The sequence below is a fragment of the Rhipicephalus microplus genome, chromosome 2 (assembly GCF_043290135.1).
Source record: "Rhipicephalus microplus isolate Deutch F79 chromosome 2, USDA_Rmic, whole genome shotgun sequence".
NCBI lineage: Eukaryota > Metazoa > Arthropoda > Arachnida > Ixodida > Ixodidae > Rhipicephalus > Rhipicephalus microplus.
In genome coordinates this window covers 263,925,870-263,990,869 of record NC_134701.1, presented here as the reverse complement: position 1 = coordinate 263,990,869, position 65,000 = coordinate 263,925,870, and the positions used below count along the sequence as shown (strand labels likewise).

Here is a 65,000-nt window from a genome sequence, read left to right as displayed (position 1 = left end):
CCACGCACGACCACTACCACCGCCATCATCATCATCTCATCAAAATATCTGTGTTACAAGCAGCCTCCATCTTTTTAAACTAGAGTATTAATTTTTGCGAAACGTTTCTATAGCTTTCCCTTGTCTAGCATCTCACATTGTCATATGGTGAGGCCTGCAGCTCACACCTACAGCCGGCGAGGTTCTTGTTGTGCTATCCGTTACTGCATCTGCCTCATTAACTCATACAAGCCACGCGCCATGTGTATTCCTACACCTATATACTGAAGTTTAAATTGGTTTACTTGCAAAAGGATTCAATTGATTGATATGTGAGGTTTAAACTCTCAAAACCAGCATATGATTATGAGAGACACCGTAGCGAGAGCTCCAGAAATTTCGACCCCCTGGAGTTCTTTATCATGCACCCAAATCTCAGCACACAGGTCTACAGCATTTTCGCCTCCATCGAAAATGCAGCCGTCGCTGCCTGGATTCGATCCCACGACCTGCGGGCCAGCAGCCGAATACCTTAGCCCCTATACCACCGTGGCGGGGCTACTTGCAAAAGGAGGACAGCCCAACGCGCTGGGTCAGCGTAGTACTTTAGGTTAAAAAATTGTCAGTGCCTCCTCAGACTCTGTTCGCGGCATCCCGCCGTAGTGGTATAGTGGCTAAGGTACTCGGTTGCTTACCCACAGGTCGCGGGATCAAATCCCAGCTGGGGATCGAATATTTGTGTTATTTTGTAATCTCAAACTGTTGGCAACAGCATTTCTGACTGAAGGAGCCCCGACAAATTGTTAAAAACAATGGTAAATAGATATTTAATTGATTGATTGATTTTTTAAATCTTCTGCGGTCACTATTAGGTGGCAAACTACGCTTGAAGGAAACTATTTAGATGAGCATACCAAAATACCAAGGGTGGACTGTACCCAGCAATCATTCTCGCGACTATACGCAGCAATCATTCAATCATTCTCGCTCCAGCGTGATCCTGGTCTCTTTCATACCTCCAACTTAAGTCGTCAAACGTGCTATGTCAGCCATCTATGCACTGTAAGATTACATTTACCAGGTGCACTTTTTTGAAGATATCTGGAAATAGTGCATTTTGATAGCATTAGAATACGAAGGAAATTTGCAATGAGTAGGCCTTATTACCCGCCACGGTGGTCTAGTGGCTAAGGTACTCGGCTGCTGACCCGCAGGTCGCGGGATCGAATTCCGGCTGCGGCGGCGGCGTTTCCGATGGAGACGGAAATGTTGTAGGCCCGTGTGCTCACATTTCGGTGTACCTTAAAGAACCCCAGGTGTACGAAATTCTTGGAATCCTCCACTACGGCGTCTTTGATAATCATATATGGTGATTTTGGACGTTAAACTCCACATATCATCATCGTGTATCCCTATTGACCGTAGCGCGTTACGTGACGGCCCGACAGACGGGCGCACAGGTTTCCGAAGGAAATATCCGTGGAATGCTTAGGCTTTAAAACTGAATAGAGATATTAATTGGCGTGCGCTTGACTCGTTGCACTTTTCTCGCAAACGATATTCCTCGATCGACGGCGCCTTTCGTGTTCACCAAGCGACCTGCTCTTTGACGTACAACATTCTCAGCCCTGTTAACGCACCCACTCGACGCGAAAATGTCAGACGCGTGTGGAACGAGGTTGATTGGCCGGGATTAGCGAACCCTCTCGTGCTCTGTGATATCAAACGCACGGTTAACAACTACGCTGCCTGTACATGTTCATATTGCAATCTTTGGGGGCAGCGCGTGCAAATTCTGCACGCGCAGTAATCCCAGCATTTGTAGGTTGCGGTGGTCGTGCGATGCTAATGTTCGCAACACGTGAAACCCGATACCATTGGCTGTAAAACCTGTCACTGTATAGCGGCTCGCTCAAGGCGACAGGTGCAAGCGTTAATGGTTCGACTAATAGCGCGGCCCCCCGCTATAACGTCAGAGAGTCATGTACGTTACGCTGTGTCAAGCGGAACATTATACGAACATACAGAGTTGTATTCGGTGATATTCATTCGTTGACTAACGTCTGTGCATACGTGAAATGGGAAACTTCCTTCTGGGCTTCGTAATTGCACCGATGGTTCCAACGAAATCGATGCTCTGCTGGTTGTCGCCCTCTAGATCGCGTCGGCATTATCATCCGAGATTGTGCCACGGATTGGTGTGCTCTGACGGTGCAATCACGTGAACATCTAGCCACTTTTCCAGTACTCGGCGCCTTGATGCTACATCGAATAACTGCTACCCGGAAGACGACCGCCGTTAACTGCGGTGCTTACTCGCGTTTGTTCTTACTATACACTAAATAATGCTCGCTATGCAGGTTATACTTTTCTGTACTGAATTCTTATATGCTAAATAGTTTCCATTAAGGTAGTGTCAAACGAACAAAACTTAATTTCCTTCTGTAACTCATTGTTATTTCCTAGGTATTTATAACGTGTTCGTTGTTTATTCAATGTGATTGATGCTGCATTGCAGGAATAAAGCCTGAAATCCCTCGCGCGAAGCATTATTTCCTAACCCCCTTTTTTTGAGCTCGGAGCCGGAATAACGATGAAATGAAAATATTGCCACCGACACATTGATGTAAACGCGAGACCGCATGCCATGGGTGTACGAAACAGTCAATGTAGCTCTCTGTTAGAAAAGGTGCTTTGGGTAAGGGTGGGGGGGGGGAGGCGCCACTGTGGTCTAGCAGAATGATGGCGCTCGATTCCGAACCCGAAGGTTCCGGGATCGATTCTCACGGCTGCATTCTTGATGGAAGCGAAAATGTTTGGGGTCCATGTACTTGGGTTTAGATGCACGGTAAAGAACCCCCTGCAGGTGGTCGAAATTTCCGGAGCCCTCCAATATATGTGTCGTATATCATATCGTGATTTTGGGACGGTAAACCCCACCTATTATTTTTTTGGCCGTATGTAAGCTTACTAAGCCGTATGAGCGGCTATATAGCATATACATTCATTTTTGCGCGTATATATGTATAGGGGGACCAAGGGTGTGCGTATATAGGTATATATCGGCATACAAATACGCAAACACGCGAAGCCTCCCCCCCCCCCTTTCGCCCCTTGTCTGAGGGTGCCATGGAAACAGCCGACATTGCATGTGGACACCCATTCGCATGATTTGGCCTCGACGGTCCAAACACACGTGTTGGGGCCACCGCATACAAAGATAAGCACCGTCTAAATTGGGACAACGGGAAAACACTCGGCATGAATATAAAGGTCAGCCCTAAGCATGGAACGTTGTCCTAAACAGGGCGCCTTATGCATAGCTAAGTCCGCTGATTGTGGGAAATCACACGAGAAAAAAAAAGACATGAATAAAAGTTACCATGACGTGCATGCTATACATGTACTCAACCATGCTTTAGCTGCGTTGCATTCGCACGAAATCTGCGCACTTGTCGATAATTATGCCATCTCGTGCTTAGATAAACGCATGGGCCACGCATAATGTTTGTTCGATCTGAACGCTCTTGATAAGAATGCGTGGGGAAAAATACGAACTTTGCGGACAGCCGAATCGAAGTGACGGGACTGTAAGACGTATCGCTGTCTTATGAGGTCCTCATCGAACGCAGAACGAGTAAGTCACGCTGCGTATGGAAATGTCGCCGCAACGCGAAGAATCGTGGTATATTATAGACTAGAATATTCACCGCTCGTAAGTGATAGCCATCCCTGGCCGTTGTCCTCATGCACGTCAGGTGGAACCGCGATATAACTTGATACCTTTTCTTTATTCTAAGAGACATGGTGTGCAAACACGGATGCAAGAAGTCAGGACGTTTGCGGTGCCCTGACTGTTTCTTTTCTTTGTTTTTTGAGTCCATGTTTGCCCACCCTATCTTTTAAAATGAACACTAATTAGCATTTTCGGCTTTCTGTTATACTATAGCTTTATACATCTTTTATTTTATACGTCCCGTACTTGCCCACAGAAAACGAGGAACGGCGCGAACTGAACAACCACGCACAGACTGACCGCCACGTGAGACGGACAAAGCTCTGTGCTGTTGGTCGCCTTGTTTATTGCTTTCTATAGCATGTACTAACCGATCCAAATAAACACTCTAGAGCATGCTTGCCGCCGCTGCCTATTCGTCATAAACTGCGAGCATGCGACGTCACAAACCCGAAGCTGGCAGCACTGACAGCTAATGACTGGGGTCAAGGTTATGCAATTATTTATACTTGCGGTTATGGCGGTTGAGGGAGCACACCGATATGGTCTATACGCTGCGAGTTACCGAAGCATCTCGTATTGGTACCGCTTTCAGCCGAAACAAATGAAAACCATACGACCTCCTGCCCCCCTCCCCCTAATTGTTAGTTTTAATAACTTGTAAACGAGAGCCGACCTATACGACTAGGAATACTGTCTCGTTCATCCCTATATCCCCCGCCCCTTCTACATGTGGCGCCCCCCTCGCCCTCCTCTTTCACTCAGAAGCGACTCTTTCCATCATCATTCATGGCCTGCGTTCGATGATATGGTTCGTCATATATGTACCGTGTGTTGATGCACGGCACTATGCAGCCCGAAATTCCCATAAATCAATCGCGACACAGCCGGCTTTGGCGCGCTCAGTGTGCAGCTCATCGCTAAATCAAAGGGACACTACAGTGAAACAATATTAGCTTTCACTGATATCCACTGCGAAATTTCTATAGTGTCCTTAATTCCAACACCATAGGTTTAATAATAGATGTGAAAGTCAATGTCAAAATTTCGTATTTAATTTACCAACTGAAATTTCCCGTGGTGACGTCACTGGTTATAATGTGTTCTTTTCGTACTTTGGCAATATTGGCTCAACTAAATTTCTTGAAACTTGGTATCTAAAAGGGTCACCCAACAACTTGTGGTTTTCGGCGAAAACTAAAAGTAGAGGGTCTGTTATGCCTATACAGATATGAAAAGCGGGCCGTAAAAGAATATTTAAGTGTAAAACAGGCCCTAGAAGTGGCCAGCTGAAAATTCCGCTAGAGCCTAATACACTCTAGCTACAGTGTTTAATTTCGCCCACCACGGCGATAGCCCTTTTGTCGGGGCACCTGTGACGTCACGTGCAGCAAGGAACGGTGCCGTCGTCTTCAGCAACAGTTTCAGTCCCCGCAAATCGTTCAAGTTCGATGCCAAGCAGAAGAAAGTTCAAATGTTTCGATTTCATGCGCAGCTGACGACGAAACAATAGACATATTTAGCTGCTCGTCCGCAGCAGCCGTACGGACGCAGCCTGCTAGCCATTTGCAATCGCAAGCCACGTCTGTACGGCAATATCGTTCGGCGGAATGCAGACGCTAGCGCACAGTTCGTTACGTCATGGCTTGAGAGCGCGCCAGTGTTGCCCGACTGTCAGGCCACTCGCGCGCTTGGTAAAATATTCAGTAATACCTGGCGGCAGCCAGGTACTCCCTGTCGGTCCCTACGTGGGAGACGCCGCTACGCGCTAAGCACGTCCTGCAGGACTGAAATAAAGTTTTTTCATTCCATTCCATAAATTAAGTGCTCAACCGAATGCGCCAAAGTCTGCAGCTTATTTGTGAACACTCAAGGATGAATTCACATAGCATGTGAGACAGTAAGTTGGCCCAGCTGGTTAGGATCCATCGTGAACTCATTTACAGCACAACACAAGAAAACACAGGACAGGGAAGGAGCAAAACAGAAAGAAAAGACGGCGCTGACTCACAACTGTTGTTTACTGGGAAAACGGGGCGAAAGGTATATGTCTCTTTTGCTCCTTCCGTCTCCTGTGTTTTCTGGTGTTACGCTGTAATTAAGTTCCCGATCAATTCATTCACACAGCGCAGATTATGATCTAAAATTGGGTGTGATGGCCCCTTAAGGAATTTGACTCCTTCGGAAGGCAATGCACTTCATATTTACCGATTAGGTACTATACGTGGGGACTGAGTAGACGCCGTCATAATATATATGCCGCCACGACAGGGGAACCTTGAGGTGGCTTGTCCGCCCACATTTTTTCTTTGGTGCGTCTTCTCACTTACAAAGCACATTCTCGACGCAGGCGTGGTGTTTTTTTGGTATTGTGAAAGAATAGTTTACGAACACGAGAAACGTCGTGGAGCGCAGCTCTTACGCGCCTCTACCTGCGTTGCGCAGCGTTGCCGTGGTAACCGCCGGACAATAAAAAATCAACGAGAAAAAACACCAAGCATCCAACTCGATTTGAACACGGGCCCTCTGCGTGGCAGCTAAGTATTCGACCATATAGATATACGGTGGTGCTCTAAACACGCGTCGGCCAAGAAATTGCGTTAAGCCATGTAATATAGCGCAACAGAAGAGTAAGATAACTGCAGTCGTCTCGCAACACATTGCGCCCCGAGTGTGTGGTTTAATGCTTCACACGCTCTGCAAACGCTCAGCCATGATTCTTCATCAGTCACACCAACGACTACTACAAAAAGTATGCCTGGAACGCCACTCTCTTTTCAATTGGGAGTCTCCTGCCAGCACGCAATCTCGGAGGCCATGCCTTTTGCCTTGTGTTGCGACCGGCGGCCACGTGAGGCCGCTCACCTCCATACCGCTCAGTCACGTGACATAACCGTACCACACTGTCACGTGACATCCCGACTGCTCGGAGGCAACTGTGAAAGCATTGCTGTGTTCGCAGGGGGCGGCCGTCGGAGACGCTCGCCTTCGTACCGAAGGAGGAGGGTAAAATCGGAGGGTAGGGCAGCGCGTTCGCGGCTCACGTTCCAGGCGTAATTTTTTTAGGAGGCGTTGGTCACACGCAGTATCAACACAGAAAGCATAATACGTCACAGATTTGTAGACGCTATACAGCTCGTTTATCCGCAGAAAGACGGATAATGGCGTAATGTGCGCTGTCCAGCTTCCCAAAAACTACGTATGGCGTAGTCGATACCCCGTGGACACGAATATTCGCTCACTGTTTCGCATTAAATACTGTCGTAATCACTGGGGGATCCCCACACATCTTTTATTGTTCCTCTCAAACAAGCGGACGCGTGGAAGCACGCCGGCGATCCAACTTGGACAAAACCGCACGATGCGACCAGTCCGATCTTCGAACGTGCTTGCCATTGCTACAGGTAACCTTGATCGACGCATTTCAGAAAACTTTTGGAGAGAAAACGCCGCTGAGGCGCCAATAAAGTGTACCGTACCTGAAAGCTTGTACACGCTGCGAGTGTTGAAGATTGGGCGAGTTGGTTCGTCGTACTTGAACTGGTATAGCGCATTACGGGGAAGAAGAAACGGCCGAGCAGACCGACACAAGAGGACAGAGCGCTCTGTCCTCTTGTGTCGGTATGCTCGGCCGTTTCTTCTTCCCCGTAATGCGCTATACCAGTTCATGTACACGCTGCGTTGTTGACGTCGTTCCGATGATCCTCGTCTCGTTGCGATTATGGCCATCCACACAACCTTCACAACACTGCCAAGAAACCGTGCAGTACGAAGAGCCAGGCCCAATAAAAGGTTAGAACAGTTTCGATAACGATAAAAGGCCAGCAAAGTGCATTATGTTGTTAGAGGGGGAAAAGAGAAAAAAAAACGGAAAACCTGCGCCAATGCACGTAAGCCAGATAAAGGACACAGGACAGGACAAACAACTTTATTTGGTCCTGAGAGGCAAGGCAGCGGGCCAACTATGTAGGTCCCCACCCAGCCGTTGGCTAGTCCCATGTCGGAACAGAGAGGCCATGCCTCTCCGCTCGTTCACGGGCCCTCTGGACAGCCTGAAGCTGGACGTCTTGTCTGGGGTCTGTAATTGCCGTCGTCCAGTCTTCTTCTGTTTTAAAATCCTGTAACGCAGGGCACTGCCAGAGCATTTGACTCAAAGAGCAAAATTCACCACAATCTGGGCAAAGTGGATCAATATCCGGATGAAGCATGCTCAGAAAGCCCCTAGAGGGGTAAGACCCCCGTCTGGAGCATGCGGAGCGTGCTTGCTTGTGATCTGTAGAGCTTATGATGGGGAAAGGGAAAAGTCTGTCGCTCTCCTCTGTAATGAGATGTTATCTCGTGAAAAGTAACGAGAGGATCACTGTGGACGAGCTCTCCCGAACCCACCCGAGAGACCACCCCGTCGCGGCTTGTGAAACCTCGCGCACAGTTGTGGGCTATCTCGTTTGGGTTACCCGGCAGTACGTCTGGTCCCGTGTGAGCGGGAAACCAGACTATGTGATGAATAACGTCTGAGGGGGGTTTGCTGTGGAGAGTTCTGGCTGCCTCTGTGGCTATCAATCCCGATGCGAACGCCCTAACGGCCGCTCGGGAATCGGTGTACACCGTGGTGCGTTTCGTGTCCAGTAATGCCAGCGCTACAGCAACCTGTTCTGCTACATCGACCAAGGAGGTCTTCACTGAAGCTGCCAAGCCAGATAAAGCATGATAAATTTTAGAGCACGTGTCAGTTATTGGTATAGACGAACGCACGGTGGTATTGAAGCAGTGCGTAGGAACGCGTTACACGGATGCAGAATTGCACACGGATGTGTCCTCCATTGCGAGATGTGGAGCGTCGACGGGGTACGGAGATAGGCAATCGGCGTCATGGTGTAAACGTACGGACTTGTGGACAACCATCTCTACGTGAATTCCTGAAGACGGAGAGCTGCAGCGAGTCAGGCCAATGCCACCTAGAAAAATATTATCAAGCCTGCTCACTCCCGCCGTGACGTCACTCGTTTTGCCCGATCGAGCACGCGCACGGGAGGCTGCGAATTCATGCCACCATCGATTGATATGTGGGGTTTAATGTTCCAAAACCACCATATGATTATGAGAGACGCCGTAGTGGAGGGCTCCGGAAATTTGTACCACCTGGGGTTCTTTATTGTGCACCCAAATCTGAGCACACGGGCCTACAACATTTCCGCCTCCATCAAAAATGCAGCCGGGAATCGAACCCGCGACCTGCGGATCAGCAGCCGAGTACCTTAGCCACTAGACCACCGTGGCGGGGCTTCATGCCATCATCGTATCCCGGTAAAATGGATGGATGGAAAAACTTAATTTCGTCAGAAAGCAGCTGAGGATGATTCCGTGTTAGATGGCCATCAACCCAAGGTTGGCGGCGACCTGTGTGGCCCACTCCACGACCCTTAACTGGACGACTGGGTCTGAGCTGGTCAACACGGCCTCCCAGTGCTCAAGAGAGGGATCACGCATAATATCCACCGGCGGCGGCACTATGCTACATTCCCAAAGTATGTGATCATATGTTGCCACAGCCTGACACCATTTGCATTGCGGGTTAATCTCCTCCGGGTACATTTTGTTCAACACGTAAGGGTTGGGAAAAGATCGCGTCTGCAGTTTTCTCCAGACGCATTCCTGCGCCTTAGTGAACTGCTTGTGCGGGGGCGGATAAAACCTCCGCTCTAGTTTATAATGTAAAAGATAAAGCGTTCGCGGCAATTTTTTACATGCTCAGCAGCTTTATTCTGAATTTTGGCTAAAAAAAACGGGGGGAGGGGGGGTGCTGGTTTGAGAATTGTAGTGCGCTAGAAAGCTTTCGGAGGTTCACCTGTGATCTATTTCTTCCACTAAAAGGTGAAGGATTGTTAGCAGTCGAACGTGTGGTCTATCTACAAGCGCCAAATTTGACGGACCAACAAAGTGACGAAATAAATAAGGTAAATTTTATACATTATTTACACACACACACGAACGCAGACACACTATTCAAAGCATGCAGAGAAACTGTTGCTGCTCATTTGCAAAGTTCCTGCAGTTTTACTTGTACTCTTTCAAACATCTGTCTTCATAGACCCGTAGCTATTTTGGAGATTGTGTACCGATGCCACAAGTATGATATTCAGCAAAATATCACACTGGTGACCATCGCAGCAGAAAACAAAACCTTTCGTTACGCGAAAATCCCTTGTGACCGCGACACAAGAAGCGGCGTTTCACCTTTTGCTCTGAACCCTGTCGCAATGGTGCGTAGTCGGCCATTAGTGACTGAGAGAAATTTTAATACTGGGTCTAAATTAAATCGTGCAGCCCCCCCTGGGTGCTTCTACTGCACTGCCAGTTCTTGGATCGGTATATTTTTGGCAGTGGTTCTTAAATATTTTAGATAGAAGTAGAAATCACACACTTTGAAATTAATTAAGAAAGCGCTTTACTGTAAGTGTCCACACGCATCTCAAATTCAAGGAAAAATATTAGGCTACGGTTCTGTAATACCGCAATAAAGTGGTGAAACGCCGGCAAGAAAATACTATGCACAAAAACGATGCACTAAGTAATGCAACAGCATTTCTTCCATTTTTCTCAACAAAGTAAACAGGGGTAATACAAGTCCGCGGCGGTGATCGCCAATAGGGAGTTTTAGAATACCGTTTGCAAGCGCTGCGGGCGCCATAAGATTAGAATAGCGTTTGCCCTGCTGCGAACCGCAACGCACGATCGCAGCGACACCGTAGCCTCGAAACAAGCGCTTGCGGGCCACATGCGGGCCGCCATCACCGAACGCAGTTTCGGATTTTCTGCGTGCGGTCCGCGAACGCCGACTCGCATTACTACGGATGCGCAGTGGCAGCGGCCGCACCGCGAGGGCTCGCGGTGCGCTATTCTAAAACTCCTTAATAGCAAAATGTTTACGGACCCTGAAGTAAAAACACCTGTGCTGAAAACGTACTGCCACGCTCATTTCTTATTTATGCCAGGGCTTACGCCAACGAGCGAAAAGCACAAATGACACCTTTATTTTAAAGCAAACACGGTCGACCTGAGGCCATTGAAAAGGCTTAGACATATGAAGTACGGACGCACGTACCTTCGGATCACAAATAAAACGGATGTCGACGTCAGCTTGACGAACGGCACGCTCCCATTTTTTTTCTTCGGTTGTCCTTCGGAAACTGACAACACCCGCAACTTTGGTCCCTTTGCCACGACAATGCACCACGCAGCATCGCCCAGCCGTTCGGATTTGTGTACAGGTTGCGAATATCCAGTGCACAAATCGCATCACACACCCACACCCCAGTTCACGGACCAAGAAAAAGACTGTCTTCTCGAGTCGCCGACAAGGACGCCAGCATGCCACGAAAGCGTTCGTCGGGCTTGGCTATCCACGTCTGCAGAGCGACGAGAGCAAGCGTAGGCACGTCTGTGCAGCGAAACACACGGGCTAATGGAGTGACGTCAGAGCCCGCAGCATGACGCAGTGAGCAGGCCTGAAATTATCTAGGTGGCATTGGCCAGGCATCCTGTTGGATCCTTGAGTGTTGAAAGCTAGCATAGCGCTTTAGTGATCTGTGGTCTCGGTGAAATGTCGGCCTTATAAATAGTGGCAGAATTTACTGACTGCTATACAAGCACCAGGCATTCACGCTCAGTAATGGAATAATTGCATTCCGCAGGGGAGAGAAGCCGGCTGGCATATGCAAGGACTCTATCATGACCGGATTGTCGTTGAGCTATCGCAGCGCCAATCCCGTAGCCGCTAGCGTCATTGCGGACCTCGATTGGTGCGGACGCGTCGAAGTGGGCGAGAATCGGCGGTGTGGTGGGCACGGTAATGGGGCGTGAAAAAGGAGTGGCTTGATCCCCACATAACTGGCACATCCTCGTCAAGGAGATCAGTCAATGTGGAATGTCCGCGAAGTTCTTGGCAAATCGCCCGAAATATGAGCACACAAGTTGTCGCAAGTTGGTACAGGGAAATCAAGAAGAGCACGAACTTTGTTGGGATCAAGGCGGATACCACTCAAGTCGACGATATGCCCCAGCATCGATGGCCGAAGGGGCATTTTGAAGAATTAAGGTACTATCGGCATCAAATGAAACGCGCAACACGTGTTTCAAGTATTAGAAACAGTATAGTGTTCGCAGTCCAGTCATCACCATTGACAGGCGTGCACATCCGGTTTAGCAGAATAGCGCGATCCCCCTATAGTGCGTTATCTTCATTTCTGCTCTAGTTTTCGTATGGTGATAATCGTGGCCATCATCGGCGTGCCAAGCGCTTTTGTTCGTATCACTCGCATTGTCTTGCTTTTACTTCAGCGTCGCAGTACAATCGGTGTCTATAGGCACAATACAAAAAAAAAAGATAAATCTGATTGGTTTGCGGTTAATTTTCAAACAATCGTCGTATGTCGTTCGCCAGCTCTGCTTTACCTGCACCCTTCTTTGCGAGACGCACCCGGAAAGGCTCTACTTCAACTAAAAATGCCGAGCGTTTCTTTGGAATAGAGAGCGCAGAAAAGATGAATGGGAGCGCCTATGCGCAAAGGATCTTGTGACACGGCCCTTTGGCAGTCTTTCCCGGAGAATGGGCACCGTTGTGGCAGCTGGAGGCGAATTCACTAAGTATTAAACTTAAGGGGGCAAATAATTTTTATCGCGGAAACGTTCGCCCTTCCCTTCTCTTCGGCGACGTCTCGAGCATTAATGAACATGATGCTTACATTTTGCACATTTCGGCTATCATCTGCAATAAATGAATTTCGCAAGTCGACCAGTTCTTTTTTGTTCGTTTCTTTATTGCGATATACGTTTCGGCTTAGGTGCACCTTCGTTTCCAAATGTAATTTTAACTAGATGGCTTTGCTACCACGATTTGAGGCATCAGTTAATTTTAATGGTCATGATAATGGTTAATGACATTCATCCTTTTTTGTATCATGCCCAGTCGGCGAAAGCTCTGCAATGGTGCAGTCAAGACGATCGCGACTGTCCCCGATATAGGATTGCCGATCGAACGCATGATTGCGGCGCCAGAGCGTGAAACTGCTGAAGTGCATCTATCTCGAATCGTTTGGTTACCAGCTGCTCTACGCGTGACACTACTTGTGATTCGTTTGGCCTTGATAGCAATGTCGTCTTTGACGAACCGTGCTACAATACTCGCCTTCGGCTGCTGTAGTTTACCTTCTGATTTTTTTATTTTCTTCTTTACAAATAGCACAACTGGAACACAGAGATATTGTGCTATAGGTGGATCGCACAGTGCTGCCACACCGGATGTCCGGGCCTGTCTACATCGACGACTGATGGACGGCGCGCACTATGCCATTGATAAGGCTTGTGCCACGCGCTCCACTGTTGGCGTTTCGTTTGATGCCGATAGTACGTGTAACAGAATTGAATCTTAATTCTGTTTCAGACACGTGTAAATTCTCGCCAATGCTCTTAATGATACCCAGCGCTATTATTTGTTATACCATCTAAAGGTGTCTAAGCTTATCTGTCGTGCACCATCACTTGAGTGTGCGCAAATGGTTTTTTTTTTTTTTTGGCAATGATTCAATATCCGTAGTTCTTTTCTGTGTCGCTAGTGTTTGGATTATATGCATGAAGTGCTGCTTCTGAAATAAAATTAGTTGAGAGTGTCGTGTTTCTTCTTGTCCTTGTGTCCCGTCGAATTTACCCTGCTACGCCATGTGTTTAAAATGATATCTCACCAACTAGTCCAGCTCTCAGCCGTACTGGACACAAGTCAATCGAGATGAGTCTCAAAGGTTGGCGCAAACACAATGACGTCGTCTAGGTAACAAAGACAGATGAACCATTTAGAGATGCGCGAAAGTGTGTCCATCATCCACTCGAACGTGACCGGTGCACTATACAAGCCGAACGTCATAACTCTGAACTGACAGAGACCGTCAGGCGTTACAAAGGTGGTCTTCTCACGGTCGAGGTTGTCTACTGCGATTTTCCAGTAACCGGAGCGCAGGTTTAAAAAAAAAATAGGTTGCACCGTGAAGACAGTCTAGAGCATCATGAATGCGAGGCAGTGAATATACAACCTTTTTGTTGATTTTGTTTAAGTGCCAATAGTCCTCACAGAAACGCCAGGTATTTATCTTTTTTATTGTCTTTATTTTTAACTAGGACCACAGGGGACGACCAGCGACACAAAGAAGGCTTAATAATGCCCTTTGTGAGCGTTTTGTCAACCTGAGTAGCTTGGCGCTCAGAAGGAGACACTCGGTAAGGACGCCTGTGGATCGGAGCCGCATCACCAGAATCTATGCGGTGCTCGATTTCCGAGGTCTGACCTAAGAGCCTACAATCAAAATCAAATATGTCCGAGTAGGTCAGTAGGAGAGAACCGAAGTTTTTCGTTTGAGAGGGCAAAAGGTCTGAGGCAGTCAGCCTCATAACATCTGGTGAAACGCGCCCAATATGTTGAAATAGGCCGGGAGGAGTCGCTGTAGGGGAGAAAAGTTTATAACATCACAGTCATGCACACCCTCGCACAAGACTTTGCATAGTCCTCGATTCCATTAGGATTACAGCACGGCGCGCGTTTAAAGCACGGCAACTGGCGCCCTCTGGTTAACCTCGCGCAGCCTTGTCTAAACTATATTTATCCGTCTGAACAAGTAATGCCTTACACAAACATCACGTATCTGCTTTCCTTTCGCCAACGTTCAGCACCGAAAGAATGTACAGGAAACAAGAAAGTTAAACTAAACAATGGCGGCCGGCACCGATTTCGAAATTTTGGCCGGGACAATTTTTGGCGACCAATGATGGATCTAGAAACTCCAAACAAAGAAAATCTACTCAACGGCAAAACATTGGCTAGCAACGAGAAGAATATGAAACAAAAAAGGACAACAATAAACGTAATCCGGGACCTGCAGGCCCCCATCCAGGAGGCGACGTCGATGGGGACAGTTGTTCGGCCCTCCCCTCCGTTGCCACAAGCACTTTCCGGCTAGCAATGCCTCCTGCGGACGGGGCCCTTAATCCCATTGCGGCGCCAAAGTAAACGGCGCCGGCGCAGCGACAAACGACGGCGACCTGCCAGAAACTGCAGAGAGCGCGTCCAGGTCGCCGAAGCGGACGTGAGCGGAAGACGCGATGTAGCTGCCTTCGGGCGGCGCCGTCGCTCACACCGAGGTGCGGCCCCGGCTGTCAAAGCCCGCAGGGCACCACCTCACATCTACTTTGAGCACAAGGGGGTAAAAAGAAGAAGAAAAAGAAAGGGACAAACGCTTCCTTTCTTTCGGGTCATCATTTTGCTAGATTTTCTTTTCCCTCCCTGGCGGTGTGTTTACCTACCGGTTCGCGCCGAAGAAACTTGGAACCACCACAACAACGAGGTATGCTGTGGAAAAATAACCAGATATGAGAGGTGTATGTTTGTGGAAAAGCCGCCGCGCTGCCATTGGCGTGAACATGAGCTGGAGGGGGGGGGGGGGGGGGCATACCCGGCACACTTTTACTCAGTCAAACATGTTCAGTCAAGTGTTTAGTGTGCTGTACATGGCCACGCAGGTTTTTGGGAATAATGGCCGTGGCCGACGTCGGCCTGATGCTGCATTGCCAGAACTGTTTACTTACTTCTCACTTTGGTCCCATAATGCCAGGCACCAAAGTCAGGCCGTTGTGAACAGCACATCACTGCTTCACTTTCATTCTTGCATCCATTGCAAAGCTTGTTTTTTTGTTCGGCTCGTCCAATAGGGATGTGGTGAGAAAGTGGGGGAGTTAAGGCGAAACTTGACCTCCTCCTAGTGGAGAAATGTGGGCATGACTATGCATGCCACATTTCTAAATGTGTGTTTGCTAGACTGACAGCTCGAATCTAGATATGTAGCTATGTGCGTTGGTGAGTTTATCCGTTTGGCTACACCTTCAACATCACACGGCCACTGATTAGTCGATCTTCAACACTCATCATAGATAAACCACAGAAAAATTGACAAATTCTGCCCATCTCCTACAAGGTAAATAGTTATGCGTGCCAATTTTTAGAAACACATCTTTACTAGAGAAAAACCGTCGACATTAACTCATCATTCTCTTACATTTGGCTTGGATGTATTGATCTCAAAGGTAATCGCAAAACTTTGATATACAGATAGTTCAAAGCATTAAACATGTCTTACAGAAGCTCGCGTAAGAACTCCACATGTCTCCAGGTCTCTCGAGAATGCAAAAATTTGACAACTTGTTGCTCTAGGGCCTCATCGAAGTCAGCAGAGTTTACCTATTCACCTTTATAAGCTTTCATCCACATCATCTTGTGGAACATACATTAGACAAGGAAGCCTTTCACGGTCTTGAAGCTGTGTAGTGCCCCTCTTGCACCCCCTGGCAATTCCAATGATCCTTAGCTAATTGGTGGATCACCTGATATTTGACCAGGCCATGTTACACAAAGCAGCCTAGTTCTTAGAAGATCGCTGATGAAAGGAGTGTTTCTCTCCAGACCACCTGACTATTGATTGTTCCCGATTTTCCATGCAACAACTCGGACACCTGTGACAGAGCGTGCCTCTCTTCCTTTAGCATTTACGACACTTTTAGTGGGACAGGAACAGTAAAGCAAGAGACATTCAGCATGACAACACGGTTCTATCATAGACCAGCGCTACAAGAACACTTAGCTTTTATACACAGTGAAGGGCTTTACATTGTCCCTTTGAAAAAATATGTACACAATTGTGTATACCACTAGCTGTTGCGATTCATATCATCTAGGGGCTAAGAAAGAGCAAGATATATTCAGCTTTGGATGAACTGAAACTCCGGCATAAAAAATTTGTCTTTATTTATCTTCATTTTGCAGTGTACTGTTGCATATGATCGCTTTGCTGAAAGCACTACCATGTTCAACAGGTCTTCAACATGCCGCTTCCTGCGAGCCATGCGAGAAGTACAATTTTTCTTTGCTGAAAATGGACATAATCAAAAATGAATTTAAACTATATTCCCAGCTTGCGATTTCATTCTATTTATACCAAAAGAGAGCATCAATGGCTTCAGGATATTTAGATGTTTAATGAAAGATGCAATTCGAAAAAAAAAAAAAGTTTCATTTATCTGTAGCCTAGGGCAATGAAATTTTTCGCTGTATATAAAGACTTTTATGCTGATTTGAAATATCTAAACAGTTTTATAGTACGTTGCACAGTTTTCGTTTTGTGCCATGACCATGTGTAACATACAGTTTCTTTTGGACAAGCTTTTTATGCCTTTAAGCTTTTATGGTTCTGACCTATTAATGGCTCATACTGCTCCACATTAAGTGCAGAATGCAAATAACTATCAAGAAGGTGTGTATAAATACTTTAATGGACGAGAAGAACTTTAATGTGAGAATTCTTAGAATCATCAGCCCACACTAAGTGATCGCTTTAGGTTCGTAATAATTATACAGGGAATATAAAGTTTCAGTGGAGATACTTGTACCCTTCTTATGTTAAGGAATATGTGGGCAAAACTTCATCCTCATCTGGTACCAAGAACACGTCTAAAATCAAGAAGTTGCACAGAAATAGAACTTCAGAAAAACGCATTTTAAAGGTATAAGTCGAAGCATATCTATGCGGCAACGATATGCAAAGTTTTTAATATAATTTCTTCCACCATGAGAGCTTGGTGATTATTATTATTATTTTGAGCACGTGGCTTCAGTGAACTCCTCAGGCGAAATGCAATGGCAAGCAGCCAGGGGGCGATTCCTGGGGACTCTAGACAATGAGCGCTTTTTGGTTTGCAGTAGCCACTTTGTGCTCTTTAAAAGCAATATTAACCCACTTCGTGTTTAATTACAATCTTCAGTTTTTGTGCGTCTGTGAAAGTTGAGAAACCAAAAACTTGTGAAAGCAAATAAAAAAAAGATTCGAGAAAAAAACTTACATTTTTCAACACGCATCTCCCCTTATTTACAACTCAATTATGATTAGTTACTATAACACACATAAGCTAACATATGAAATTATTTTTGCTACAATATTGAGTGCCTTGAAGTAATGTATCAATTCGACACATTTACAGACAGTTCTGCATGGGTGACATCTGAAAGAGTTACAGAAAACTGCATGAAGAAATCACCTGCGTCTTTCACTCAACCGACTAGTTGGAGCAATATAACAGTTTATTGTTATAAAATTTGTACTGCAAATAACTAGGCACAGATGTTCTCAAATGCATCATTAGATAGACAACAAGGGCTGGCCACTAGAAATGAGCCAATTTACACATAATGCAGAAGAAATAAGAAGAGGATCATAAAACAGTTTGACATACATAATGGAAAATTTGACATAAGTAAATTGTCGAAGTACTAAAAATTGCGGCGAGAGTTGGTAGGAATTCGTTTTCATATGACAGCGCGCTCATACTAGGCAAGCACAGATGTGCTCGTCTGCTTCTTGTGCCTCTAGTACTCATTTACCGTGAGCTTGCTGCAACATCATAATGAAAATCAAACAGATGATAGAAACCCAGACACTGCACAACAATAATAAAACTTTTTTTGTTTGCTTCACCGCACCACACAACTGCTTCGCAGTGAGGTTAGCAAAAGTGCCTTTGCAAAATTTGAAGACACAAGCCAGGGTTACTTAGGGGCTTGTTTATCACAGCTAAGCTACAAGACATAGGTTCCTTTCCCATAATGTAAGCTACACATCTGAGGGGGCTAATTGCCAAAACAACTATGAATTTAGCTTTGCTGCACATTAAAGGAATCAACACGGTCAAAATCAATGCACTCCTTGTATTGTTCCTTGTATCTCGTATCACGAAACTATCCACATAAAAAAAAAATTGTGTGCCACAAAAACAGAGTGAACCTCGCTACTAACCACTGGTTTATTAAAAATGAAGAAGGCAATCTAACAAATGCCCAACAAATGGCTGCTAAGCGATGGCAGTGAGCCAAAGACCCCAAGTACATACAACAATAGAATACTAATAAATAACGACAAAGGCAACAGCAGCTCCAAGAAGACCTCAAAGCGATAGAAGGCCTATGCTAATCACAACATGCCCGTAGATCTATGAGCATGTTTTGTTCTTATTTTTTATCTCTTTCGCTTTTGCCCCCTATTTCTCAACCCCAAAGCAGGGTAGTACACCGAATCCTAGCATCTGGTTAACCTCAACGCCTCTCCTTTTTTTTTCTTTATTTGTTTTAGCACGACTTCCTATCTCTGGAGTTTCAGCAGACCAGCTCGTGTCTGTGACTGTACGTGGTTTAAATTGAAGCACTCTGCGCTGAGACCTTTCACGAATTTACCTAGGGAGCGCTTGCAGCGGATGGAGTTGGGAGAGAGACGCAAGTCGGAGGTAACACAGCAAACCCATTTTAATATTACACAATATGGCAAACAATCTAACAAGCAAAGTTCACCTTCCCAAAAAGAAACATGTACACAATAATCAGCTATACAAGGAAACCATAACTAATATCAATCCGAGTCAAGTTCAGTCCTAAGCCTAATCTCTCTCTAGCCAAAATGGAGTTTTGGTTACAAAACGTTCTTACAGTTCACGTCACTTTGCCATGTCAACTTGGTGACCTTGCCGTGTCAATGGTTCGTCGATTCTGTCCTTGACGTCCTTCTCAACATTCTACGGCTGCTGTCGGTTTGTCTTTGCCGCCCCACCTCGTTGCCGGGATGGTTCCGGTCTTCGTCGTCGTCCGGCTTAGTTAGGATATGCCTAACCTGTAAACGGCATCACGATATTAGTATGGGCCGCATACATTCTGGCTCGAAGCGGAAGAGCTGTAAATCCACCCAGGAACTGCTGTGACAGGTAGCGGCAAGTCCGGACAGCCACACTTGAGTCTTCCGGGATCGACGACCACTTCCCGGGCCTCTTTTCTGACAGCCTCAGAACCAAGCGGGACTACTGCTTTCGTCGCGGTAGCGATGCTGGCCTTCCTGATCTTCGCAGTTTGAAGTCCCAAAGCACAGTGACAGCTCATCCTTCGAAATTTTTTATTACGGCTAGGGTTGCATGCCATGAGCCTCTTTCCAACCAATCTTGTACGTGAACGTGGTGCATCTGCCCACCATTGGAGTCTTGCACACGTGCGCCGCATTCCAGCGCCCAGCACGTGCCCTCTTACTCATGACAAAACCCAATGTATAAACAACTTAGCAACACCTAGCTAAAGCCTAGAAGCGGCCCAGACACAACCAGCACCACGTAGCTAAGGCCTACAAGCCATCAGATTAGCATTCAGAATCATCCAATTTCGCTGTTTCAAGCCTTGCGCAGTTAGGTGCTAGCTTCACCAGTTTTTTGTTTTCATGTGTGTGCACTGTCTTATGAGAAAAAATACATTTGGAAGTAGTACCCTAGGAGAGGCACAGAATTGTGCAACACAGCATTTGAGATAGTATCGAGGGTGGCGATAAACGCTTTGAATACAGATATACCGCAGTGTTCTTTTTGCACGGCACATCCAAGATGATTTTACAACTTATAAATGTTAAATATGCACAATAACTCGACATACCTACGTTCAATAAATTTCGATTTGACTACTACTTTTATATCACAGGTTTGTAAAAAAAAACAGTTCTCACACTGCAAAGATATATGCCATATCAGGCCTAACGCAACAAGATTTCTTAGATCTAGATTACAAAAGCAGGCTGCACACTGTTCTATGAATGTTAAACGTTTTCATCTAGCTCACTCAGTTCTACAAGGTCCTTCTTGAGGTGACATGTTAGTTCTTTGTTGATGCACGCCGTCTCCAAAATCGGAGCAGGCCACTCCAATATTTCCCTGTGGCAGAATAGGGCAGCTGCCATGTCCGTGGCAAGTGCCTCCTTCGCGCGGTAAGCAAGTTCTCTCTGCACGGGAGGCACTTCAAGCATTTGCATTCTTCGTCTCAAGATGGCCTCGAGCATCGCACAAAAGTCTGCCACATTCATGCCAAAGTGAGCTCTAAGCATAGCCTGCAAAGAAAGACATGACACCTTTGCAGCACTGTGAATACAAAGTGCAAAGTAACGCAAGAAGCTAGAGTTTCTTTGAGATGCCACAGAACCCTCCGTGCCTCTCGTTGTGTAGACTATGTTACTAAAGAGGAGAGCTCTGAGTTTCAAGTCAACATCAATAAGAATGTACCACAATCATACCACAGCAACCCCTCAGAGTCAGTCACAGCATTACTTTATGAAAACATCTATAAGAGCACCTGCCTATGTAAGACTGGAAACTGATCGACACCAGTCATAGCGCAAGCTTAACCTTCCATTTGCTTGACCGCCGAGTTTCAAATCTTTTTGTATCTCCTTGTTTCACCAGCAAGTACAAGCAAGCGTTGACTGTGAAAGCACAGATTACACGAGGACTCAAGATCGCTGCTATTTTCAAGCAAATAAAAAGTCCTGCAAGTGATCTGACATAGTTACGAGCACAGTGCCGCTAAATTTTGTTTGTTTTGTTCAAACCACGTACAGTTTACCATGACTCATGCCCGAAAAATTTCAGGAAGTGTTGATGCAATGCACATGCTTCGCTGAGAGCACTAGGACAGCACAACGCCGATGCTTTCCAACAGAGAGCTGACACAAACAGCACTGTTTGACCGGTATAATAACTGAACAGCTAGACACATATACAACTTTTCCAGAGCAGTTTACTTTGCAAATAATGCCGCGGCATCGGTACTGTACCTTATGTGCCACCTCATCTGACAGCATAACGAAGATGATCAAAGTCAATAGAGATACCACAGCCGTTTGAACTTGAACCTATAGCTGGGTACTGCTTTAGAAACCAGTGAAATTGAATACCAATGCAGGTGCCAAGAACCCTAAGAAGAATGTCGTAGTGCTTGGGAATGAATTGATTATGTTTTTAATATTGTCACAGGGTCGTGACGTGGCTGAAGGCCGGAGACTAGATGTTAAGATCAAACTGTTTATTTGGGCGAACCTGTGCCCGGTATATGGAAAGTCGGATTACAGTAGCAGACTTGCTCTGATAGCGGTGAACGGAGCGTCGGCCGTCGATCAACTGAATTGGTGAAGCGCGTCGGCATTTATACACAAGTCGTTGAATATTCTAACGTTATTGCTAGCAGCCACGCAGGTTCCAGGATAATCTGTAATATCTGCGAAGTGGGCGTGATTTTAACAAAATGATCTACTACAGTCCCGAAGCTTTTCGAACACTGCAGGCGCGGTTTGCGCTGAGAATTACGTACAGTGTAACGGGGCGATAAGAAAACTTGAAGAAGGAACATGGCAATATTACCACCTTAAAGGGGCCCCGAAACACTTTTTTGAGTAACCATGGAATTAATTCCCTGAAAAAGCATATTACCACACAAATTGAACGCCACAAAAATTTTAAGAGATCCGTCCAGTACGAGTGGAGTCGCTAAGATTTGTCACATGCTGCAATCACATTCTCTCTTCTCTCGTCCCAACGAAAGCCCTGGAAGCTGAACAGGGAGGTATGGGAGGGGCTAACAAAAAACGTCCCTCATCCCTCGTAACCTTGAGAACTTTTTTTTCTTCGAATATGCAGCTTTTTCAGTGCGATCCCGCGCACACGCGAGGAATATTGACGGTTTCTTGCGGCGACCTCTGTAGCAACTGAGCGCGCCATGTTCAAATCAGCCAATGGCTGATAGATGGGCTTACTGGGCTTATTTTTCATGATTTGTGGAGAGAAGGGAAAGCTATTTTTAGCTGACTGATAATTTATTGTGAATTCCAGGCCGCGTGCTGCGCTATAATATTTGGCTCGCGTGTTGTCGGGAGCCTCTACTGCCGATCGGCAGTGTTTTTTGACCATGCTCAGAAAGTTTTGCAGGGCCCCTTTAAAACATCTGTTTCGGTATCAAGAAGACGGCCTTGCAGTGACGTGTCAACACAATCCTGACGTCACGGGAAAGCTGCAGCTCGCCACATACTAGCCGCAGCTGCCAGTTTGCTGTCAGACGAGAGTGATTCACGTAAACAATGTCAAGTGAAATGTCGTCTAGATACTGTAATCATGAATGTAGTGGGTCATGCAAATCTTGGCAAACACATTGTCAGTGCTAAGCACGAGATGCTCGGCCTGGACTGTCGGCGATTTCGCTAGCTAGGCCTACGCTCCTACCTGGTCTCGGATAACAGTTTTGACTGTCTCCGTTCTTTATTATAATTGGTGGACGTGCGGGACCTCCTTGCAATCCTGGAGTTGCGAAGCCAGACTCTACCTGCTGTCTAGACCACTGCATCTGCCACAAGCCCTCCTCCTATGGCTTCCCAGGCCATCGTGTGCTCCGGCGCGGTCCGTCAGCGGGATCCTCCCATATTCAGCGGCACTGACGATCACGACTGGCTGGCTACTTACGAACTCGTGAGTGTCTCGAACAAATGGGACGAAGCCACGAGACTGGCCACTGTCGGCATTTACCTCAGTGGCATTGCCCATTTATGGCTTCGGAACCATGCGACCGACGTTCCCACCTCGACAGCATTCAAGGCAAAGTTCAGCGAAGTCTTTGGTCGTCCTTCTGTTCACAAACTTCGTGCGGAGCAGCGCCTTCAGTCGAGATCTCAACTGCCTGGTGAGAACTTTACAAGTTACATAGAAGACGTCGTTGACTTGTGCAAACGCGTCGATGTGAACATGACAGAGGTGAACTGCATCAAGCATATTTTTAAGGGTATTGACGAGGACGCTTTCCAGATGCTCATTTCAAAAAGCCCTGCTACTGTCGCCCAAGTTACCGAGCTCTGCCAAAGCTATGATGAGCTCCGCCGGCAACGTCTCGTCACCCGCCGTGCTGTCCCACATCAGGAATCGATGTCCGGCTTAACTCCCTCGCAAGACCCCGTCCTCCTCTCGCAGATCAAAGATTTCGTGCGGGAAGAAGTTGCCCGCCAACTCTCGCTCATCTCTGGCCTACCGGAGCGCAGTGCACGGCTTAGCCCTACTTTACGGACTATTATACAAGATCAAGTGTCTGAGGTCCTTCCTCCGCAGCTGGTGCCACCAGTCAATGCACCATTGTTGTACGCGAAGCAGCAGCACGACCACGACCACAGACATTCCAAGCGCCGCCTCCACTGCCTGCTCCTGTTTATGCCGCCACGACCTCCAGTTCGCCGAGTCCCTAATTCATGGCGCACTGCCGACAACCGACCGATCTGCTTTTCGTGTGGTCTACCTTGGCACGTCGCACGTCTGTGCCGCGGCCGCCCACTCCACTCACGTGAAAACCTATGTCCATATGAGAACGATTACACGTACACTCAATACACCCCAGACCCCGAATTGTACGCTCCTCGTCCAAGCCACCGACCAGCTCCTGATCGCCGATCTCCTTCTCCACGTCGACGCTCGCCCTCCCCGATGCGCCGACGCCCCCCTACAATCGACGCGGAAAACTAAATGACGCAGTTCCCGAGCCAAGAACTGCGTCCTTGTGGCAAAGCACAAGCCCTCTTCGTTCACCACCGAATGTAATTAATGCTGTTCTTGAAGGTGTACCCGTACTTGCCCTTATTGATACTGGTGCCACAATTTCTGTCATCGCCGAAAAAGTTTGCCGTTCAATTCGAAAAGTGACAACGCCTTACTTGGGTTCATGTCTTCATACTGCCACTGCACAGCCTGTGCAGCCTGTGGCCGCGTGTACTGCCAGACTTGTAATTCAAGGAGTGCCCTACACAGTGCAGTTCGTAGTACTCCCGCACTGTTCTCATGACATCATTTTAGGTTGGAATTTTCTCTCCCATCACCAAGGCGTCATTGATTGCGCCCGTGCCGAAGTCGCCTTTTGTCCCCTTGGTGATGCGCTACCAGTGCACGATCGCCCTTCCGATGCGAAGTTGGTCATTAGTGACGATACCCAAATCCCTCCACGCGCTACTGTCTTCGCGCCTGTGTCGTGTTCCACCGTCGTCGACGCTACCGCATTCTTCACGCCTTCCGCTGCTTTCGTTCATTGCCACCTATCACCGCTCCCAACCGCTCTTGTTACTCTTCAAGGTGGTGCGACCAACGTGCCTGTGAAGAATCCGTTCCCATTCATGATTACGCTACTTCGAGGCGAATGTATTGGTTCGATAGAATCATTCGAAACCATCACTACACTTGACTTTCCTGATGAATCATCGGGAGTCAGCGCCCTCTCCTGTAGTTTCATGAATGACCCTTCCACTACCGACATTTTCAACCGTGTCATCAACGAAGGCCTAAACCCACAACAGAGGTGTGAGCTTTTGAGCCTCCTCGACAAGTTTCGACCATCTTTTGACAGTCACAGCGCTACTTTAGGTCGAACATCTACCGTATGCCACCAGATCGACACAGGGAATCACCCACCACTACGGCAGCAACCATACCGTGTTTGGCCGAATGAAGGCCGTATCATCGATGAAGAAGTAGGTGACATGCTAAAGCGAGGCGTCGTTCAACTGTCAAACAGTCCTTGGGCGTCGCCGGTTCTTTTAGTTAAAAAGAAGGATGGCAAGATAGGCTTTTGCGTAGATTATCGTCGCCTAAATAAAATAACACGAAAGGATGTTTATCCTTTGCATCGAATCGATGACGCCCTCGACTCTTTACAAGGTGCAGAGTTCTTTTCCTCCCTTGATCTACGCTCTGGGTACTGGCAAGTGCCCATGAATCCGGATGATAGGCCAAAAACTGCCTTTGTTACACCAGACGGCTTATACGTATTTAACGTGATGCCATTCGGGCTATGCAATGCGCCGGCAACATTTGAGCGCATGATGGACACTATCCTACGAGACCTCAAATGGAACACGTGTTTGTGCTACTTAGACGATAGTATTCTCGCCCGATTTTCCCACGCACCTTCGTCGCTTGGAACAGGCTCTACGCTACCTCTCTGCAGCAGGCCTCCAACTCAACTTGAAGAAGTGTCACTTTGGAGCGCGCAAGCTGACCATTCTCGGACACGTCGTGTCGAAGGATGGCGTTCTTCCTGACCCCGCTAAGCTACGTGCTGTTCGCGAGTTCCCGAAGCCCGCGTCTCTCAAGCAGCTGCGTAGTTTCATTGGGCTTTGCTCATACTTCCGCCGCTTCGTCCAGGATTTCGCCTCGGTCATGGCGCCTCTGACAAACCTACTTCAGGGAGACCGCAACCTATCTGCGTGGTCTCCAGCTTGCGACAGTGCCTTTGAGAAGCTCCGTGAACTGCTTACAACACCACCCATACTGCGTCATTTCGATTCAAGCGCTCCCACAAAAATCCACACAGATGCTAGTGGTGTCGGTCTTGGCGCTGTACTCGCCCAACGAAAGCCTGGTTACCAAGAATATGTTGTTGCGTACGCGAGCCGCACTCTTACAAAAACAGAAGCAAATTATTTGGTAACTGAGAAAGAATGCCTAGCGATTATCTGGGCCATTACAAAATTTCGGCCTTATCTGTACGGCCGCCCTTTTGATGTCGTTACCGACCACCACGCGCTCTGCTGGTTATCCTCCCTCAAAGATCCCTCAGGACGCTTGGCACGATGGGCTTTACGGCTCCAAGAGTACGACATCCGCGTCATTTATTGCTCAGGCCAGAAGCACGCCGATGCCGACGCTATTTCGCGTTCGCCTGTTTCTACTGATATTGCGAGTGTCTCCATCCAAGACAACTTCCTTCCACTATCAGGACCCATCAACATGCCTGCGGAGCAGCGCAGAGTCGTGGATTGCATCTCTGATGGATTACCTATCTGAAACACTCACCCACCCGCCATCTCGAGCGCTGCACCGACAAGCCTCTCACTTCGCCATCCGTGATGGAATACTTTATCGCCGCAACTACCACCCTGACGGTCGCAAATGGCTACTCGTCATACCCAGGCATCTCTGCGCCAGCATATGTGCTGCTTTTCATGCCGATCCACAGTGTGCACACGCCGGTTTGTTTAAAACCTACGCCAGGCTACGTTTTCGGTTTTATTGGTGCGGCATGTAAACATTCGTTCAAAAGTACATTCGATCTTGCACAGAGTGTCAACGCCGCAAGCACGATCCTAGCCGTCCTACTGCACCAATGAAGCCGTTACCGTGCCCAGTGCGACCATTCGACCGGGTTGGAATAGACCTTTATGGTCCTCTACCATATACATCTGCTGGGAATCACTGGATTATTGTAGCGATCGACCATCTCACGAGATATGCAGAAACGGCCGCTCTACCAGCCGCGACGGCACGTGACGTTGCGTCTTTCCTGCTGCAACATTTTGTTCTGCGTCATGGCGCTCCACGTGAACTTGAGCGACCGAGGTCGCGTCTTTCTCGCGAATGTTATTCGAGAACTTCTTGCAGAATGCCATGTGATTCACCGCTGTACTACCGCATATCGCCCACAAACAAATGGCTTGACCGAGCGTTCCAACCGTACTCTTGGCGACATGCTTTCTATGTATGTCGCCTCCGACCACACCAACTGGGATCTTATCCTTCCTTACGTAACGTACGCTTACAACACGGCACCTCAAGCGACGACAGGCTTTACTCCATTCTTTTTACTTTATGGTCGAGAACCATCATCTCCAATTGACACCATTCTCCCCTACCGACCCGACTCAACCGAAGGCATACCAGTTTCCGAAGCCACGCGGTATGCGGAAGAATGTCGGCAATTAGCTCGCACCCTTACAACACAAGAACAAGGGCTACAGAAATTTCGTCACGACGATGGACGGTCCAACTACCAATTTTCGCCCAACTCTCTTGTTTGGCTGTGGGTGCCCCCCAGTGCTGCTCCTGGTACCTCTACAAAGTTTGTCAGCAGGTACCATGGACCTTATCGCGTCATAGAACAAACTTCCGCTGTTAACTACCTCATCGAACCCCTCACGGCCACTGTGCACCTGCGTCGCCGAGGCCGCGAAATCGTACATGTGGATCGCCTGAAACCATATCACAAACCACTTGTCCTCACGACACCTTAGAACACTTACTTGGCACCATCTTTAGTGAGGGGGAAATATGTAATGATGAATGTAGTGGGTCATGCAAATCTCGACAAACACATTGTCAGTGCTAAGCACGAGAGGCTCGGCCCGGACTGTCGCTGATTTCGCTAGCTAGGCCTACGCTCCTACCTGGCCTCAGATAACAGTTTTGACTGTCTCCGTTCTTTTTTATAATACCATGACAGCGATTTCTGCAATATGGGCTGCATGAAAGACAAAGATTTTACAAACACAGAGTAAACTGTGTTGAGTTGTCGTGATAATGTTAATTGTGATGCGGCTGGCCTGCAGATGCTGGACGAGTAAAGCCTTGTACGTGTTGCCCTGCTCCGATGTGCAGAGAGCGTTGATAGTACACGCCATGAAAACAAGAAACCTTCCTTTTGGGGTGCCTCGAAGTCGTGTCAGTGCTTCTTTAATTCCAGCAGTGCCAAGTTACACCACTGCTCCTATTGCTGCCTGCTGGGGCACCCAAACAGCTGCCTGTGATGTTGTGCAATTTTGTCCGCACCTAATGCATGCGAAGGGATTGCCATCATTTTCTTTAATGTTTTTCTTTAATGTTTGACTTCATCAATACACCAGTGCTAAACACAGCGTCAAAACAATAAGCTCGGGCGAGGGCATGGGTGGTGTAGGCCAATGGCGAAATATGTCATTTACGTTTGTGTCTGCTGTCATTGTGTCTGCTGACCTTGGTCAACTCACATTCGAGATATCCTGTAATGCATAAATATTTTTTCAGCCTGCTGTGTGAAGTATATAGTATTTGTTCACACTTTAGCAGCACTGAGTAATGTTGGCTAGCATTGGCTTCACAAGCATAGACATTTAGCCTTGTTGGTAACCACTATAAGATTATGAGAGAAGCCATAGTGAAGGGCTCCGGAAATTTCGTCCACGTGCGGTTCTTTAATGTGCATCCAAATTTGAGCACACGGGCCTACGGCATTTCCGCATCCACTGAAAATGCAGCTGCCGCAGCCGGGATTCGATGCCGCAACAAGCGGGTCAGCAGCCGGGTGTCTTAGCCACTAGACCACCGTGGCGAGGCAGGAGAGAAAGAGAGGAGGAAAGAAAAAGAAAACTGAAGAGAAACGAAGAATGTTGCTTAGCTTTGCACTTCCTTCAGGCATGGCACCCCAGTGAAAAAGCTGCCTTTTTTTTTAATTTTCTGAACCTCCCGATTCAATAAGTTGGAATTATAATCCCAACTTATTGAATCATAATCAGGAAATAGGTACATTCATAATCAGGAAATAGGTAGCCCCAACTACGCGATAATACGGAAAGACCGGCCTACACGTGGTGGTGGCGTCGCCATTTTTGTCAATAAAAAACTCTCTTTCAAGGTTCTTCCACAAGATGAAGGTGTAGAAGCAATATTTTGCAGATTATCTATAGGTTCACGTGCTATCACTGCGGGTTGTGTATACCGTAGCCCATCTGCTTCTAGTGACGTAATATTTCACTTTGTAGTTATATGCAGAGTCATGTATCAAATGCCAGACTATTCCTTCTGGGTGATTTTAATATGCCAGAAATAGACTGGCAAGCTATGCATTTCAAGTCTGATAGCTCGCAATTGATATGTGATCTCATGCTCAATTTCAATTTGCATCAGATAGTGACCCAACCCACGCAAGTACATGCATCATCCTCGAACATTCTTGATGTAGTTTTTTTGAGTGATCATTTCCCGGAAGAAACTACTACAATGGAAATAATGGGGGCATCTCAGATCATAACCTAATTTATTGCGCTGTAGATGTGAATGACTATAAATCTCATCAACAGACGTCGCTTTATTATTCTGACTTTACCCATGCTGACGACACAAGTATAATCATCTTGCTTTCGAATATGATTCATTTGAATCACATACAGATAACATATCCAATGGCATCGAAACACTTTGGAGTAGATTTACAAGCATCGTGACGTCATGCATAAAATGCTACGTACCAATCAAAAAGAAAAAGAACTGGGCGACTAAATCCCTGGATAACACGTGACGTGATACATGCGAACCGATAGGTAAAACGGCTAAGGAAAAAACTGAACACGACACCAACTACTCTTAGTAGACACTATCTGACTGTAGCTGTTAGCGATATGAGAAGTAAACTAAAAGATGCTAAAAATAATTACTTTGCAAAGTTACCTCCCATATCTTTGATAAGCGCTCCAAATCAATTTTGGAGATACATAAATTCAAAAAAAGATGATGAGCTCATGCGTTCCTCTGACGACAACAATGATCACGCCAACTTCTTCAATGATTACTTTCAATCAGTTTTTACCGTAGATGACGGAATCGTACCACCCTTACAATTTTCAGACCATTCACCAATAGAACCCTTTACAATTACCGAGCAAGGCGTGCTCAATCTACTAACAAATATTGATACCAAGAAGGGCTCGGGACATGACAACATATCAAACATCTTCCTTAAAAGGTAAGCAGAATAGTAGCTAAATGTTTATGTGTAATCTTTAATAAATCACTGCAATAATGCATTATCCCCACAGTATAGAAAAACCGCAAAAATTATACCATTACACAAAGCGAGCAGCAAAACCATGGTTTCAAATTACAGGCCAATATCACTAACTTGTTCTGTGTGTAAATTGTTAGAACATATGATATTGAAACACATAAGTATTTATTTGGAAAAAATTCATATCCTGTCTTTTGTACAACACGGTTTCCGAAAAGGCTTTTCAACGGTTACTCAACATTTAGAATTATTCCACGATGCAGCCAAGTCCATTGATAACCATAAACAAATTGACCTCATCTTCTTAGACTTTTCAAAGGCATTTGATCGTGTTTCTCATATAAAATTAATAAGTAAATTAGAAGTTACTCTTGGAGATAGCACCATTGTTCACTGAATTAAGGATTACTTAACCAATCGCTCACAATTTGTACAGTTACAGGACACCACCTCTAGAATAGCAGCAGTCACGTCAGGCGTGCCACAGGGCACTGTCTTAGCACCAATATTATTCACAATATTCATTAATGATCTGCCCCTCTCATTTGAAGTAAAACTAAGCCTCTCTGCAGATGACTGCGTACTTTACCAGGAAATTAATACTCTTACGGATCACCTAATTCTTAACCAAGCACTAGAAAACGTGCACACGAGGTGCGAAAAATGGCAAATGTCCCTTAATATTGGTAAATGTGTCTCCATGACAATAACTCACAAAAAACACAGATCCAACTTTTCTTACACGATTGACAACTGCCCCTTAGCCACAGTCTCTAGCCACAAATATCTAGGAATAACGATTTCAAACGACCTCAGATGGGATACCTACACTGATAATATTACTAGCACAGCCATAAAAGACTATTTTTATTGAAAAGACGTGAAACTCGCACATACAACTACAAAACTAATAGCTTATACTACCCTCGTCAGATCTGTATTAGATTATGCCAGCCCTGTCTGGTTCCCATATACCCACCAACAGATTAATAAAATAGAAGCGGTTCAAAGAAAAGCAATCAGGTTTACTTTTAGCAAGTATAGACTGATGGACTCACCGATGCACCTACTCAATAACGCTGGCATTTTAACACTACAAAACCGAACAAAACTAACAAGACTAAAGCTAATGTTTCAATTACTCCACAACATAATAAAAATAGATACCTCAAGGTATCTATCTTTTTTTCATGGCAGACCAACCCGTCATAATCAATCCCATACTCTTGTAGAATACTCTTTTAACACTAATTGCTTTAAATACTCATTTTTCCTCTAACTATTAAAGATTTGAACTCACTAAAACCCACCTTAAGCACTGAATTATCCATAAACTTGTTTACAGCTGCAATTTAAAGAGAATTGCTTGCCTCGCGAATCGCACTAACATCACATCATCAATACACAAAATAAACGAGTCAGTGTCATATTGCTAATACAAAAGTTTTGTTTTTTATTATTGTTATTTTCAAGTGACCTGTTTTTCGATTAGTTTATTGTTCATAAAATTATTTGAATAAGTTGTTCAATAAAAATGCCTATTTGTTTTCCCTACTCTATAATACAAATGCATGCATTATCTTTTCGCGGTCGTTTTCAACGATAACCTAGTTCATAATTTTGTTTTGCTATTACTAAAACTGTTTGATTGCGTGTTCTTTAACGGCAATGTATAACCTATGATTTGCATGTCATTTTGTAATACCGGCTTTTTTTGGTTTTCTACCAATATGAATCTGTGTAAACAAATATTCGTTTTCACATGCCTTCCCTGCTATAATCTCTGATGAAATTGGCAGTATTGTTAAATAAATAAATAAAATAAATAAATAATCAGGACCAGCCTAAATCCAAAAAGCATATAATAAGAGCAAAACAAGATATAATAAAAGCAGATTTTTCCTTGTTTGTACTACTTACATAACATATTTAAATTGGTAGGACCTTCAGACAGCACAACTTACCAACGGCTTCTATATCTGTTTCAGCTCAAATGATTCAATTAAAATGTTTCGAATTAGCACGCTATCCGTAACAGCAGAGTTCAATTGTACAGATCATGGCTTACCTGGCAATGCTCCTGGAATCCATCGGTGTCCTGAAAAGCTGCTATTTCTTCTTGAACATCAACTAATGCAGCCATAAGATTGATCATCACTGTCTTAACATTGCAAGCATTAAGAAAGTTGTGATTGATTGAAATTGTGTCATCCTGAAAAGATTAACAAGGCAATGTCAATGCACTCTGCATTACTCAGTATCATATGTTGCATGAAAAAAGATCATAATAAAGAAACCCTGCAAAGCTTTTTCAAATAATAACAAAATTAAGTCATTATCGGAATTTCTTGCCTTAAAAATTGATTGGTGTAGAAATGTTTTTCATTCATCAAGTGCAATGAGAATTAGAGATTTTTGTGACCTGCTTTAAGTGCTATTTCTTTTTTGGTGACAACTGGCATTGTCCGGCATCAGTTTGAGTAAGCGATAGAAGCTATATCTAGATAGCAAATTGTCAACCAAATTCATTTACCTTAACTCCAAACAAGCCTGGCAAGGAACTATGCTCGTGACGTGCATAAAAGAGACAAAACCTGTGATTGCCAGAGTACCTGTGGTTTTGGAGATAACAATATGCACCTGTGTGTACTGTAGTAGCGAGATCAGTATAACAAAAGTGACCAACAAAGGCACTAAGTGTTTGAAACATTATGGGTGTAGTACGCATGGTATCATGGCATTGGAACTTGTCCCTGCACACAATCTTCATAAGTTTTAAGAGGACTCATGACATGCTAAAGTAATCAGAAAAAAATGATGTGCAAAAGCTCTGCAATGCTGAAAAGACAGTAGAATGAAAGGTACAGTCGAATGGGTGCTTTAGCAAATGACAGCAGATGACTGCACTAAGTTTAACAGGTGGCCATTGTCTTCGCCAAGAAGCGTTTCATTCATATCAAAACTTAAAACCGAGCTTTGCTCACCTAAGCCCACTTATTTAACTAAAGTAATGCAGGGCCCCTCAGGCTGCCAGAATTGGAACGACAAAAGTTCAGCTGTGACTGATGGGAAGAGACCCTAAAGAAAGCAGCACCCTTTCAAACACCGAATATTTTTTAAACCGAAGTACAGTGTCGATGCGCAGGGCAGCAGTAATGGTGAATGGCATCCTTGAGGTTGAAAAGAATCCCAAGTGTGCCACAGAGAACTTGAAGGAGTGCTACGGCCAACAAGGCATGCTTGTGGAGAATCACCTCATGCAAATATCGAATGTGCTGACATTTGAAACTCTGGATAATGTGAACGCACTCAATTGTGTACATTTGAAATAATCAGATCTAATCAAACAAACTGGTGCCACTGCACAAAGCGGCTTCTCTTGAGTGAAATAATTAATGCACAGTTGGCATTAGGGACACTATCACTGACCCAAAATGACTGGAAAAACACGAAAAATACTCATGAGAGCCGACAGCAGTTGCACCATCGTGAGCTGTGAAGTCTGAAATCTTCTGGGAATGCTAGGCGCAGTGAAAAGTGACTTTGGATGGGCGCTACAAGGCCCAGTTGCTCAGACGGCTCCAGCAGTGTATTGCTCTACAGTGGCTGTCTCAGTCAACCACTGTGGTGTAGCCGGAGCCATGAAATCGCTTCGGCTTTGATTTTTGGGAAATTGCTACGAGCCTTTGGGAAATAACGAGCCTCAGCATAACAATGAAAGATTGTCAATCAGGAGACAACAAACACGAGGGGTGACATATTATTTATTCATTGAGCTGTGCAGATGAGCACTATAAGGCAAATTTTCAAAGGAAACCCTTTGAGCATTTTTCAGAGAGTAATGAGGCCGTCGCACGAAGACAGCCAAACTCCCTGGCAACCCACAGAGGACAACTAATGCTTCTACTGCTACCGAACCAGCGCACCAGTAGAAGTGTCACCAAAAACAGTCTCACTTATTATGCAAGCACTCACAAGCAGAGTGCTTGTTTACATTGAGATTTCATAACTATGTCACTCTGGTAGCAGCAGGTGACCTGCATGACATCGACTTGGTATGACTTTCGCCCACGACAAACCAGGAAGGTTGGCTGAATTACTGAAGTTCTTCCAGAGCACAATGGACGCAACCATGCCTGCACGATGCTCCTGCTAGAGGGAGCAAGTGTACAATGACCTATTGAACTCGTTTCCTCATTAGAGGCAAGATTCCGATGAGCTAAGCTCATTCGGCGGGGAGTAGGTAAGTTAAAAGATCTCACCTCCCACCCAAATTTTCGCTGGCCAACACCTGCCTCCCAATGGGAAAGTTTGGCTGATTTGGACAGCTGTGAACGAGATAATGGCTAGCCCCTTGCTGAACCAGATGGCACCTCTAACAAGGACAAGAGAGGATGTGAGAGCAGCCGGCGCAAGGGGACTCTGAGATTGAGGGGAAGCGAGAGACATTTCAACGAAGGATGAAAGATCCTCTTTCATCCTAACCCAGTTATAAATGTGTAAGATATACGTACTTCCTGTATCACTTAAAAACCGTATGTCATTGAATAATTTATATCAACACTTCTTATAACAAGGACAACCAAATGAAGAAACTTGGTAGAAATGAGCACCTTCGAAGAGAGTGAAGATGAGCCTCGGTTTGAAGGGGGGGCCACTACAGCAAATGGTAGCTTTGGGCTCAACTTGTGAAATCTATGTACCATGCACGACTACAAAATTCCAGTGAGCTGTTCATAGCAGCATTTCCTTAGTGTAGAATGTATTTTTTCACGGAGACTCCGACAGGTGGCCAGGACCATGTATTTGAGCACAAGGTAATTCAATTATACAAATAAGAAATTATGTATGGCAGAGCATAATCACAATGCATAACATCATGGCAAGTTCTTGCAGGACACTGTAGGTGGAGCTGACACCTACATCTTTTCTGGAAGTTTTGTGGCGTACCTAATGCCTTCTCGTGGCACAAGCTACAATTGTGTACTGTATATGAATTATTGATTATTGCATGTGAGACCATTTCCTACTTACTGTCCCTTTTGAGAATTCTATGTGACATAAACTTGTGAACAGCATAGACAACATAACCACTGTACTCAACGAAGCACAGGTGTCTTACCAGGTTGTGGACCTGATGGTACCAGTTACTGGGAACAAATATAATCTCTCCAGGATTTTGAATGACCTTTAGGTATGGTGCATTTCTTTCTTGCTTCAAGAGGCTCTGTGCTTCCTCAGCATCTTTAACGCTCTCCTTCAGAAGGGTGTCAACTTCACATGGCAGCTTGTTCCTCTTTCCGTTGTTTACTTGACCCTCTCGTGGAGGAAAGAGGTACCAGAGCTTCCTCCCGCAGATGTTGGCAGACCAACTAAATGACTTGAACACATCCGTGTGCAATGGCGTCCTATTAGAAAAGAATGAAGCAGTGTAACATCCCAAAAATCACAAGAGAAACTGACAAAGCAAGCCGGGATAAAAGCAAAGCAGACTGGCACTGGCAAGCCAAAGCTGCAGTAATCCCTCTTTTATATGATGAAAAGGCACTCAAAACAAAACTCGCTGTTTCCTGCCCTCTACATCATAGTTTAGTTCAAAAAATATGGTACAGAAAGACTGCAGTGTTGCCACTACACCGGTCACCCTGAGTTGCAGAGGAGTCATGGTTGCTCTGGTACTTACCAGACTGCTTCAGGTCTGACAGAGTCAGCTAGGGCGACAGTGCATTGCCTTGCATGAGTTATGAGGGTTACTAGGCCTTCGAAAAAGCAAGAGCTCATCTGGAAAACCAGTGCACAGGTGCAAGTCTACTGGTTCATTCGTGTGGGGCTCTATGTACACCCAATTTGGAACCATCGGCCTAATGAGGACCCATCTGACAGCCAGTTCCGATACACCACCTTCGATGGCTCCCGGCAAGCTAACTCTTCCAACGCTAGGGGGTTCTCTCCGTCTCCTTCGTTCCCGCTGGCTGCTTTTATATGCTTCTGCGTCCATACACCTTAAAATCAATGGGCCTGCGAGGTGTCACCGGCCCTCCTCAGAGAGGGACAATGGGAGGAGAGTTTTTTTAATGTGCCTCCCCCTGTCGAACCTTAGAGTAGGCTTTCCTTTATATTTGACTGAAAAACATAGATGGTGCTGCTGCACTACAGCAGACTGTGGTTACTCGCTAGTCACCAACGAATTTTACAGCTGAGGGCGTGGAAGAAACATGCAAGGCTGTATGCATCATCATACTGCACATATGGTGTACAGTCGTCAGCAAGCTTAACAAGTAAGCAAAGTGAGGTATTGGGCTAGTTGATTTTTCATGAGTAAAAAAAGTTCAGAAAAATTTTTGACCACCCGCCCCAACCTTCACTTCTATCATAAATCAATTTTTCCCTTCCCTGGAAGTCTTCTTGCCTTCAACTTTTTTCAATAAATTCAGTTGATAGTTTATGCTTGTAGTGTCCACTTTGTTTCGTGTTTCCTCCCTAACTTCGTATTTTGTAGTAAATCTAAAGCAGTTTTTTAATAATTAACACGTACATCTTGACACCTCACTTGCACTAGTTTGCCCAATGGCAGCCGCGAGGCACTGGGCACTGCTTCGGAGATAATACCTTGCTATGCTTGGATGGTATGCCGGCATGCATGAGTAACATTTTGGTGACAGAACCCATAGTGACGCCGTGCTAGCATCAATCAAGCTGTTTTCCAGAAACCCTATGGAGCATTTGTGTTAAGCTTGCTGACGACTGTACACATGATATGCAATCTCAAGAATTCTCATTTACGTATTTTGTGTCAGGATAAATACAATAAAAAATCTACATCAAGTGTGTTAATATCTTTGCGACGAATGTTACCTTTCCACATTCATTCATGTATGCAACTGAAATGGCTACTATGGGCTCTACCACTTCATAATTTCAAGTCTATCAGTGCTGTCTTTGTAATATCTAAATCCTTTGTGAGAAAGTTGCAAGGAGAAAAAATTAGCATTGACCTGTAAGAATCTGAATGTACAACACATTTTCAATTCGAAAGTCTACCTCTCGCTAATTGTGCTGACACTACAGCAGTGAAAAATACTGACCCTGGACACAACAATCACATCAGAAGCTGCCATGATTGGCCATTGCTTGCTTAACACCTGTATAGTGGATAGAGCTAGCATACACACCTCCGTAGCCATCACACTCCCAGTCACCGAGATGGTTATGTTTAAAAGTTTTGTCTTCTACAACTAATGCCAATATTATAGCGTGTGATTCATCTTATCAAACTTCTAACACTTTGCTTCTCTTTGTGTTGACTACACGGCACTGACAATGTGTTGTTTACTTTGGAGATAGCATGAAGCTTGTTGATGCGGAAGCCCAAGCATAAATTCAAGGCAAACAAGATAAATCCAGCAGAAAGAAGCCACAGAGATATTTTGGTAAAAGGAGGAAAAGCTTAACAATATGATTTACGATTCTTTCACTTTCTTGAAGAAGGTTTCTCACTCTGGCAAACGCAAACACTGCACAAAACACTGAGATAATGTTATCATAGAATCGATTTAGTTAGAGTGTTAACATCCCAATACAGTACAAATGTAACATCAAGTGATTTGCATTGACACCTCTGAACACAAAAAATAAAAAAACTGCTTAAGTGTACTAAAGGCAAATAACAATTTACTTTAGAGTGAAAGATAAATGGTCGAGAACATTTATAATGTCAATATTACCAACAGCGTGCCCTATTAATCGAGAAATTAAGGTAAATGTACGACACCATACACGATACATTTTTTAATGTTCCCGACAACGTTGAAAGTCCCGAGTACACTTTTATCACTAGTAAACAAAGCAGTAGCAACAAAACAAGAACCTTCGTGCATTACAAAATGTAATAAAATGCTGTTTGTCCACTTCTGTTTGGTTCACGAAGAGGAAAACCGCTTGGCATTACTATCAAGAACAGCGCTAGTCGTTCAAAAGCTCCATTTTTGCTGAATTGCACTTCGCTTATGAGATGAGATGTTATTGGTAGTTTCAGTATTGCGTGCTGCTGTACCTGCGCTTCATGCTTACAAAAGTTACTGTGAGAGAAGTTTCAACAAAATGCTGCATGTATGTAATGATGACGGATGGCCAAATGATGTACGCTATTTGAGCTGCAGCAAAGAAACCGACGTGACTTTCCACTCGATGCCACTAAACGTACCCCTACGCTCAAAAGTAGCCGAGTGCCATGCCTCGGCACCAGCATTGTGAGCCATTGTCTTGTTGTCAGGTTTTCCCGGACATCTATCGCAGCAAGCTTCGATGGCCGTTGTTGCTGTTGTGGCTCCCACTACTTCCGCTCTGCTGCTAATGGTGTTGGTTTCTGCACTGTAAACGTGGGCAACATTCGGCAAGGCAACTGCTACATCAGAAGGCCCATTCAGGCAGGTGAATTGAAGGGCACTAACACCATATCGACAATTAAAAAATTATTTTACATTTAAAATAAGCCTTTTCTTGGCATGAAAGTAGCACTATGAGGTTTCTGGACCAATATTTCAACAATCAACGTCTATTTAATATTTCCCTTTAATGTCCCAAATAGTAGTGCTGGGCTACAGATATTTCTACCACCTAGGGTTCTTTAACGTGCACCTAAATCTAAGCGAATTGGCCTTTAGTGTTTTGCCTCCGTTGAAACGTGGCTACTGCTGCCGGTATTCAATCCAGTGGCCTATGGGTCAGCAGTTGAGAACCATTACCACAAGACCACCACAGAGGGCAGAGTGTTGCTTCAGAACAACCAGAATGACCGCATACTGTTCACAGTCGGAAAAGGACTCGCATGTAGGAGATGAAGATAAAAAGGTGACACACACTGCACCCCCTCTCATGTTATCCCTGCCCATTGTGATATCATTGTTTCTAGAGCAAATGACCAGAAACCCACCTGTTCCTTCCACTTTTTGTACCTTGAACACTTATACAATATATTGTTATGGGGAGAAAGCGTCTGAAAAATATGTTTACTTTAGGTAAACAAACAGGTATACAATATGGAGCCCAGTCTGCATGAGCTCGCCCTAAACATCGTCCTCTTTCCTATAATGTTAATTTGTGGCACCCCGTAGCATCACCCCTGGCGGCGAAGGCACCGTCTCGGTGCTTGGTTGGTCCGAGTAATAACGCTTCAGCCTAGAGACGTGAACAATGTCAGAACCGGATCGTGCGCTGGTGGTGTTAAGAGGTTCAATTTCATATGTCATGTCGGTGACTTGGTGCACCACACGGTACGAACCCGAGTACGGTGAAGTCAGCTTTTCGCACAGGCCAACTCGCCGTGACGACGTCCAGAGAAGGACTGTGTCACTTTGACTGAAGTCGACATCATGACAGCACGCGTTGTAGACTAGTCGTTGTCGTTCCTGCAAATCGCTCAGACGCAGGCGAGCAATCTCACGTGCCTGTAGAGCGCTAGAGATCACATCACAGGCATATTCTGAGGTGTGGCTAACGGCACGAAGGAGCGTGTCAAAAGGCAACGTAGGTTCTCGTCCATACAGGAGAAAAAACGGCGAGAAACCTGATTATCATGCCGGGACGTGTTATAGGCAAATGTCACAAATGGGAGAACAGAGTCCCAGTCACGATGGTCGGAAGAAATGTACATGGCGAGCATGTCCGTGATGGTTCTATTTAGCCGCTCCGTGAGCCCGTTGGTTTGAGGATGATACGCCGTTGTAAACTTGTGCTTTGTAGCATAGGAGTGTAATATGTCTTGGATAACTTGTGATAAGAAGTATCGACTCTGATCGGTAAGCAGTTGCCGAGGAGCGCCATGGTGTAGTATGACGTCTTCTAGGAGAAAGTCAGCGACGTCGGTCGCACAACTGGTAGGAAAGGCCCGCGTGATGGCATACCGAGTGGTGTAATCCGTGGCGACTGCTATCCACTTGTTTCTGCTGGCTGATAAAGGGAACGGTCCTAGTAAGTCAACACCTACCCTATAAAATGGTTCGGATGGGATCTGAGTGGGCTGAAGGCGTCCCATTGGAAGGGTGGCTGGTTTTTTGCAGTGTTGACAGGATTTGCATGAGGCGACGTAACGGCAGACGGATTGGTAAATACCGGGCCAAAAGAAGTGACGTCGAACGCGGTCATAAGTTCTTGAAACTCCCAGGTGACCAGCTGTTGGAATATCATGCAACTGTGTGAGGACAGTCTGACGCATATGTTGTGATATGGCCAACAGCAGCTCAGGTCCGTCAGGATGCATGCTGTAGCGATATAATACGCCATCTTTGAGCAGGAACATACGGAGAGACAAAAGAGTTGTGGGACCACCGAGTTGAAGGATTATATCTATGAGGTGAGGATCACGGCGTTGCTGATCTGCAATGTTGCTGAACGCGGAAAGTGCCAAAATGCAAGTAGACTCATTGCTCTCCGAAAGGTCTGCTGGGTCTACTGGATGAGGCGACAAGCAATCAGCATCCTCATGGTGGCGGCCTGATTTGTAGACAACCATGTAGGAATATTTCTGTAGCCGTAGAGCCCACCAGCCGAGACGTCCACTAGGATCTTTTAAGGACGACAACCAGCATAAGGCGTGGTGATCAGTGACAACCGTGAACGGGCGTCCATACAAATACGGCCGAAATTTAGCCACTGCCCAGACGAGCGTGAGGCATTCGCATTCCGTGATGGAGTAATTTCGCTCTGCTGGCGATAAAAGACGGCTAGCGTATGCAATAATGCGCTCGCAGCCATTCTGTCATTGTGCCAAAACGGCTCCGATTCTGTGGCCGCTGGCGTCTGTACGCACTTCCGTTGGAGCACATATATCAATGTGGCCGAGAATCGGGGGCGTTGTAAGTCTAGTTGTCAGTTCAACGAATGCTCTGGCTTGTTCAGGTCCCACACAAAAGCACATTTTCTTTAGTAGTTTCGTGAGCGGGCGTGCAACGTCAGCGAAATTCCGCACAAATCTACAAAAGTAAGAACAGAGGCTCACAAAGCTTCGAACGTCGTTCGCAGAGGTTGGCACAGGGAAATCCTTGACGACGCGGACTTTTTCAGGATCAGGACGAACACCAGAAGAATCAACAAGGTGTCCAAAGACAGTGAGCTGCCGGCGGCCGAAGAGACATTTCGATGAGTTTAGTTGGAGCCCTGCTTTGCGGAAAACCGAAAGAATTGTTGAGAGACACTCGAGGTGAGTTTCGAAAGTTGGCCAAAAAACAATGACGTCATCAAGGTAGCACAAGCAGATTGACCACTTGAAACCGTGAAGAAGAGCATCCATCATTCGTTCGAATGTAGCCGGGGCATTGCATAACCCAAACGGTATTACTTTGAACTGATATAGCTCGTCGGGAGTTATAAATGCTGTCTTTTCACGGTCCAGATCATCAACTGATCGAGTAACTGCATGCCACGAGGGTATCCCTGCCAGTATCCGGAACAAAGGTCGATGGAAGAGAAATAGTTTGCTCCACTAAGGCAGTCAAGAGCGTCATCTATCCGTGGCAGAGGATACACGTCTTTTTTTGTAACTTTGTTAAGATTTCTGTAGTCGACACAGAAGCGCCAGCTGTTATCCTTCTTTCTCATGAGCACAACGGGCGAAGCCCAAGGACTTGAAGAAGGTTCAATGATGTCTCAGGCGAGCATCTTGTCGACTTCTTGCTAAGTCACGTGGCGCTCGGTGGAGAAAACCCGATAGGGTCGTCGGTGTACTGGATTTGCATCACTGGTGTTGATCCAATGCTTTACGACGGTCGTTTGACCTAGGGGTCGGTCGTGGAGATCAAAGACGTCTTGATACGACGCAAGAAGGCCACGAAGCACAGACACATGCTCGGCCGGGAGATCAGAGGCAATCATTTTAGTTATGCAGTCTAGTGTACTGCCCGACTGAATACTGGCAGATGACGGTGTATACTCTATTAAGGGGGATATGTGGTAGTCGCCGGCCGGGGCAAGGGTTGCAAGGGATATTCCTCATGGCAGCACTTCAGAGCAAAGTCCAAAGTTCACAATAGGGAGACATGCCACGTTGTCTTTCATTGTGATGATGGTGTGGGGGAATGCAACATTGAGCTAACACAGGACTGTAGGATTCGGTGAAATGACAATTGTTTCAGCCACAGGTGGATCAGAAGAGATTTTGATACACGTCACACCTCGACAAGATAGGCTAACAAAGTCGGCGGAGCATAGCTTTGGCGGTGCAGGATCAGGAGGGTCAACGGCGTGTGGTAGAACGAGCTGAACAACACCAGCAGAACAGTCAATTAGGGCGGAATGGTCCGACAGAAAATCGAGTCCCAAAATGATGTCATGAGGGCAGTGGTCCAGTACGTAAAACAGAACAGTGGTATGACGTCCAGCAACAGTGACGCGGGCGGCACGCATCCCAGTGACCACTGGTGTTGCACCATCGACTACTCGGACAACAGTGATCGGAGCAGGAGTGAGTACTTTCTTGAGTCGAGCACAAAGGCTGGAGTTCATTACTGATATGTGAGCGCCAGTGTCAATGAGTGCTGCCACAGAAGTACCATCAACATTTACTTTAATCAAGTTGTGTCCAAGTATCGTGTGTAGAGGAATTTCGGGTCGAGTCGTCGAAGCAGGCTCACCTCTAGGAGCTGCGCCCGTCAGTTTTCCGAAGACTGGCAGTAGGAGGGTGAGGGAGAGTTACGTCGATTAGTTGAGCGGGACATGCGTCCAGAAGGCGACGGGGAGCGGTTCGGTAGGGCGGTCCTGGATGGCGAAGCATCGTCTAGTTCCCCCGTAGATCGGCATCCGAGAACCAGCAGGTGGGCGTCGGGTGTGTGCATAATGCGTCCATGGCTGCCAATCCCTGGAAGTGCGGCAATGAAGTGAAATATGGCCGACTCGTCCACAGTTGAAGCAGATCGGCCCGTCATCGGAAGTTCACCATTCTGCCGAGTTCCGGTAATGTGGGCGATTGTTCGGTCCGCGGGACATATTAGGTGTACTGGGCAGTCGGTAGTCAGGTCGGTTAATGGGGCATAGCGTCTGAAGTCCGGCGTTGGCCAGTTCCTGGCGCACGACACTCTTGATCAAAGAAATCGTGGCGCGAGAGTCGTCGGGGGCCCGGACTTGGTCGGACAGGGGAGATGCTGTCTCGATTTCGTGGCGCATGATATTGTCGGAAGCAGCAAGGGCTGGTGGCAAACGGACATCCTCGCAGGTAGATGATGCAGCCGTGTTGGGAAGACGCGAGACGTGTGGAGTAATACGGCGACTTTTCGCGTCTTCGAAGCATCGGCATTCATTAATAACGTCGTCTACAGTAGATGAGTTTCGAAATACGAGGAGATTGAAGGCGTCATCGGCGATTCCTTTGAGGATGTGCGCGACCTTTTCAGATTCCGGCATCTTGCCGTCAACCTTCCAGCAGAGGGTGAGCACATGTTGTATGTATGTACATACGACTCGGTGCAGGACTGGAGTCGACACGCTAGTTCTTTCTGCGCAGCACGACGACGCCCGATGGGCTTGCCGAAGAGATCGATGAGTTTCTGCTAACAGATGTCCCAACTCATGATATCTTCCTCGTGGTTGGAAAACCAAACTTTAGCTGTGCCATCAAGGTAGAAAATAATATTCGCCAACATGAGCGTCGGATCCCAGTTGTACAGAGCGCTCACCTTTTCGTACAGCTGAAGCCATTCTTCTACGTCAGTACTGTCACTGTCCGAAAAGGTGCCTGGGTCACGCGGTTGGGTCAGGACGACGGTGCGGTTAGAAGTGCGTATGGATGCGGTGCTGTTGGTTGCTGCATAGTTGGACGAAGCACGATTGGGGTAGTCTCAGAAGAATCCTCGTTTTCGTCTTGATCAGGCATCGCACAGGCAGCCAAGGAACATCCGCTGCATAGAATCGTCGTGGTTGTTGACTGTGGGAAGACCTGCACTCTCCACCAAAATGTTACGGGGAGAAGGCGTCTGAAAAATACCTTTACTTTAGGTAAACAGGCAGGCATACAATATGGAGCCGAGTCTGCACGAGCTCACCCTAAACATTGTCCCCTTTCCTATAATGTTCATTTGTGGCACCCCGTAGCAATATGATAATCATATGTTAAGGCTAGAAAAAAAAAACACACAGCTTCACCCCAACCAGCAACCTACCATGATCCTTTGGGTCCCATGTACACAAAGCGAAAGTCATCCTTCACATCAGTCCTAAGGTCCCAGTACTCATTCAGCCAGTCGGAAGTGAAATACTTTGGTGTGGTATATGGGCCATAAGTGGGAAAATCCCTGAAAAAAAAATGATGGCAATAATAGCAACTTGCACAAAGGAAAACAAACAAGAACAAATACCAAACCAAATTATTAAATTGTCATGGGATGTTTGCTCGCTAGCACTTTTCAGTGCAGTTTCACAGCAGAATGCAACACCTCTCAAAGTACAAATAATGACTGCAGGAAAGTGTAAATTTAAAGGCTAGTTTTCTTTATTAGACACAACATTAGTGAGAACTAACAGACAATAATGCCAGGGAAACTGTAGGGGATGTTGTTATATGTAATTGTAATGTAAATGAGAAGAAACAAAGTGGATGAAAAGATAACTTGCCAATAGCAGAATACAAACCTGCGATTTTCGAATAATGCGTTCAATGCTCTACCATTTGGAACGCTCTCCTTGCCTGCTTGGAGTCATGTAGTACGTGATCTTATTATGAGATGGCAGCCCCCCCACTCCCCCCCTGACCACTAATCTTTCAAATAATACCACCTCAAGGCATCATTCCTGCCAGCATGAGCCCCATCGCCACGAATGAAGAAAAGTGTAAATTTAAGGGCTTGTTTTCTTTGCTAGACAGAACATTAGTACAAACTAACAATCGTGGTTTTGGGACCTTAAACCCCATGAATTAGTATTACTATAAAAAGCTATTATCGTTGTGTTCCACTTACCCAGTCATGATGCTGTAGAGCTACAGTACAAAGAAAAGTGTAAGGCAAGCAACATCTTCACACTGAAGGAGGGTGCCAACACATGTGCCTTAATAGCTAGCTCAGTTCTGGTGTGGTGCACTTAGCGCAAACATGACAGTCCCCAAAAATTACATGAAAGTAATATAGGTGGGTGCTACATTCAAAAGACTTTCAAACAGCAAAGCAGGACGATGCTTAAATGAAGGGGAACACAGCTGCAATGGGGTAAGGGGAAGACAAGGATATCTGGTGTTACACTGCCAGGACTGTGGGTGTATTCCGTACTTTTACCAACAGTGCAGTGTTGTTTAGAGACGAAGACCTTGTGTGCACACGAGATTCTGGAATGTGCAACACTGAACTGTGACGATTACGAGTGAATGAGCTCACCTTCACTTATCTTTTCCCCAAGGGAAATGTGATTTCTTGATGGCAGTTGGTGAATAATCATTCTAAAGCACACATGCTGATGTGGTCAAGTGACTGGGTGTAGTTGGCACCTCCATTCTTTTTCACGGTATATACTCTGATCTCTGATATTAAGCGTCCCTTGGAATTAAGTTAGTCGTGTGTCTTTACCTCTCATGCAAATTCTGCGCTATAAAGCTAATAATTACGAATTACCTACTCGCCCGAAACCATCGCTTCGTTCAAACTACAGTTTCAATAGGAAATCGCAAAGCAGCTGTAAAACTAAATCAAAAGCAGCACAAAAAGAAAATGTAGTTCTACGTTGAGACAGTAATTTAATAGGACCAGGATGACATATTGTTATGCTTGGGTATGGACTCAATAACTGGCCCTGGAAGCGAAGAATGTTTCGTTTTCATTAAAGATTTAGATTAGCCCTATGCGAACGTGCTAGGGTTTTACTGGAATAGAGATGTTGCACTGCGTCTCCACGTGTTCATTACCTCGTGAAATGCCAGTCTTTGAGGTAGAGGCAAGGCTTCGCGCTGTAGTCGTGCCCAGAGTCGATGAGTGTCTGCCAGTAGTCCACATACTCGGAAAACGTCATCTCACAACATGACGGGGAGTCGTACTGCTTGACGCTGCAGTCGGAGACGGGCACCGTGGCTGATCCTGGGGGGGGGGGGGGGGGGGGGGTGCTATTCCATTTCAGACACGTTTTAGAGAGGCCATCAAGCACAAACAATTGAGTTCAGCTGAGAGAAAAGACAATTCTCTACTGCCTAACTCACCGAACGAAGACTTGAGGAATCCCAGCTTCGGACGGCCGGAGCTGTCGACCCATTCGCCACGACTTCTCCAATCGCTTGTGTTTTGCGGCGAAAGGATGCACGGCGTATTCGAGGACGCATATCGCAGAAAGAATTCGCAATATGAAATATCCGGACTGAGATAAGCTACCTTAAAACCATTTTCTTCGTCAGACTTGTGGGGTGCAGAGCAGCACGAAACACTAGCACACTGCGACTTCACTCGCTCTATGCGATCGCTGAGGAATTCGGAGTACATACTCTCAGGATAGCTGCAACAGAATCCGAGGAACCTGTGTTGGTTTGCACGACATCATCTCATGCTTGCGTAGTTCACTGATCGACTAGACTTTTGTCGCAAGCGGTGCCTCAAATATAGTTTTTTTGGTACTTCGCGCTTGAATGCAGACGCGCACTTGCATGCCGCTGATAACAACACAGGCGCTATCATGGTCTCCACACTTTCGAAGTCGCGAGAATTGAATGAATCTGGCTTTACTGCTGTTCAGCTGCTTAATAATGCAAAACTTTAAGTAGCTTTGTGATAAACTTGTTTTACATTATAGTTTCTATTATGTATTTGCAAAGCACAAAGTGAACAACTAGAACACCTCAAAATGCAGGAAAAGCCGCAAAAAAGACTCCATGTCTGTGATATTTGTGTATAAAAATTACGGCGTTAAGAATTGTTGCTTAAACAAGAACGTTGCATAGCTTTATCTCAACTAAACGTTCGTCTTCCCTGAGCTCTAGTTGCCAATTTTAAAGGCTATGCTGTTTTGCGGTCAAGAAAGCAGGTGACGTCATGGCCGCCATGTTTTAGACCCTGCCTGATCCCTAATAGGCAATTTCGGTTTCGGGAATGCTCTTCACAATTTCCACGTCCTTCCCGATTTATCCCCAGGAAACATTCCGACCAATGGGAGCGCTCGTGTAGACGGCAGCACAGCAGCATCTGTGCATCCTGCCAGCTACCGAAAGTGCATCGAAAGGCTGAACTAACATTTTAGCGTCCTGTTAGTGAGTAGGTTTGTGTGTTTACACCTTGATTGCACCCTGGACGTGATATGTTGTTCCTCGATCGGCGAAGAACGTTATGAACGGCAGTCTACCGGATGGTCAAAAGATTTTGAAAGAGATTGGTAGCTCGGCGAATGCAACGAAAGAAGGTCAGTTCCCCTTTGATCGTCACATTTTTGTGCGTGAGAGTGCATATTTTGGGCCCACTTAAAGGCATGCACTCGTTCATTTCAGATATTCATTTGTACGCCGAGCACCTAGGAATCGTCCTTCCAGATGAGCAAAATCTGCTTTGGATTGCTCAGGCCGGTCTTGAGGTGTCGCTGCCGCCACCGTGGTGTCCCGTGTAAGTTGTTTTCCTTTCTTTTTCGCATGAAATACTAGATAAGCATCCGTATAGTTACTTTCATGAAACGCCTAATCTCGCAAAATACAAGTGCTCAATATTTCGTGAGTTGCTCAATACCTTAGTGAGTTGCTGTAGTAATGGCTCAGCGCGTTTGTTGTCCCTCGTTTCAACCATGCCCCCCCCCCCCCCCCCCTGCTTACGACGTCTTACTTTTTTGATTCGTTCATTTTTTATTTTTTACCTCGCATTTTGACCTCTTATGTGCAATAAACCTGCACTTACATAGTTCAGAACAACATAGCACATGTATTGTGCATAATTAACAAAAAAATTTTTTTTGATAATGTTCCTTAATTTTTCTCTTGCAGGGAAGATCCTCAGGGAAGGATTTACTATTACAATTCGGTTACGAAAGAGACCAAATGGGAGCATCCCCTGGATTCTTACTACAAAGCTGTGGTCAAGAAGGAGAGACTCAAGGCATGTGCACGAACCACTACTGCAGAGTCAAATGTAGAAGACAGTGGTGCTTCACTGGTAAGTATTGCATAGCATTACATTGCACAAGAAAATTATGCATGTCTTTTCTGATACAGTTATAGAGGCGAAGTCACCTATCAGTGCACAACAGTGTAGTCAGGCTGTATGTGTCCATTGAGCAACCACTTTGTTTAATTTTCTCCAATTGTGATCGATGATTTTTCAGATGTCATCTCTAGATGACATTCCACCCTTGTCATCGTTTGCAAAAGCTTCGGTGTGTAGCCCTTTATTTTATTGCACTTAATTCGGCTGTAATTTTCGTTCAGTCAGCGGCAGATTTTCTTTCTAGGAGGTTGAACGGACTGTTGTTCCATTCTCTCGTCTCAAGAAAGGGAAAAAGGGATTCCTCTCCAAGTCTTGTCCGACTAACCTTCACATGCTAGCAGCGGCTTCAGGAGCTTTAGTGAAGGTGGGCAAATTAACATTTCTTTTAAATGTCTAGTTTAATGTGACAATTGCCTTCTGTATGATCAACTGCACTCATCTCAATAACATATGGGTGAGTGCTAATGCTCTGCAAGTTATTTTAATAGATTGCGAGTGGTATGAAATCAGAATTTTCAGGTTGGATCTATTGCAGATGTGTGTATATCAGTGAAAACAGTATCTTCAACATAGTTTCCTTGTAAATAAACATAAGTTATATTTGTTGCATTCAGTAGTGCCTGGTCTGCAGCAGTCACTTTCAGCAGTCACTGTCATTTTTATATAATCCATAAGCACCATCTCAGGTACATTTTGCATTAAGGTTATAGATGTCATGCAGACACAACATAATAAATGAAATAATCATTCTGTGTGTCATTTTTTTACCTCAAAAAGCTATTCACAATGTGCACCTTCTGTTCTTTCTTAACATTTCTTTTTCTTTTTTACCTGCAATCATATGAGACCAGATATTAGTACTCTGTTCCACCTTTGTCTTTTATAGCTTTTCTGTAGAGTCCTTGACTGCTCACAGCTTTGATAAGGCTTTTAGAGGAGCTATTTGCTTTTTATATCGAAGTTGTAGTCTTTGATGTGAAGGCATATGCATTAGTGAAGTTTATTCGTTGATTATGTTTGTCTATTCTGCATTCCTTGATTTCGGTATTGATTATGCAATCTTCTATTTGGTCCTTTCTGAGTCTGTCTTGTTTGTTTCACCTGCACAGTACTCCTGTAATGAAATACATGATGAAAACTTCTAGTATAACAATTGGTATGTGCATTTGGTAGAGAATGCCACATTGTGAAGCCATAAATGTGGCTGCTAAAGGAGATGTTGACAGTAATGTAAATGTGCAAAGCAAAATTATGTTGATGTTATGCAAATACCGTGAAAGCAAAAATAAGTGCACTGCTTAGACTTAAGTGGACATGTTTCATTCCATGAAATTTGAAAAAAGGTGATGCTGGCCATGATGTAAGTGTATACAAGCCAATACAATGTCATTGTTATGCAGATACTATGGAAACAGACATATGTTCCCTACTTAGTCCTAAGCTGACATGTTTCATTCCATAAGGTTTGAAAAATGAACTTCAGTTTGTAATTTAGTTTCATGTTTCATTTCATCAACCAATCTCATTGGTCAGTGCTGTGTAGCAAGACCTCAACATGTAAATGCGCTTGCTGTGTGCATGTGCAGTACTTGGAATTTTTGTTTTTATTTCTTAACAGGCTTCCTTGGTGCAGCAAACAGACACTGACTCAGAATCTCACACTGCCACTCTTCGCAATCAAGATGAACCTGCTGTCATGCGAGACCTGCTCACCCAGAAGCAGGCACTCGAGTTTGAGTTGGAGCGATTGAAGCGGGAAGTTCACAAGTACCAGCGAATCAGAGATCAGTTGAAAGCATCTGCTAAGCAAGAGCTAATTCAACTTGGAACCAGTTCACTTACTCACAGATCTCAAAACCACAGGCACGCTATCACAGATGAGAAGCAAGGCCAGAATTCCCATGATAAAGAAGCTGCATGGCTTGGGTGAGAACCTGGGCTTGAGATGCCAGTTCATGATGGAAGTGTGTCACTGTTGGGATTGACACTAGTAGGCCGTGATGTTTTTAGTTTGTCAGACGTAAAGGAGTAGCAGGGCTTATTTTTGATGTTGTAGAAACTATACAAGTCTTCTGTTTACTAAAATTTTACATTTTGCAGGTGCAAAGATTAGGAACTACGCAAAATACATTTTGATTTGATGCTAAATCAAATATACAGAGCTGAAATCATCAGCATGATGAAAACATGATTACAAAGAGCCTATCTTAGGACCATTAAGGTGAAGGTTCAGTGATGACTTTGCCCTAAAAAGTAATTGCTGGGTGTGATTATTCGCGTCCTGCTTATTATAAGAATGCAGCAAGTCAATGCAGCATAACACCATAATGCATCCAACTCTTGTGCACAGTAGCTGAAGCTGGTTTAGAGAAACCAGCAAATTACAGGGCTGCTTAACAGGATCCGACTTTTTTTGTGTGTGTGTACACACCCCAAAAGAGCTCACTAATTCGTATAGTAGACCATGTCGGTAACGTTTTGCAGCATTACACCACTACACTCTGCGCAGACCCTACATTTCAAAAAACAATTCCTCTTTTCTACGCCTGTCCAATGATCCTGATATGCACAGTGACGAAATCTTGGCCATAGGCAACATTTCGTACTGCTGAGCTTGTAGATTGGTCCTTCACACTTGGATACGGCACCCTAGTCCTGCATTGATGCAGTTCTGGCCACGTGGTCCACATTTTCATTTTTCTATGCTGCCCTCGGTCGGTTTGTAGACCCCAAGACTACCCGAACCAGTGGCATTGCCAGAAGGAAAGCCTCTGAGGTGAAGGGGTGTTTCGCTACCTTATTTAATCTAATATAATGCAGTTCTCTTTTTCTAATTTTTTTTTTAGTTTTTTGCTGCCTTAAGTCGACCCTTGCATTGCAGTTGAATATCTAAATAGCTTTTTTTTCTGTCTAGACGCAAAAAGTCAGCCCTTGCTTTATGATTGCAGTTGCACTACAATCGAGTAAATACGGTACTTTACTGCTAGAGGAAGGGTGCATACCCCACCAGTGCCCCATACTCCTCACACAGCACTTCTTCCTCGCGCCACTATGACACATGCACGCTGGTGGAAACCTTGCTCAGTTGTTGGCTGTGCACCGATGATGCGATCGCTGATGTTGTGTTATGCTGATGAAGTGGGCATAGTCGCGACAGAGGGCTATGCCTACCCTTGTCCATTGTGAGAGAAAGGTGGAGAGAACGTGCAAAAAACTGAAACCAGCCAAAAAAAAATCATTTTAAACCCTATAATTTTCTTAATACAGCACTTACTTGCAAAGCTCTTGAGACAGCATGCTCACATTGTACCAGTGTGCTGTTATTTTTTTCATGAGAAATATAGACCATTAGGTTGTTTATGGACTATTTAAGGCATGCCTCGCAGTATGTAATATAAATTCCTGGAAGATGAGAGAAATGCCATGCGTAAACTACCTGGCCACATAATTAACAAGTTGTTTCTCACATGGGTTTGTGTAATGAGCCAAGTAACGTTAGCAATCTGAGTGTGTAAATTAAGGAATGGTCCTCAGCACTAGGCCTTTGAGCGTTTCAATATTGAACATTGTGCCTCGTACACAGTGACTCACCTGGAACAAAAACCAAAGGCGAGAGCAGCAAAACTAGCAAGGGAGCGGTCGCAGGGAGTATATCTAATCGCTCCTCACTGGGTCACAAGGATCTTCTTCGGCTCAGCCAACGGCTATCTCACCTGCGTCATCGACATCTGCAGCTGTCCTTGCGTGCTGCTCAACAAGTCGCTGAGGATGCTCTTGCAAGGTAACAACTTTTTTCCATTTACTTGAAGCAATTTGCATGCCTCAAGGTTGCTGATGAGCATTAGCGAACTTGCCTACAAAAAAAAACATAATTGGCAGCTTCGCACTAGTGACGCCAAGCCTAAAGAAAGAATTTGGCTGTGTGGCCTTCCTTATTTTTTTTTATTTTTCTTTCTTCTCTTTCTTTCTCTTCCTCTCCATTTACTTGAAGCAATTTGCATGCCTCAAGGTTGCTAATGAGCATTAGCGAACTTGCCTAAAAAAAAAAAAACATAATTGGCAGCTTCGCACTAGTGACGCCAAGCCTAAAGGAAGAATTTGCCTGTGTGGCCTTTCTTATTTTTTTTTATTTTTTTTTCTTCTCTTTCTTTCTTTTCCTCTCTGTTTTTCGTATCCCTTTTTGTATGTGTTTCTTTCTATTTCTTTCTTGTCTATTTTCATCTTATTCATTCTCATTCTTTCTTTTTCTCTTTCAGTGCTTCTTTCTTTGTGTCTCCCTCTTTTTTTATTTCTTCCTCTTTCTGTCTTACCCTCTGTTTTTTCTTTCTTTTTTATTTTCCATGCCAGTTTCTATACCTTTCTTACTCTTCCTATCATGTCTTTCTCTATCTTTCTGCCATTTTGCGTCTTTATTCTCCTTATAGTTTCACTTTATCTTTATGTTGCTTTCCTGCCTGCTCTCTTTTTTACGTGTTTCAAATGTTCCACTTCAATTAGCAGAGTTTTTGCTTGCACATACTGTACGTAGTAGTGGGACTTGGCCAGTTCCTGTGATGTGTACCCACGTGTGAAGTTTCGCACAACAAATGGGGCACAAGTCACCAGTTACTTGAACAGCTTTGCTGCAAAAAAAAATGTCCATTTTATTTCTATGAAGTGGACATGGAAACAAATATGTCTGAATGAGGACTCTTGGTAGCTGACGTAAGGCATAGCATTGAAATGGCTGAGTGAAAACAGCTACACTCCTTTTGCTATTCCTACATGTTGGTTCAAGTAAAGGAACTGTGAAATGAAGTAGCAGACTCCATAAAAAAGAACATTTGAATCATATATTTATATTACAATGAGCATATGACCAGCTTGTATTGCATGGTATCATTGATGGAGGGCTTGTATGTGCGGTTGTGGGAAGAAAAGATGGAGCAAGCAAGCGATGAAGACGATGAAGTCGTACTGCTCGTTATCAGACCAGCTTGATGTTCAGGTGTGTAGCTAGTTACAGGTTTCTGTGTGCTTCTATTACAGTCTCGTCATCATCAGCCTGCAGGGCAAAGGCCTGTCCCATGTTTGACCAATCGACTCGGTATAGCAATTACAGCATAATGGGACGGTACATTTGTATATTTGCTTGCCAAGCGCTGTCGCGCAGCTTGAAGCCACAGATGGATCAATTTATCTAATGGTACATTGAACATGCATATAGAGGTGTCAATAATCAAAGAATTATTCATTGTCTTGGTGATCGGTTAGTGTGCCATGCAATGGTCAGGTCATTGGGGGCAAGTAATTCATCAATCTATTTGTTCCACTTGGGGCATGTTACTTGATGCAATCAATCTGCCTTATAATGAAGTGGGCTTATAATGTTTATTATCTTACGCATGTGCAGTTATGTGGTTCCCCATACTTCTGGCTCTGAAATCACCAGCAAGGACTTGGTAGTGTCGTCCATAAAGGTGAGTTTTGTTGCCGATCTTAATACTACAGCTAAACAACTTGAGAGCTTAAGAGATATAGCTAAACAGATAGAAAGCCAAATCCATCTCAAGCACGGTGTAAGAAAGATAATTTACGTGTGGACACTTCGCCCCTCAGCGCATCTAAATAATGTTCGGCGCTTTCAGTCTCTCCAGCCCCCATGTTGCAGCGCCCCCCACACGATTGCGGCTGTCGTGTGTACTATAGACGACGAGCTGCATATGTGGACTCTGTAACGGCGCTGCTTACAGGAGAACACCATGGAGGCAACTGCAGCGTTCGCCGCACATAGCATTTTTCGGCCGCGAAAGGCATGGCTTGTGTTTTTAGCTTTAGTTAGTAGCGTGCATGGTGTTTTAAGAAAAGATACAAGAAGAAGAAAAAGAACATGCGTCTGCCATGTCGCGCTTGCTCTGTTTAAGCTCGCATGTAGTAGAGCCGAACATTATCTGGACGCAGCCTCCATAGCAGCTTGCGGAGAGTGTCCCCACCTAAATTATTTTTTAAAACCGTGATCTCAAGACAGATTGTACAGTGAGGGAGTGAAAAATGAGAAATCTCGTTATTGGTCATAATTCAGTTATATACTAGCAATTTTACATGTTAAGCTTTAGTAATATGCAGGTTAATTAATTGTGGTATCTAGGGGAGCACATTTTTCAATGATTGAGGCAGCAACTGACCACACAGCGTGCAATACAAAACCACTGCATCAGGTAACTGTGTGCAGGTGCTTGCACAGACCTTTATTTTGTTTTGCAGGTATCCTAGTGCCATTAAATGTTGTAAATCAAAACCACTGCATCATTAACTCAGTCAGAACGAGTGTCTTGTTGGTATTTTCACCATGTCCTTGCAAAATGTTAATTATGTCATCATAGTCTTTGGTCTATGTACATTTTTGTACATGCCCCGGGCGCATTGGTCTCAACAGCCACTTTTGTTGGACAAACTCCATGTCTGTATTTGCAGCAGCTGGTGCCGTCTTCATCAACCGACCTGGTTCCTCATCGTACGGCAAGAGCACTGACCGATATTCCTCATGTGGGAATGGGCGCACTTCATGAAACTGCTCCGACACATTGTAAGCGTCTGCTTTATATTTCGTCATGCCCGCAATAGCCCCTAACCCACCAGTGTGTGACTATGCACAGCAAAGCCAGTGAGACTGTAGCAAGAGCAGTACAGTGCTGAAGTTTGACATGATCCTCATGCATGCATCCCTGAAAAATACCTCGTGGATGCGTACTGTGTGAAAATATTATTTCACGCACACAAACATGACAGTTCTAGAGGAAACCAGAAAAGTTACAAACAGTTAATAAGCACACCTTCCATCCGCTTCAGGATAAAACACCCGACTACACACTTCTTGTCTGCCTATTTCCTAACTTCATCACGCCACCTAATCCTCGGCCATGGAAACCAATTTTTTAGATCAACGGACTGCCAAAAGTTGCTTGCTCTGCTCATTGAATGACCAACACAGCTCCATTTCTTTCTAGTATATGTATAGTTGTAAACAGCCAATTTCCTGGTGAATGCCAAGAATAGCTTCTGGTTTTGGAGGGAGGCAAACAGAGCTAGTTGCCTCTGACGTCATGCTTACACGAGCTAGCCTGAGGTTATAAAATTATACCTTTCCAATAGACTTCAGCACATCAATCACTGTACTGCAGCAATCTTTCAAAAAGCAATACAAGATGGTTCTTCAGCTGTCGCTTTGTTCTTGACAGCATGATTTGTGTTTGCTGCACGCAGCAACTTTTCGCTGGCAGAAATTAGATTATTTTTCTATAAACAAAAGAAAAGAATATTGTGGGGGGCCCCATTTGCATGTTAGAAAACCAAGTGAATCAAGCAGATAATTACTAATTGTTTTATTTAACTATGTACTAATTGTGGCAAAATTTTGAACCTAATATTTATCTTGTTATGTTATAGATGGAATGCCCAATCCCACTAATGAGAAGGGTGATTTTTATCCACTTCAATTTACTTTAATTAACATCACAATTAGTACACTGCAGTAAAAGGCAACAATTAATATCTTCCATGCTTTCCCTGGCCTAATTGTCTGTTCAGCTCACTTTGTGTCTGTCGTCTTTATTTGCATCACAAATGACCCCTGAAACACTTTCTATCACGAACATGAGTGGAGTCTTTCTTTCACTTTACTTTCATCCACAATTTGGAAAAACCACATCCGCAAGCAAGTCTTTGCGTGCTCACTGTGTTACACCGAGGGTGTCTTACATATTCTCTCTCTGTCTTTTGCAAGATTTGAAGACGTACATGCCCCAACAGCACGATGGGCGGCCTCCTCAGCAGTGGTCTCGGTCTGAGTGGACAACAAAGTTGTCCCAGCTACGCTGGAGCCTTAGGGAGTGTGAACTCCAACAGCTGCTTATCAAGTAGTTGCTTGTTCGCTGCCGAACGTAAGGCTCATAGTCATGTGTAATTAAACAAGTACTAGTCATCAGAAGAATCTCGGGTAATAATGTTACAAGTTATGTGCGGTTTATGATAGAAAACAAAAAAAAACTTGATATGCATCCTGCAAATCTGTTAACCGTAAAACCCAAAAGTGACTGGAACACTTTTCAAAACCTTGTACTTCGCACACTTAAAATAATTTTTGACCAGGCTGATTTGCGTATAGTATAATATAAAATGATTCTGTGAGAAATTATACTAAGGCTCACATCATATGTATGGAGCTTATTGTTGAGCGAGATCCCCTTCAATACTTTCAGGTGTTAAGTTCTTTCTTACTATGTAACCAAAGCAACTGCATTGTAGTTATATTTCTGACTGTTAACAGCATACTTTGTCTTGTATCATTTTTAACTAGATTGTGTTACGAGTTTTATTAGGCCTTTTTGATAACTTTATTAAAAGCAAACTTTATTAGGCTTATGGCTGTTTATGTAAAGTATTATGTAAAATAACTGCTTCTCACAAATGACATCTGTTCCATGCTAAACTATGATTGAGTATTGGCATCTGCTGCGTATGTAATCTATGAATGAAATGCAATTCAACAAGTGGCCCTTCAAAGCACTCGATTTAAACAGATTGGCCCACGAAACACATTGGCCCACAAAAACCTTAAAAAAGCACACCAGCTGCCCCTATTGACCTATTCAATTGAATGACCTATTCAGCTGACACGGTAGTTAAATCACTATGGTGTTAGTTGTGTGCAAGACAAATCTCGCAGTTATTTGGGTAGTCCATTGCATGTACGTCATAGTTTTTAGAATGTTTACCTGAAATGAAGTGCTCATTTTTATTGTCAAGGTAAATACCTTACTTATACTAGGAGGCAATGGTCAATGCAAAAGGTCTTGTCATTTGGCTATCACTGAATTAGGCATGCTGTGCGAAAAGATGTTTTTTATGTATGCCAGTGCAACATGTCCTTCCTTTGCTGTAAAGAGCTTGTGATTTATCCCATAAAATCATTTATAAGTTCGAAGATCAGTTTATGGTTAGCCGGTAAAAACCATCTTGACTATCTCTTTGCTAATACAACTCCAATGCCCTTGGGTTCACATCATGTGGCCACAGAAAAGTCTGTAATGACCCCCCCCCCCCCCCACACACACACACTGCCTAGTGTCTAGACCTTGTGCTGGAACAATTATTTTTATTTCTCATTCTCTTTGCTCTTCATCATTGGCTCCCACAATGCCTGTAGTACCCGATTGTTGTGTTTGTCTGCATTACAAGATGTGCTATAGAAAGTGATGGTAATCATTTTCAATTATTCATTGATTGATTCGTGGGTTTTAACATCCCCAAACCACCATACGATTATGAGCGACGCCATAGTGGAGAGCTCCGGAAATTTCGACTACCTGGGGTTCTTTAACGTGCACCCAAATCTGAGCACACGGGCCTACAACATTTCCACCTCCATCGGAAATGCAGCCGCCGCAGCCGGGATTCGATCCTGTGAGCTGCGGGTCAGCAGCCGAGTACCTTAGCCACTAGACCACAGCGGCGGGGCAATCATTTTAAAGACACGTCTTTGAAAGTATGGGCTGTATAAAAAAATCGGACACTGTAAATTACAAAGTGTATTCGGGAAGAGCCTGTGGCCATTCGACTGACTATGCCAGGTCTTTTTCTTCTTCTTTTTTCTGTGCACATATAGTGTTTGGTAATGGTGTTTGGTATCGAGGTAATCCAGATTTTGGGGGCTTCTCCAAACCGCTTGCCATGGAATCGCTTGCCAGCATGCCAGCCCTTTTCCAGTGAAATCCAGTCATGCTAGCTGGTTTCCGCTCAAACCGCAAGTACTGTTTTCCAGCAAATATAAGAACTACCCATATTATTAATTAAAAGTTTGTCATTACTGCTAATATTATTATGTTTGGCTGAGCAGCGATTTCAGAATACCAGCACGAAATTTACCAGCACATCCGAGTTTTCAAAATGAAAACAGAGACACTATTGTGGGTCTGTATCATGACTGGGCACGGGCTGACAGATGGATGAACGAATGGAGGGACCTGTGCATGAGACACTTTCACCTTAATAAAGAACAGAGCAGAAAGTGTGTGTGTGAGGGGGGGTGTGTCTGTTATTTGAACTAATAGATAATTTCGGGTTTGTGTGAAGCACCGCAGTTGCACCTATCAGATGGTCTTTCTGTAATATTTTGGGGAATGGTTGTAGGGTAAATTAAGAGTGCAATATCAGAGTAGATTGAACATTCTAAGTTCATGGTAGTATAATGGTAGTATAATGCACTATGTGGGACGTCATGGAGCAAACTTTTTTTTAGAAATGGCTACAAGGTGTACTCGAATGCAGTTCTATCACTGGGGCATGCACTTTATTGTGGATCAGTCATTTTATTCCACACTCTGTCAAAATTGAGTTCCATTCTCTAGATACTCAGTGAAAAATTATGTTGTAATATGTGAAAATGTGCCAAATTTATGCCATCCCTGTAGCTACTGTGAAAAGCAACTCCACTATCATTGTTATTTTTGTAAATGCCACCAATTCCAGATGGTCGCATTTTAAATACCTATATATTGAAGGTCGCTCATGGTATTAGTTTCTTTCAGCCATTCTAGCAACTATTACGCTATATCCCGATATTCACAACTTGAAGAGATTTCTCACTTCAACAAGAACAAGGAAATGTGCAGTTTTATAGATGTCAAATTCGATTTTGTGTTACTCATCCCTAATGCACTGCCTTGATTTTGGTGAGACATCTCATAGTGCTAAATTAGTAGCACAGCACTAGGTTCAATGTTTTTAGATAGTATAGCAAAGGAACTTAAAAGCACCCTCTTACATAGTAGTGCTTAAAAAAAAAAAGAACTCATGCTATGCTGGTTTTGTGCTTATTTGTGTATGACAGCGTGGTGTACATAATATCAGAGAGAATGCATTGTCCATTATATGACTCGCAGTGCAAGAGCTGTGCAGTGTCTGCAGCATTACAGAGTGGCAAAAGGCATAAAGGTTTTCATGTATTACGCTGCATCTTTGCCACATTTGATAATGACGATGTCAGGAGGCAGCACTAATCCATTGCTTGCAAGTCACAAGGAAGGTGAGGCGTCTCTAAAGCCAACATAACCCGTGTTTAGACAGGAGCCAATATTTGAAAAAAGGAGGGAGACTTTTCTTGGTTGGTCCTTTTGTGCAAATGTTACCCATGCCATCCCTTGCTTGACCCATGGTAATAATTTCAAGCCTTTGCCTTCCTGTGAAATCCCGAGTATTGTTTGTATTTCTAGAGCCAAGAGTGATTTCCATTGATTTCACCCTGCATGTCAAAGTACTCCTGTACCTTGAGAAACTTACATTACATACTACATACATATGAAGCAGAGAAATGCCTTGCAATGTAGTCATTTTTTTTACTGCAATGCTGAGGTGGTGGGAGAGAGTGACCAGTTATATCTGCAAAGTTGCTGGCTGTGAGAGACTGTAGGAGTAGTATAGAGTGATTAAGCATTTATGCATAAATGCTCGAGACTTTACAATTTGCTTGCAGCATGATCAACTAGGTCTCTAGGAACACTATAGCGTGATTTGATCAGTCAACTGTGTCCTTTATACTAACTGATAATACCCATGTGTACACTTGGGCATTCTAACAATCTCGTAGATATACATGGTATGCAAATGACAGACAGGGAGGAGGATGCAACGAGCTTGAACAAAACGCATAATCAGCATTTTGTGCAGTCCTCCTCATGCACAAGTGCGGAGTGCAGTTCTATTTCGCAAGATTTTGCTACAGCGAATTCGATGATGTAGTTTTCTCTGCAGTGCTCAACATGCATCAAGAAAGATCGTTTTACTTGCGTCCAGCTGTGCAGCCATGGCGCACATGCATAATAACTTCTGCAAGAATGCAGTCTAAGATTTACTGCGAGTCTTGGAACACTTATATTTCAAGTAGGGCAAGCACCTTTTTGTTTTTCCTCTAGTTTAGCGATTAATTAGTATACATTGCTTTTAGGTTGAAAAGTTGGTGCTCAACAGTGCTCCATGTCCTGTTACAAGGATCTGCAAGCCTTACCATGCATTTTTTTCCTCAGAAAACTTTAATGATTCAAGAGCTTTGTTTATAAGGCTCTGCAGTTACAATGCCATTATGTTTGGGCTCACTGCATAGTTAGGGTTGTTTGCTCGAGTCAAGGTAGCTCTTGAAGTGCCTTGAAATGTGCAAGGAAACGAACTGGTTGTGATGGTAGTTGTGTGAATGTCTGCAGTTTTGTTTTGCCAACTGCTTAAACTTGCAGTGCATGTGTAATGCAGCAAGTAGTACATCCATGCTTCATAGTCTGTGCCAGTATGCAGTAGTGACCTCCTGCTCTTGTCTGGTGCATGGGCCGGCATTAGAATTTCACCGTAGCAACAAATTCTTGTCTCCGGAAATTTGCATACAAGCATACCCTTAGATATCTCGGGCAGCCTCCTATGCGTGCATGTTGTGTAGCAAATTGAGTCCCTCGTCAACGCTTAATTTCTACATTACGAGTTCTGGTTGTCCCTTCAGTTCTCCATAGTAACATAAGTGACAGAATGACAAAATCTTCACAGTCACATTCCAATTCCAGTTTTGCCTAATAAGTGTTGTACTGGTGTTCAAGTTTGGTGCTAGCCACATTTAAAAAGCTTGTTGTCATAATAAAAAATATTGAAAATTGACATCAGCCGTGCCTTTATTGCCTTCCAAGACTACACAGAACACTTTCATAGCATTACCATTACATATGCCCTAGTCACATGTGTGCACAGAGGTAGAACAAATTAAAAAGAAAAGAACAACAGAAAGATTTAGTGCAAGAAGTGAAGTTAACTTGCTGACTATTGTCCAGCAATTTATGCCTTTTGCTCCTGCTTGATTTTTTTGTCGGCCATCTTGAGAGACACCCATGTGTTCAGTTGTGACGCACGAAGCTTTGCCCAAATGACATGGTCACTCATTGCCAGGATCTGTGCTGCAGCCAAGGCAGCTGCTTCTGGGAAAAGCACTGTGGTGCATCCCAAGCCTGAAACATGAAAGTCGGAAGAGTTCGTGTTATAGCTGGACCTCCACTATACGCGGTTACATAGCAAGTGCCAAGGTATGCCACTGCACTGACAAATATGATGATTGTTGTCGTTTTATGTCCCAAAATCACATTACGATTATGAGAGACAAAGTGGAGAGCTCTGAAAATTTCGACCATCTGGTGTTCCTTAACGTACACCTATATCTAAGTAAAGAAGCCTCTAGCATTCTGCTTCCATTGACATGCGGCCATCGGGGCCGTGATTATATCCCGCGACCTTCAAGTATGTAGTCTAGCACCATGACCACTGGACCACCGTAGCGGGTAGTGGAAAAGAATGCTAGCATGCAATAGTCACCAATAGTCCCCCTAGATCGTAGTGGTATACAGATGTACAGATGTTGCCAAAGCAGCTCAACCAATGCAACTGTGCTGTTAAGCTGTGCTGTAAAGTGCAGCTAATAATTGCATAGCTTCGAATTATTACAACTTGTTGAAGTTATACATTTGGGGGAAGATGGTAGCTTAATGATAAGAAAAATTTGTGAACACCGGTTGTTATGTGGGGTTTACCTTCCCAAAACCACCTTATAATTATGTTTATAACAAAACCACCTTGTGATTATGTGTGTGTGTTTATGCTTTGTACCCTTAAGTATTATAATGAGCCAAGTCTGAACTGCAATGATCTCGAACTCCACGCACTTCAGCCAAACTTCCTGTGCTCGAGACAGAATATGTAAACAGTCTTACCTCATTCACAAGTCAAATAAACTTTAGCCAATAATGTTTGACAGAGCGCTCTTGAATCCATCTACTATAGTACATGCACAATAAAAACCAGTGAGATTCAACTTCTATGAATTCCCAACAGTGCTTATCCCATAAAATTACCATGGTCAAGTTTCGCCTCCTTTTGACATTCATAATCCAGGGAACTGTCTACCTCCCTTTCTACCGTGAATGCCCTAGTGCTAATTTGTTAGCTATACCTAACAACGTGGATATTTGTGCAAATGAACCAGCCTCATATATGCAAGTGTGTCCTTACCAGATGGCAGCCTGAGCGAAGACCAAACGTCGTGGGGTCCCCACTCTCCCGAAACGGGAGGGCAGTTGATCACCGGGAACACAGTGTTGCCAGATGTGACGGGGCCCAAGCCATTGCTTCTACCTGCCACACTGACAAACACAGTGGGGATCCCCTCGCCTGAAATGCAAGTTGGAGCACCCAAGTGATACACTTGTCATTTAGAAAAACATCTCACACAAAGTACATCATAGGTCCTAGACAGACCCCTTGATCATGCAATTTGCGCATCGCAATAGTGTCATCTTGTTCACGTACTGGCATTTTGTAGCAGACCTCTCTGGACCTTTATGGTAATGTTTATTTGTGTGAACCTTGTAATATGATCACTATGGGTGGTATTGTAGGCAAATTCCTGTTTTGTTCCTTGCACCCCTATCACCCCACCTTGGTATATGAACAAGAATTAAAGGTTAACAAGGACTTCATACAGTGTTCTTACAGGGTCTATAAACACCTATAATGGCTTTTGTGCCTAAATTCCAATCAATGCCTACTTTATAGAATCTGCATTGACGATATATCAACACAATTTAGCCTCAAGTTTCACTTTTGGGTGAGGTTTGAGATCATTAATTATGTAACCAGGCAACATAGCGTCTTCAGAGCTCTATGTTCAAAACAACTGCTGGCAGCAGAGAATTGGGACTCCCCAGCGAGCATGTGTAACCCCACTAGCATTGCATGGGTGGTTGGCAAATGCAAAACCACGCAGAGCCATCAGGGAAAGGAGAGTAAAGAGCAAAACAACAAAGTGTACAGGTGACGTGTTTTGTTTGCCATTTACTTTTTTTAATTTTTTCACAGTCAGGATAGAAATTAGCTCTACGTGATTCAAGCCGGCCAGTAAGAGGCATCCCTCCCTCGAGGTCATAACTAAGGGGAGTTGAGGGTGTTCTGACACCCTCCGCATCAGAACCGCCTCACAAGATGATGATGATGATGATCAAAACTTTATTTTGGTTCACAGAAGACTCGGGGGAGACCCCGCGCCATCCGGCTACTCCCACATAGAAACCGTCAAGCCGAGCTTGGGGGCCCGTTTACGGGCACTCTGGACTGTGAAGACCCCAGTAATGTTTAACTTTTCGGGTTATACTAACGTATTTACAAGTCTTCACATCAACCCCTTAGTTGCCAAACTTAGCCAGTTTTAACAATACGTATCGGTTGTAACAATGAGAAGCTGCTGTATTGTGAACTTTTGTACGTTTTTTATAAGGAAATAACCCGCTTGCAGCTATGGCTGTGCACCACATTATCGGTTATAAAAAAAACCAAATCTGGCTGTAGGGTGTTCATGCTGAGTGACAATGGAATGCAAAGCTCTTGAAGAAAAAGAAGAAAACGAGAAATTCAAGCTATTAAACCCGGACAGACAACCCTTACGGCTCTCTGAGCGCCTTTGAAATTGTAGCTTCACTGCACTACATTGCGACAAAGCTGACTATAAAGACGTTCTACAGCGTGGAAGTGGCAGTGGCTTTTCAGACATACAATATGCACTTTCAGACATACAATATGAGTAAAAAGTGTTGAGTTGGAAGAGTTTCAGTGTCTGAAACTTTGGATGTCATACATTGACTCTATAAAGCTTGTGGTGACCCCTTAAAAGCATCCAAGTTTTCTAGCATGTCTGAAAAATTTGCAGCCTTGTAAACCTTATCACTGATGTCTGCTTGCATATCTCATCCCATATTTTTTTGACAACAGCCTATCATCTTTCTATTTTGCTTTGTTTTTTAGTTCAGCCCATTTATAGCAATTAATTGTTATAACAATAAAACGTTCCTGGCACTCAAGTATTGTTATAAGAGATTCGACTGTATAAAGAAAAAAATCAGTGACGTGCCTTCATATTCAGCAATCATGTCCAGAGCCTGGTCAGTGTTCTTGTGCGCTGATGCTACCCTAAGCTCGCAAGGCACTCCAAGCTTTTCGCAGGCCTTCTTGATCTTTTCGCAGTGCTCCTTGTCAGATGGCGAACCCATCACAACAGCCACTTGGGACTTGGGCTTGGGGCTAAGTTTCTGCAATGTAATAGAAGGATTAATTCTATACATCAGCAAATATGTACTATGATACAAGCTGTAAGATGCTAAACAGCGGCAACATTGCATGATGAAAACAGGGACAGAAAATGAAGCCAGACTTGCACACTGCATAGCACAGTTCATTAAAAAAGGAATACTGACATAAACTGCGCATCTTTTTCTACATGAATAACGACCTATTCGAGACAACTTGAGTTAATGACCCACTACAACTCCTGGAAAGCTCATTTGCTTGAGCCCTTGACGGTTAATTATTTGAATACATTCATAATGTTTATGGTCACAATTTTTGTTTCAGAGAGTGCTGAGAGAAACAAGACAACATTTTTTTTCTTTTTTGGTAAACACAGCTGGCCACATCAGTACACAAAACAGCAGCATATGCAATGACATATAAGTGGTTGTTCATCATTTTAATTGAAAGCAAGTTGATGTCACTATCACAAGGCACTATTTCATGCTCAGTTTTGTGGTTGACGCTAAGAATA

At 44.7% G+C, this 65,000-nt stretch overlaps 3 protein-coding genes across 6 annotated transcripts in view; 1 reads left to right on the top strand and 2 right to left on the bottom strand.

Annotated features, from left to right (window-relative positions):
• Nucleotides 1–16,532: 16,532 nt before the first annotated feature.
• Nucleotides 16,533–46,813, bottom strand: LOC119170040 (jumonji domain containing 4). 3 transcript variants are annotated; one of them, XM_075880773.1, is made up of 6 exons: nt 46,375–46,813; nt 46,087–46,255; nt 44,357–44,488; nt 35,398–35,617; nt 32,278–32,421; nt 16,533–20,709 (listed from the first exon to the last, which is right to left on the bottom strand). In XM_075880773.1, exons 1-6 carry the CDS (start codon nt 46,649–46,651, stop codon nt 20,422–20,424), a joined length of 1,230 nt encoding a protein of 409 aa, XP_075736888.1. In that variant the 5' UTR covers nt 46,652–46,813; the 3' UTR covers nt 16,533–20,421. The 3 variants fall into 3 exon arrangements, with proteins under 3 accessions (XP_075736888.1, XP_037276962.2, XP_075736895.1); XM_037421065.2 differs by having other exon boundaries at nt 35,332–35,617; nt 46,375–46,810; XM_075880780.1 differs by lacking the exon at nt 16,533–20,709 and adding an exon at nt 31,534–31,554 and having other exon boundaries at nt 35,332–35,617; nt 46,375–46,809.
• Nucleotides 46,814–47,342: 529 nt separating this feature from the next.
• On the top strand, nt 47,343–56,561 carry Cep164 (centrosomal protein 164). 2 transcript variants are annotated; one of them, XM_075880716.1, is made up of 10 exons: nt 47,343–47,561; nt 47,647–47,758; nt 48,130–48,298; nt 48,468–48,518; nt 48,594–48,713; nt 49,968–50,275; nt 51,933–52,130; nt 53,742–53,808; nt 54,806–54,914; nt 56,112–56,561. In XM_075880716.1, the coding sequence occupies exons 1-10, from the start codon at nt 47,489–47,491 to the stop codon at nt 56,246–56,248; spliced, it is 1,344 nt and encodes a 447-aa protein (XP_075736831.1). In that variant the 5' UTR covers nt 47,343–47,488; the 3' UTR covers nt 56,249–56,561. The 2 variants fall into 2 exon arrangements, with proteins under 2 accessions (XP_075736831.1, XP_075736822.1); XM_075880707.1 differs by having other exon boundaries at nt 54,803–54,914.
• A 4,449-nt stretch (nt 56,562–61,010) lies between these two features.
• Paics (PAICS bifunctional enzyme) overlaps nt 61,011–65,000 on the bottom strand; it is a 37,844-nt gene continuing 33,854 nt past the window's right edge. The window contains exons 6-8 of the mRNA XM_037421069.2: nt 64,311–64,488; nt 62,420–62,578; nt 61,011–61,365 (exon numbers count right to left, since the gene is read on the bottom strand). Coding sequence (XP_037276966.1) covers nt 61,196–61,365; nt 62,420–62,578; nt 64,311–64,488 — 507 coding nt within the window. The 3' untranslated portion in view covers nt 61,011–61,195. The remainder of the gene's footprint in view (nt 61,366–62,419; nt 62,579–64,310; nt 64,489–65,000) is intronic.

Bases quoted from the DNA above. Each gene is read 5' to 3' on its own strand.
- Cep164 (XM_075880707.1), top strand. From the start codon at position 47,489: ATGAACGGCAGTCTACCGGATGGTCAAAAGATTTTGAAAGAGATTGGT. The intron at 48,299-48,467 runs GTAAGTATTGCA...ATGATTTTTCAG, and splicing joins AAGACAGTGGTGCTTCACTG to ATGTCATCTCTAGATGACAT. The intron at 48,519-48,593 runs GTGTGTAGCCCT...TTTTCTTTCTAG, and splicing joins CATCGTTTGCAAAAGCTTCG to GAGGTTGAACGGACTGTTGT.
- LOC119170040 (XM_037421065.2), bottom strand. From the start codon at position 46,651: ATGTACTCCGAATTCCTCAGCGATCGCATAGAGCGAGTGAAGTCGCAG. The intron at 46,256-46,374 runs GTGAGTTAGGCA...CCCCCCCCCCAG, and splicing joins ATTCCTCAAGTCTTCGTTCG to GATCAGCCACGGTGCCCGTC. The intron at 35,618-44,356 runs GTAGGTTGCTGG...CTTTTCTAATAG, and splicing joins ATGGGACCCAAAGGATCATG to GACGCCATTGCACACGGATG.